At 46.1% G+C, this 71117-nt stretch overlaps 2 protein-coding genes across 2 annotated transcripts; one reads left to right on the top strand and one right to left on the bottom strand.

Annotated features, from left to right (window-relative positions):
• Window positions 1-17950: 17950 nt before the first annotated feature.
• On the bottom strand, window positions 17951-21628 carry ASCL1 (achaete-scute family bHLH transcription factor 1). The gene is made up of 2 exons (XM_067295658.1): window positions 21565-21628; window positions 17951-19240 (listed from the first exon to the last, which is right to left on the bottom strand). The coding sequence occupies exons 1-2, from the start codon at window positions 21626-21628 to the stop codon at window positions 18519-18521; spliced, it is 786 nt and encodes a 261-aa protein (XP_067151759.1). The 3' UTR covers window positions 17951-18518.
• A 6107-nt stretch (window positions 21629-27735) lies between these two features.
• On the top strand, window positions 27736-70785 carry PAH (phenylalanine hydroxylase). The gene is made up of 13 exons (XM_013947324.1): window positions 27736-27777; window positions 32536-32643; window positions 43315-43498; window positions 52663-52751; window positions 54866-54933; window positions 57739-57935; window positions 58297-58432; window positions 60630-60699; window positions 62324-62380; window positions 63419-63514; window positions 63875-64008; window positions 67058-67173; window positions 70742-70785. The coding sequence occupies exons 1-13, from the start codon at window positions 27736-27738 to the stop codon at window positions 70783-70785; spliced, it is 1341 nt and encodes a 446-aa protein (XP_013802778.1).
• The last annotated feature ends 332 nt before the right edge of the window (window positions 70786-71117 follow it).

The raw sequence follows: 71117 nt of genomic DNA, 5'->3' as shown, positions 1-71117 counted from the left end.
TACAAGCTTCCTTAGAAATAGCTGTGGTCAGGCCTGCTTGTCTGTCTCAAACTGCATACTCATGACTTCCAAAATAACCCATTAAAATGGTGTTTGCAACTGTGAGGCCCTTTTGCCAACAGCCAGCCTAAATCCTCATTATAGTCACTCCATACACTGATTTACTAGCTCAGATATTCTCTTTATCATAGTTTGGCAAATATTCATCTTGTCATGTCAACATCAATATATGCACCAGTGCTTGAAGTAAGGTTATTCTGGGGCAGGTTTTTTTAGCTTCTGATGAAAGTCATACTTTTCTCTTCTCACTCCACTGTGGAAAATTGTACATCTGTCCACAGTCTTGAAGCTACAATGCTTTTACCTGAACTTGTTTTCTCTCTCATCAGAAGAGAGAGCTGGCTTAACTCACTCTTGGATTCCAAAATATGTTAGTATGTGCCTTGCAGCCACATCTAAAAGTCTCTAACTTCCTTAAAACTTGAATCACAGAATTTGTGCTCTGTCCCTCCAGGAGTACAGAACCATTCCTGAAGACCAGCCTCTTTTCTCCTGGAACATGTGGAATACAAAGAGTTGCCAAGAGTGAAGCTGGAGCATTTCTTATTCATCCTGTGTTCATGTTGAAGTAATTCTTGGAAGGTAAACTATGTCTACCAATTAAATTTAGTATGTCTGTAATCCAAAGGTGATCTCAGTGTGACATGTCCATAAAGACATACCTTCTGCCTCTTTCATACCACCAACTCACCCAGTTTCAAAGAGAATGACTAATGAAATGTTCTGTATTTTCAGATTGTATTCCCTGCCGGGAAAATCTTTCCATCCTTAGTCATCCTTCTAGATGGTGCACACTGAACAGTATGCACAAATACATGAACACAAGCACCATCTGGGAACCTGCATTTTATGAAAACCTTTGGAATGAGAATCCTGAGGAAGGAAAGCCTACTCTGTCCCTGTGAAATAATTACTAATAACATTTGAGCCATACCTGAGCTGAACCTTTGCTGAAGGTTGAAATGGTTTATATATCTTTCCCTTCTCTGCCACATGATTCTGTTTGTGCTCCTTATTTCTGAGTCAGAAAGGAAAATGCCGAAATGCTTCAAGACAACTGGTTCTAACAGGCTTCCGGTATGACTGGAACCAAGGAGGTGCACTAAGAAATCTGATGGGCAACTAATTTTCTCATTCATATTCCAGTTCAGTTTGCAGAGTCTTGTCAAGTTTGAAGCTGACTAGCTCAGATAACTGGGAATAAGACAGAATTTGCAAAAGAGCTTTTCAGAAACTGATTAATGATTATGACTGCCCCTTGTGAGATGTCCTGAAGAAGCTTGGTTTGCAGAAAGTGTTGAAAATCTCCTTCAAGAAAATGAGACTTCTGAAATGTTCCCTCTTGCATATTCAGACACAGAGATCTTCAGACTCACTCATAACCTCTGAAAATCAGGGTCACATTCACCTTTACGCAGCAGTTCAGACAGAGATCAGTAAGCACAAGGAACTGAAAGCTGATGACTAGCGTGAAAAAATGTTGATGCTGTCATCATATTGCCTAGAAGACAGGTGGCTGCTAGGTTCTGCCACAGAAAACACCTCCCACATTTGAAACAGCTGGTTCCAGTAGAAAAGCCAAGGACATAACTGTTGTGGAGACTCCGTAGCCCTCTCAATATGGATGTATGTGCTGATCTTGCTACATAAGAAGGTTGAGGTCTCATGCCAATGTGGATCCTTGTCTTGCTGCCATCCAGGTTGTTATCACTGCGGATGGGGAGGTGAAGATCAGGCTTCACTCACACAGTAGGCATAAGGATGCTTTCAAAGAAACATTCAGCATTTGTTATCTTTGTGATCCTTTTCAGAAGCTTCTGTGGGCTCACAGACAAAAAATTTCCTCTGAATAAAGCTGCACTGGTCTTTTTTTCTTGCATGGAAAGTGTTCTTTTGCTGTTTCCTGACATTCATGAGGTCAAAGAAGATGAGTCCTGAGCAGATTTGGAGACACCATCCCTTGAGGGGACGGGTACTGATTTTCAGAGGCACACAGCAAGATTGAGAGATACAGGCCATGGCATCCTGAGACTGCAATCTGAAAGGGTTGAGGGTCCTCTGCTACTTCTTTCCCTTGAATCCCTGACTCAGCTAGAATGATTGTTTCACACAGGCAAATGATACTGCTGATCTGTGGAGCAGCAGGTTTCTGCCTCTTTGAGAGGCAGTATCTTCCAGCTACTGATGAGACCTTGCTGTTCTGCTTAATCTCTGCTTTGGAAATGATAACCACAGGCTAGCACAGCAGCGTTGAAAGGTCATTGACCCCAGTCTAGTCCATCCTTTTGCCTGGAAGGCAGTGTCAGCACACCACAACCATTCATAGGTTATTAGATTAAAACGCACAGGAGCATTATCATTGTTCTGTACAGCCAGAGTGTGCTCATAATTGATTTTATTTTTTTCAATGTATTTATTTGTGGCAAAGATCAGTTAAAACCTACAAAATAAATAGGACGTCCATGGAGTGTTGGTCTGGGTTGGCTCTTGGTGTGAGTGCCCCTATACAGAGAGGAGAGGGTGAATTCTGCTTTGATTGAATGTGTTCATACATAGAGGTTTCCAATTCCTTCCTCTCCATCAGCAAGAGACTGACAGTTCTGAGCTTTGAATTATATATTGTGTATTTTGTTCTTGTATTTAGTATTAAAAAGTTTTTTTTAAACGAGGGCTCTCTAACATGTTAGGTCTGAAGCTGGGGGGTGGGTTATTGTTGTCTACAGTGGGATCAGAGAAAGGTTGTGGAAACATCTGGCTAGGAAACACCTCAGTCTTAACTTTTGCTACAGTGTCCTGTATTTGCTTAAGCCTGGATGCAGAGATGCACTTACACATATATTTAAATCCACTGGACTTAGCGTATACTTTAGCTGCTGGGCACATCTCTATAGGCTCTCTGGAACCATGAAGGTTTTCCAAAATCAGGGTCTTAGAGCATTACTGTAGGAATAAGAGACACCTGTAATTATGAGGGTACAATGTTAGCACAGTGGAGCTCCATCTTTGATTAAGGCTCCCAGGCACTTCTATAACAATAGTGATAATGATAATAACAATATGATGTAACAAGATGGATCTGCTGTATGCCCTTCCAGTTCCCCTCCCCCCAAGCCAGACAAAAGGGAAACTAAAACTGAATGAATTATTAAAGTGAATGTCACTGACAGGAAATAATATTAGAACTGTTTGGGTTACGACTGAATTATTTGTGTTGCATCTCATAATTAGTTATAGAAGCAGGACCAGACACAAGTGGTCCTGTGATTGTTTTTCATAAGACAACTGAAGTCCTTCTGAAAGCTGGACTACATCTGTAGCTCTGTCCTCACTTTTCCTGTTTACATTCATTTTTATTTAAAACAACTTCACAAACAGGAACCATGGGTTTTCTAAGAGGAGTCTCATCAGAACCCATGTTTTGAATGAAAAAGTTTATAAAGTGATTGTTCTGCAGACAGTTTTTAACTGGCTGGAGATCCATTTGAAATTTATAAAGAAATCCTCATAACCTACTCTTACATGAAAACTGAAATGAAGATAAAGCTTTTGCTTCAAAATCTGCTTAGATTTTCAGATTTTATTTACACCATGGTTTTCCAAAGACTAACTTTTCTCTTTCAAACTGCATTAATAGCATTAGGCCTCAATTAATCAGATTCAAAATTTGGAAACAAAGAAAGTATTTTGTCTGTATAATCACTGAGAGGCCATATACCAGGATCTTTTCTTACCAGTCTTTTTAATGATTATTTCAGTCCAGATTTTTTTTTTTAAAGGAACCGCTGAAATCTAGGCTTTGAATTTTGTAAATGAGCCTGCTGTCCAACGCACTTCTCAGCAAGATAAGGGCAGAATGGCATTTGCAGAAATGCCTAGATATCTCTCTAACAATCCTGCTTGGTTGTGGGCCCCTTGGTAACAGCTTGGCAAATCTGCAAAAGGAATGCGACTATATAGTTTGTGTGTGGATTGTCGAGTCATTATAGCCTCCAAATTGCACAGCGGATCATTAATCATAGGCCAAGATAGGCAATCACTGCAGAAACCTGATGAAAAGGCTCCAGAATAATGCCTGCTAAATCATGTTTAACATGCAGACCTTGCCTGGGCAGATATGGAAAGGGGGAGGTAAGGAAAAAAATCATTCCCCTTTTAGGAAAGAAAACTTCTACTTATCTTTGATTTGCATTCAGCCCTCCCTCAATAGTCCTTAAGCCTGTTATTTAATTCATTTTGGTGCCAGGTCCCATCACAAAGCGAAAACCCTAACCAGGACCAATGCAGTCTATGACCTCCAAACCCCCTGTCTTTTCTTGTCAGTTCTATGTCATTTGTGCAGTTGAACTCCACCAATTTGAAATGCTGACCTCTTCCATAGACAACCTTATTCTCCTTGAGTGAAAGAAAGGGCCAAGGCCTACAAACCACTCAAGCGAGAGATGGCAAGAAAAGAGAAAAGTGGTTGACTCGTAAATCAATTTCCACAGCCCACCCAAAACCCACATGGACAATAAAGATGGTATTTTTTAAACATTGGGTTGTTGTGATTTTCTTAATTGAGCTCATTCTCTTTAAAAAAAGTTGCAAGCAAAGTAAAATTGTTTGTTCATGGTGGAAAATGAGACTAGATCCCACTCGGCCCAGTTCAAATCAGGGTATATGTATATCAGACCTCTATTCCCACCTGCCATCCTGGCTGAAAACAAATGCAGCCTCACAAATAGATCTTTGTCAGTGCTGGAAAAGATGGCAATACCTAAAGACAGAGAAACATTCTGGGCATACAGGAGCACTCAGACTGTATGGACCTGTCGGGAGCTAAATCCAAGCATGAGGAAGGAGTGGTGGTACCTGCCTCTGCGTCACGGTCCACCTGCATGGCTGTAGCTGTGCAGCTCTCCGTGGGCCCGGGATGTCTATCTGCAATGCAGATATATAAATGTACCTGCAACCCTGCCTGTGTATCTACAGTTTCTACCAATTTCTCAGTGGGTAGTACGTGGGTAAGGATCACCCACAACCGTGGGTTATACCTAGTCAAACACACACCTTGGTCTGTGCAGACATGCAAACAATCATCCTGGTGCACAAACCAGCTAGAAACCTGCCACTGGACAGCAGGGTAATTTTTAAAAAAACCCGGTATTTTATACCCAGGGTCAGATTCTGTCACTGTTACTCATTCAGGAAGGTTTCTTACCCCTCAGGTGGTCTCACTGGATTCAATAGTTTTGTCTCTACTGCTCTTAGATACCCTGGAGCATACCATGCCCACAGGCCCTCATCTCCACTAGCAGCTTTGAATTTTTCAGAGCCTGGCTCTGGCCATGCTGTTTCCTACGGGACTGTCCATCTCTGGATTTCAGGATGCAGGAACATCCTGAAATGGCATTCCCAACCTTCCCAATGCAAAAGAGGATCCCTCCTCAGCCAGGGCCTTTGTGTCTCCATCCTGTTCACTCAGGTTCATAATCCTCTGGAGCACGGTATGACCTCTATCAGAGGTGGCAGAGTCAGACCCTTAGGTTGAACATAACAACTGAATCTTTTAAGATTGCTCATTGATCAGGCTTGATTTTTACTGCATGCAGAACTTAATGCCACTTGCAATGTATTTAGACAAGTCCACAGCATAAATTAAATCTACTGATGTATGTTAAATGCAATGGCACTGCCTTTGGCTCTGCACATCCTGGAGCCACAAATCACTGGGCTGGCATGATATTCTGAGAGAGTGTGGCCACAGGCTCCCCTTTTCCTATGCTTTTCCTTCAACATCTGGCATTGACCCTTTCTGGACTAGGCAAACCTTTCCCTCAGTGACTCTTTCTTTCTTGAAACAAAATGATGGTAGTTTGTGACCTAAAAGTCCTTGATACCTTACAAACAAAATACAATGTCGTGTATTGTTAAGGAGCTAGAAAAGTTACTCCACCACAAGAGAGGTGACTACAATGGCTGATTAACTCTTCCAAAGAACCTGGCCTCTCACAGTGGATTTTCTGTAAATTGCTGTGAAAATGCTGACAGGATACATTGAATGGGAGGGGTTCCTCTCCTTGGGGAGAGCAGATGCTCCATAGGAATCTGCACGTGGAGCTTACTTGGAGGACGTGCCTCTATAGGGTCTAGGCTTGCTTGCTTTGGGGCTTACCAGCACCAAGCCTGGGGCAGAAGGGGGATTTGGAGCTGTTTATACCACTCAACCCCCCATCCAGATGACTTTCCATCATCTGGGGCCAGCTGACGCTAAGCAGTAAATTAAATTCAGTAGCATGCTGTCTCAATCCTCAATAGCGTTTCACTGTGAGAGTCTGAATCCATAGAGCAGGGCTCATTACATGCTGCTATAGCAGCTGGAGCTAAGGGGAGGGTCAGTCATTACTTTTGATAATAGGCCCACCGATGTAGCTAGGTGTGCTGTGATGGATTGGTATCCAGCACTTTTGTTTGGGGGTGAAGCACTGCGTTAACCTGCCAGACAAGACTTCAGATTATGCAAAAGGAAGAATTCAATAGGAAACAGATGCATATGGATAAAAATAATGATTTTTTTCACAGCCTGCACCTCTGAAGGCAGCAGCATCTGTAGCAGTTGAAAGGACACATCCTCTACTTCCTCATCTCTTTTCCTCAGCAGACCAAGGCTTATGGCAAGCAGCCTGCAAAGTTTCACCCCAGTTCAGTGAATCCCTTAAGCGTTATCAAAGTTCTCAGCAGTAATTATGTTGGCTTTCTTGGTTGGGTCAGTGCATGTCATTGCCTATCTAATAAATAAGAGCTGATTTTCCTCCTGAATGTCTGAAATAATGCACCAGAAACTGTATTTGGCCACTCATGTTAGTGCTCTAGCTCCCACTTCCACACAGAGCTAACCTGGCAACAAACTGTTTTGTTTGGAGCGCAGTACAACATATTCCAATAACCAATGCACATTCACTTAATTCACAGTTCTCCAGAAAAAAATGTCACATAAATGCCCATAAGGCAGAGGAAATGGAAGAACTAGAGAAGAAAACTGGCTGTGCCCAGGCTCCCTGATGAGTTGACGCATATCTTGACTCTGTGCATTAATACCTAGACCTTTTTAGGAAAACAAACCTGTATAATAACAATGAATTCAGAGGAACTGGGTCTGCAGGGAGTCCCTTGCTAACTACTGTTCATGCAGGATAGCATTGGACAGCTGAACTGGCACGTTCAAGAATAATTAATTTACCTTCGCAGACTCCATCTTCATGAGATCTTTGTTGTTTAAGACTCTGAAGAGATGAGGTTGTTTCTGAACTTTGCGAGCTGTATTTATTGGTTATGGCCATTGAGTAACTGATGGTAGGCAATGTCTCTGACAGAGGATAGGAAGAAGTTTATGGAGGTAGGAAGAGGTGGACTTAATGGAACATATGGACATTGTAAACCTTGTCCTTTCTGTGCCCTTGGATTCACATTTCTCATATCACTGCTAGAAAAAGCAGGCTGTTGTGTAGTAGATGGGAACCTTATGCAGGTCCATCACTGAGGTAGCCAATTTTAATTTCCTGTTTTCTTACATAGTGAGATTGCAAAGATATGTGTGCATTGTCTCAATTGCAGCGGTAGCAGCTAGTAGGCATGGATTTAACAGCGGTGTTAATAAGGCACATGCTCCTGGTTGTGTCTCACAAAAATAGTTGTACAGTTCTGCAGTCCTCATTTCTTTTCACACTGTGGTGGCATCTGGCACAGCTATGTCCTTGTTTGGGTTATTTAATTGCTTCTTTGCCTGCCTTATGCAAACTGCATTTGTAGCTGAGTCTGACGTGGGCTTTTGGGCACTCGGACCCATGACTGTACTGCATTTACTAAGCACTCTGCTCCATCCTGTAGGCAGTATTTCATGTAGTCACCCGGTGACTTTATTCAACTTGCTGGTCCCCAATGTTATTGCCCCCCTGTGTCATTTACCAATACAATTTTCACAAACAAAATCAGTCATTGCAATGTAGGTGTATGGAAGCCGTCCCACTTTGGAAGGATTCATTAAAATCCCCATAATAGTCCCCTTGTCAGGACTCTTGCCTGCTGTCTGGGAAGTATTTCAACAAGTCTGTCCTACTGTTGTGTTAATTAAACATTGTTCTATTTATAAATGCGCTATTGGTCAGTAGCAGTTCCCCACACAGTGAGGGAGAAGGAGTAGTGGTAACTACAAGTGATGTGCCAAGAAGACAGGATCCGGCCAAGCAGAGCAGCCAAGAGACAACTCAGACTAAGCAGAGTGCCTCTCGTGGACCTGCCATTGTCATCGTCACCTGCCCCGGCAGCCGCGGTGGTCTGCCCACGAGGAGGCTTGGAGGGGGGGGGCGGAGGGAAGGAGGTTTACTCCCTGCTTCTGCCTGCAGCTATTTTAATGTGCTCACAAAAGGAATTTCTGTTGTTCGCACGTCATAATCCCTTCACGGCAATTTCCACAGGATGTTGTAGAAACCGAATACATATTTGGGTTCAGAAAAGGACCAGACAGGTGAATGGAGGATAGAGCCATCAGTGCATGTTAAAGATGAGCAAATGCAACCTCCAACTCAGTTGCCGACTGCCAGAAGCTGGGAGGCTACGTACCCTGGGGAAGGCTTACTCCTCACGTGCTTGTTCTTTATGCTTCTAAGCCACCTCTGCTAGCCACTCACAGAGACGCTGAACCAAATGCATCTCTTCTGACAGACTACTGCTTTTACCGTACTGTGCTATCTGTGAATAACTTCCCTGGGAGTTTGCCTGTCTGTGCCCAGTGGCTTTTTTGTCAATACACACGTAGGCATGAGGTGAGAGTGCTGCATGGGCCCCGGGGCTGCTGTTTGCTGCTGCAGGATCCTTTCCTAGGGGCTGGCACTGGCCAGGGCATGGCAGGGCCTTGGAGGCACCTGCCTACCACTGCTCTTTCTGTGTGCCCCTGCTTGGCTCATTAGCAACCTTATCTCTGTGCTGATGTCCCGCTCAGCAGTACATGGCTGTTCAGTAGTGAGCCTCTCTTCCTTTTGTGATTGCTGTGACTTTCTGCCACAGCAGCTTGTGCTGCATCCTGGGGCACAGGCCAAACACTGCAAGTCTATCCTGTTCCCCCTTCTCCACAGATGGGGGCAATTGCCAGCATTTATAACCATCTCCTACTGGCTTGCTGACCTCAGAGGCAGGAGAAGTTGGCCACTACTCCCACCAACAGCCCTCTGAGAGGCAGAATCCAAACCTTGGAGTGGAGCCCTGGAGAATTTGGGGTCTAGATGGGTCAAGTTTGCAATGAGATGCTTTTGGAAAGTCATAGCTGTGCCTGTTTCTTGGTGGTCTCCTCCCACCCTAGACTGGTTTTCAAGGTACCATGCTGATGAGGACTGTGAGAAGTATCAGCAAGAGTGCCTGGATGAAGATGCATGCAGTTGTGTACTTATCATCTGCTGCATTGGCCCCAGATATGAAAAGCAATGGAGGCCAAGAGGAAAATGGGAAGTGGAGGAAAAGGAAGCAAGCTGTGAGAGCGAAAAGTGTTAAGATCATCCATGCATTTGTCTGAAAACATTTAAAACATGTTACTGGTTCACCCATGTAAATATGTCTGTCTAAAACCTTAGTTAGATGCTTAATTCCTTCTTTAAATCATAGGGCATGCAAAATCTGTGAGGAGCATGTGAAACATTAGGGTTCGTCTGAGCGGCAATACCACCAGAGACATGAGAGATACAGCTGGGCATCTTCTTTTTTTGCTGTATTGCATGTATGACATGATATGAAACTGTGTAGATCTTGCTATATCTGGATGTTGGACTGGGCCCACAGCAAGGCAGAAGAGTGCTATGTGCATTACAGTAGCCTGAGAATATAATTTGCTGTAAAAATTAAAACAGGATTAAGGAGCATCTCACTGCTTGTTCTGCTTCGTGAGTCAGCAGCTCCAAATGCAGTTGGTACAGCATGGAAGAACAAGCACAGAAATTGCTTAGAAACTTCAGTTAAAAGTCTCAGATCTCTGAAGAGCAATCTTCATCTGAAGGGCTCAAGGGGTTATTCATAGCAGGTGACCTTTTGCTTGTAGACCAACAACCTGGCATTATCCCGTGTACTGAATGAAGGCTATTGCGATCTAATGGTTACACAGTGATGGATGTGGTAAGGACTGTGGGTTTTGTGCCGGCTAGTTGTGCCACCCTTAGAGGTGCAGAAGATAAAATCTCCAGTTCAGTGAGGCACTAAAGCATGTGCTTAAGTGTTACTGAGTCTGAACTTTACATGCTTAAGTGCTTTACTAAGCCAGAGCCAAAGCGAGCAGGTAGGCTGCCCATGTGCCTTGCTCAGCAGGATCCATCCGTCACCCTCTCGCAGGCCCTTAGCAGAGCAGGGTGGGGAACCTCACCGCGCTATTGCCTGGGCTGTGTTTGTTCTGGATATGACACAGGACTTTGCTCTCCCGTGCTGTCACTCGGGTGCCTTTCAGGAGCACCACATTCACTTCTCCGAGTGCACATGTGAGTTATTGTTTACTCAATAACAAATCAAACAAATTCCATCTCCTGTTCAAAGCAAACCGCAATGATAAAGGGGCTGATTTCCAGTATTATTAGCAGTGATGAATGTCTTCCCTTCCCTTGACCATCTTTATTTCACATACAGGTGGCTTTTTTCCCCCCCTTTTTTTCTTTTTCATTTAGAAATGTCATCACCACTTAATTAGCAATGCATTGTCACCTGAAAGTAAAAGCAAGCCAATCTTAGGCCATATGGCAGGGTTTTAATCTGCACTGTCACAGTATAATCCTGTCGAAATGGCTTCCCTTTTCAGTCAAAACTGCATTTCACACTTTACTAACATAGGACTTTTCCTTTCCTGTTCAAAAGTAATATAGCCTTGCTTGTGCAGCTAGTGCAAATTAAAATGGCTCACAGCTCCAATCAACAGCAGCAGAGGGAGAGTGAGCGAGAGTGGCATGGCTGGCGGGGAGGAAGAGGACTCCATCCCAAAAGGGGGAAAGGGTCTCTTTTTGTAAACTGCTTTTGTGCACTTTGACCAAACTAATTTGGGGTGCCATTTCAGAAGACAATCATAGTCTTCACAAGGCTATTTGCCATGTTGCAAAAGTCTGGACTATGCCAATGGGGCTAGTTATAGAAGTCTTTGTAATTTTTAGCTATCCTTTCCCCAGTGCTATTGGGAACTCCATATCAACAATTTATAAAAGCAGAAGGCAAGAAAGCAACACATTGCTGCAAATTAAGGGTGGCTGGCAGAAAACTTCCGCAACTCCACTGCTGCAATTGCTTACAGGGTCTAAAGAAGGATGGAAACACATGGCCTGGTGGGTCACATTTTCAAGGGCAATTTGTGCCCAAGCAGCTTCCAGGCAACATGTAGGGCCATGTACAGATGTTTTCTTTGATGCTTCAGGGAAAGTGGAACTCTTCTGAAAAAAAAAAACATGTGATTCTCCCTTTCTGGGATGAAGAGCACAAACAGGATTTAATCCTGCTTGGATTGGGATGAAGGGCAATGTAGATCACTAAGCTCCTGTGAGGAAATACTCAAGGTCTCTGTTTTACGTTTGTGGATCTCAGGCTCAAATAGATTGAGACACAGCCAAATCATATCTAGCAATGAATCTAGATATCTTCAATCCCAGATAAATGTCTTATCACAAAAAGTAGCTTTCCTTTGGTTACCCTTCCCTGCATTTCCACCTGCCTTTTCTTTCTGTGATTAGTATAATAAGTATGAGGTAGCAGGGTGGAGGGCAGAAAGGGATCTAAAGAAACTTCTCCCCTCTCCTACTGATTGCCTGTGTTTGCCCTAGACAAAAGTGTCAGAGTCAATGAAGGTACCAGTGCTCAGCAGGACTGTTCCTTGTCTTACATCCTCCTGTGGACACATCTGGCTCCAAAGCACAGGTCAACACCTGCCTTCACTGACCTGGGAGAGCAAGCACCAAATACACATTGTGCTGCCCCCAAGTGTGGGTGGGAGGGAGGGCTGGAGCTCCTGTCTCCGAGGATAGAGCTCCTTCACCATGGGATGTGTTGGAACCACACAGCTCTCCAACTGCAGGCAAAGCCTCCCTTGTCTTTCCTTTTCACATTGTCTGTGCCGTGACCATGTGTCCCTCTCCTGGTATGACTCCCTGGAACATCTCAATGAGATCTGGAGGTATGCCTTATTCTTCTGTCACTTAATATTTTGCTATAATTCCTATTTTTCAACACATATGCAAATACTACAATATACAGCAGCATTCTCACCTGCACCCCTGCCCAAGCAAAAGGCTTGCTATAGCAGCTGTGCAGTACTGATCCAGTCCTACAGGATAGTTCATAGAATATTAGTATATGCAAGTATTTGCAATGAGACAACAAAGGCAGCAAGTGCAAAAAGCTGGAATCAAGTGAAGATCTGAGATTTTGCTTACAGGAAGAAAAGGCACAGAGCTTCCTTGTAATTTACATGCTTGGGAAAATCTGTGCTTTGGCCAGAAAAATCAAAGCCTAGATGTCCACTGTAACAGGCAGTGAAAGGCTGACTTAAAATAGCTGTGTGTCCTTGTCTCAAGATACTTCACCAGGGGAAAAGACTTGAGCATCCAAGTAGTTGGTTTGGATAATCAAAGCTGTACTTTTAAAACATGTTTTCCTGGCCTAAAAGTCAAAAGAGCAAGATACCTCTGGTGCTTATACATGAGCACGGCTTCTCTGACATGAGCTGCTTCGGTCCAGCTGAAGATCAGCCACAGGTAGCTGGATGGCCATAGACATGGAAACTTAGCAGTGAGACTTTGGAGAACAGAGAAGGCGGTGACAGCTCTTACATACTGCTTTCTCGCCAGGCACCTCACTTGTACTTTGCAGGACCAATGCAGGAAAGGCTTGAAGACACGGAGAAACAGTGCAAGTGTGCCTTATAGGCCTGAGAGAAAATGTTGTTTTGGTGCATGAAACAGAGGGACAATATCTCAAGAGAGTACATCTGAATGGAGATCCTTTTCCCTTCTTTTTCCAGCATTTGGATGAACTGCGAAGCTGAGGCTGAGCCTGGCTCCGTCTATTTGTCTCTCTCTCTCTACTTCTCTGTCCCAAAACCCTCCTCCTCTCCCTTTCCGCAGCTCTGGAGGCTGGAGGTGCGATTCGCTATGCCAGTTTTTTATTTCCAGTACGCTTGACAGGCTGGGCGAGGAAGGCGTTAATGTTTTCTGACAGGCCCCCTCTAATTGTTGGAGCTTTTCTTCTCTGCCTTTTCTCTGAAATTCTGACTTAGGCGAGCAGCATAACAAAATGCTCTGGCATTGAAATGTGCGCTTGCACTACACTGGGCTTGGGGAAACAGCATTATTCATGAAGATTTTCAGCTGTTTTTGTCTTTTAACTAACCTTTGAGTTTGATCAGAGGCTAGCCGGGCTCCCTTTCTCAAAAGGCGGTTTTGGCAACTCGACAATGGAGCCAAACTGTTTTCCCTGTTAAAGAGATAACTATGCCGTTGAGTTGGTACATGGGGGAAATTAATCTTCAGGCGCATACAAATGATAGGTTTACCTCGGTCTGCAATTGCCTGCATGGGATTATTGATAGGACGGGGGTAAGGAGCAGGAAAAAATTCAGTCTGGGGCAGGGAACTTTAAAAAAAAAGAAAAAAAATCATCCCCTTTGATTGCATAAAGCCTGCGATTGATTCCTCACCACTTGCCTTTTGCAGCGGGAATTAGCCCTGCATTGTGCGGGCTGACACGCTAAAAGCGAGCTTGCTTTGGAGCAAGAAGTTGCTGCGTGCTAGGCCGGGCTGGGGAGCCGCCGGGGGCGGGGGGGGGGGGAACAGAAAAAGGGAACAAAAATCTCCCCCTCCCCGGCACTTCCAGGAGAGCTAATCCCTGAATGCGCTGAGTAATCGGCGTTGCATTATGGAGCTGCACGCTGCGGCCAGCCCGGGTGTTCCCCCGCCTCCGTCGGCGGTCACCGTCCCGGCTCGCCTTGGGCAGGTGCCCGCTTGCCTCGTGTGCCGGCCACCTCCCAGCACCCCCCACCGCGGATTTTGGCAGGGAAACCCAGCACGGCTCGGCTCGGCTCGGCACGGCTCGGCCCCAGAGCGCAGAGCCCCGTGCCGAGCCGAGCCGAGCCGGGGCGTGCGGCACCTGCGGCGGGCGCACGCCGGCCTCCAAACCCGGCGGGATCCTGCCGCGCCGGGCTGCGGCGTGAATAAATGATGAAGCGTGACACGCGCTGGGGCAGCGCTGCCCGCTGCCTGCCCGGCCCCTACAAAAACCCCCTTTGTGCCCATGGGAGTGCGCACACAAAAGGCAGGACCTGCGCCGCGCCGGGGGGGGGGGGGAAGAGGGAGGAGGGAAGGAAAAAAAATGAAAAAGGAAAAGGAGGGGGGAAAAGGAAGAAAAAGGGAAATGGGGAGAAAAGTAAAAGAAAAAAAAGGAAAATAAGGATAAAAGATAAGAAAGGGAAACGAGAAAACAAAAAAACCGGAAAATAAGGATAAAAGAAAAAAAATGAAAATGAGAAAAGAAAAAAAAAAAGGAAAATAAGGATAAAAGTTCAAAAAGGGGGGGGGGGAGCCCTAGCCACCCAAAAGGGCGGTGTGTGCCTGGGTGCGGGTTGGTGTGTGAGGAGAGCCGGGGAAGGGGCTCTCCGGGGTGCCCGGCTTGGGGCAGGGGGCTGCCGCCCCTTCCTCGCCTCGGCGGCCGGAGTGTGTGTGTGGGGGGGCGGCGTCTTGGTCCGTCTCTTACCTGAGCGCCGCGGGCGGAGGCGGGAGGAGGGCGCGGAGGCTCCGCGAGGCCGGTGCTGGTCCCGAGCGCGGCTGCGAGCGCAAAACATCGGGCAGCTGCGGGGCTGGTGAGGAGGGGACGGCTCGCAGGGAGCCCCGCGGGACGGGGCCGCGGGCAAAACCAGCCTCCCCTCTGCGGAGAGGCTCCCCGGGCTCGCCGCTGCTCCGCGGGCGCGGAGCCCGGGGGTCGCTGCGCGCCTCGAGGCAGCGCGGCGGGCCCGGCCCGGCCCGGCCCGGCCTGGCCCGGCTGGGGCAGCGCGGCCTCACCGGGAGCCATGGGGGCTCTCGCCGCGCTTCCCCATCGCTGCCGAGGGGCTCTATTTTGGGAGGGAAAAAGAAAAAAAAAACCCAACAACTCAGAGGGCTGCGTTTGTTAATGGGTCACTTTTCCTGCATTACGATAAATAAATACACAGGTAAATAAATTAATAAATAAATGGCCCAGCAACCTCCATCTGCACCCCACCCTGTTCTCTCCCCCCCACCCCCCAATAGCCCTGAGTAGCTCTAAAACTTATACTGCGACCAAAGAAGTCCCTGATTTATGGAGTTTACTAATGCTAACTGAATACTGTCTGTCAGGCAGCGCTGAAAGGCTCTCCGCACTAATACAAGAAAAGGCTTTGTGTTGCTAAGCGATTAGAGCAGATGTAATGAGATTTACCCCAATCCTGCTTTGCCCTTTCCCTATCTTCAGTAAAATTGTGTGTGTGTGTTTTCTTTCTTTCTTTCTTTTGGGAGGGGGCTGAGGGGAAAAGAGAGGGAGGTAGTGAATTTCTGAGCCTGCCTTATACATTGTAGCGAACAACAGCGTAACTTTGCCTTTAGTTTAATGAGTCTGGATATTTACTATTCAGAAGTGAGCAAAAAAGAACACCTGTCTACACAAGGAAGAGAAATTTCGCCTTTGTAACAGAATGAAACATTATCCTAATGTTATATTCATAGCTATAAATTACTGGCTACACTTTCTTTGCATACCTTATCTATACACTTGCAAAAGTGGGTAAATAAAAGAGGAGATGCTTTAAAGGGAGAATGAATGGAGACATATAACGGTTATTATTTTCATAACTAAACATTAGTTTCACGATCCCTTAAAACAATCAGCGTTTGTGCTGAAGTAATGAGGTATTTCGTGACCCCAGTCCCCCTCCCGATTAAATCATATATTGATAATTTCAGGGGGTGGGGGGCGGAGACCAGGGCAAATGTATATGTATGTTTAAAGCAATGCAGAAAGGAATATACATCGCTATGTATACGTGTATATATGTATATGCATATATATACATACACACACATACGCATACATACACACACGCAGACGCACACACACACACACACACACACACACACACTTCTGCAGTGGTCCCTCAAAGTTTTCCCTCCTCTTTTTTTAAAATAGTGAATGCCTTGTAACTAGATGGTACGTTTGTATCTAAGCGGGCTGGATTTTTAACTCTATAAAACACATTGGCTCTCCCCGTTCTTTGTTGGGTTTTTGTAAGATGCATTTTGCGCTTTGCTTTCCGCTTGGCTTGGTGCACGCAAACTGAATTTGCAAGTGATGCAGGAACCAGGCAAAAAAGAGAAGCCGAATTCTGGTCACGTCCTTGCTAACTGACAACAAGCAGGCTAGCCAAAAAGGGGGGAAAAAAGAGTCCAATTTCTTTTTGAATCTTGGTAATTGGGTACTTTTACACGCAGATCACGCTATTTGGGTAGAATAACAAGCTTAGAAAGACCAGTGTCTCTGAGCCGCCACACATTTCTACTACGGCGCTTTATTTATTTATTTTATTTTATCTCCCTTCGCCTCTCGCTTCCCCTCTTCGCCCGACGATTTTATTTATCCAGCCGCTATCTTTGCAGAGGCAACAAAGTAGCCTTTTTTTTTTTTTTTTTTTTTTTTTTTTTTGTGAGGGAGGTGCACGTTTCCCCATATTTTTCCGCCCCGTGCGGTCAGAGATGTGGAGGACGGGGTCACAGCAGCGAAACGCGGCATGGAGCGCCCTCTTTTTAGGACTTCGTCTTTGGGGGAATTCTTGAATGTGCAGTGATTTCAGGAAGGACAATGCAATCATTAATCATCCCCTCGCCTTTTGATTTGGATACACATTTGCAACATAGAAGGGCAAGAAAACAATGGTGATACTGCTAGATCTTTGCATATTTATATAGAGATAAAGATATATATGTTACATCCATCAGATACAAACACTTCATAGGCAACTTATCTCTGGCATAACATCATTTAACATTTTGTCCTTACATTCATTGTTGTCAATGGCAGAAAAAAAATTACATGCAGCAGGCAGCTGATCATTTTAATTAAAAAAAGTTTTATTACGAAACTAGTTTGTATAAAACAGGGTTATACAGGACCTTTGTAAGTTTGTAATAAAACAGTAAGAAAAGGCAGTGGCATAAGGTTTTGTTTGTTTGTTTGTTTGCTTGTTTTGCTTTTTTTCCCCCCAAAAGGCAGCATATCAAAACAAATGGCTACCATTTTGCGTTTGGACAATAGCTGCATAAACTTTGTTCACTTTGAACATTGTTTAATAACATTATTAATACATTAACAAAGTTTCTATAAAGTAAGACACGTTGGTGCTAAAGTACATCTGGAGGAAATCCAAGTCCTTTACAAAACCACATACAAAAATGGCAGTTGTAAGATAATGTCGACTACACGTCTAAACATGAAGAGGTAATAAGCATTACATATTAAAAAAAGTATCAAGATATACACATTTTAAACCATTTGTACAAAACCTCTATAAATCTCTCTCTCTCTTATGTACAAAAATAGCTTAATATATCCCCAAACTGGTTAGGATAGATACAAATAGATTTTCTTATAATAAAAAAATTCACAAAAAAAGAGATTGGAAGCATTCTATGATGAAAACGAGAGGAAAAGCTCGGCGCAGGGGAGCGACAGGCACAGGGGGGACTCCGGGGCACTCTTTGAGTACAGCATAGCTTAACTTCAGAATCTCCACAAACATTAGGAAACTAACTTTGTCCACAGAGTAAGGAGCGCCAGTCTTTGAAGGGCTGAAGCGGCCAAGGGGGGCGGAGGGGAGCGGATTGGGGGTGGGGGTGGGGGTGTCTTTTCTAGCAGGAGAGAAGAAGCAGAAGGAAGAGCTCCTCGGCAGGTGGAGGGCAGGCAGTGCCCGGGACGGGACGGGGCGGGACGGGGTCCCCCACGCCGGGCCGCGGCGCGGGCTGCTTCCCTCGGGGCGCCCGCTCCGTCGCGCAGGTGCCGGCAGCGGCGCAGTCCGTGGCGGCCCGGGCACAGAGCACAGGCGGCGGCGGCGCTGGGGGGCGGCCGGCCCCTGCACGCCCCCGCGGCGCGCAGCGCCGTGCGCGGGGGCGCGCCCGCCCGCGGAGAGCCCATCCCGCACCGCCCTCCGACGGCGGGGTAGCGGGAAATGCAACAGTTTTGTGGGTTTTTTTTTTCCGGCGATACATAGTTTTTTTGTTTTTTTTTCCCCCCCCATTTGCAACTGCCCTGTAACAATAAAAAGAGAGAGGAGATCAGAGCCGCGCGGGGACCAGCGGAGGGAAGGAGCCGGCCGTAAGTACCCCGGGCTGCCCCCGCCCGACGCCCCCCGGCCTCGCCAGCCCCGCGGGCGCGCACCCACCTGCGGCGGGGGGGCCGCGGGCCGCCGGCGCTCAGAACCAGCTGGTGAAGTCAAGCAGCTCCTGCTCCTCGGGGCTGAGCGGGTCGTAGGAGCCCTCGTCGGAGGAGTAGGAGGAGACGGGGGAGCCCGCCATGGAGTTCATGTCGTGGGAGTAGCTGGGCGAGATGGTGGGCGAGAGCACGCCAGCCTGGAAGGCGGCGCTGACGGCGTCGTGCTCGTCCAGCAGCTGCTGTAGGGCGCGGATGTACTCGACGGCGGAGCGCAGCGTCTCCACCTTGCTCATCTTCTTGTTGGCGGCGCCGTTGGGGACGTGCTCCCGCAGCGTGGCGAAGCCCAGGTTCACCAGCTTCACGCGGTTGCGCTCCCGCTCGTTGCGCCGCGCCACGGCGGCCGGCTGCTGCTGCGGCAGGCTGTACCCGAAGCCGCTGAAGTTGAGCCGCCGCTTGCAGCGCATCAGCTCCGGCGAGGCCGAGCGCTGCCGCTTGGCGGCCCGCGGCGCCGCGGGCTTGGCCCCCGGCGAGGGCTGCCCGCCCGCCGGGCTCAGCTGCGGCGGCGGCGCCCCCGGCGGGGCGGCGGCGGCCACGGCGGCGGCGAAGAAGCAGGCGGGCTGCAGGAAGGGCGGCTGCCCGGCGCCGCTGGCCATCCCGGCGGGGCTGCCGCTGGCCGTGGGCGCTGGGGCGTCTGGCGAGGCGGCGGCGCCCGAGCGGCGGCCGGTGCCCCCCCACCCCCCTTCCCCACCCCACCGAGGGGAGGCTAGGAAAAAATGTCCCGGCGTTTAAAATGGGAAAAAAGGAGAGAGAGAAAAAAAAAAGGAGGGCAGGGGGGAAGAAGAAGGAAGGGGAAAAGGGGCCGCGGCAACAAAAGGGAGCGGGCGGCCGATGCGCGGCGGCGGGCGGCGGGGCGCGCAGGCGGCTCTGCCCACCCCCTCCTCTCTGCCTGCGCGCGGCGGGCTGCAGGGAGGCTCGTGGCGCTCGCGTGTGCGCAGCCTGCTTTGCAAAGCCCCTTTCGCAAAAAAGTGGCTGGGGATTGTGTCTCTTATAAGGGGCGGACGGGGCTCGCCCCCCCTTCCTCTCCTAGACACACACACACACACACGCGCGCGCGCGCCCGCGGACCCCCCCTTGCCCCCCCCCCCCAAACACTCTGCACCTTGCGCCGTCCACGCTCCCCTGCCTTTGCAGTCAGTGACCGCGGGCCGCGGAGTGCCGCCGCCTTTTCAACGCGGGGGGGAAAACACAACACACACACACACACACACACACACACACGCACACGCACACACACACGCCCGGAGGCTCCGGCACACACGCGCTGGCCCCGGCCCGGCTCCGCCTCCCCTCCCGCCCCCCCTTCCCCCCTCCCGGGGGCCCCCCTTCCCCTTCCCCACACCCGCCGCCCCCACCCCTCGCGGGTTTGTTGTTGCAAGTGCGTGCGCCCGGCGCGTGCCGCGCTCCCGGCCCTGAGCAAACACCCGCGCCGGGGCGCCGCGCGGGGGCGGGGGCGCGCCCGGCCCGGCCCGGCCCGGCCCGACGGGGAGGGGCGCCGCCCCGGCCCCGCGCAGCCCGGGAAAGGGATGGGGGGGGGCAGCGCGGGTGGGGGGCTCCCGGGGGAGGCCGGTGCCAAAGCGGCGGCTGGCTGCCGTCTGCGGAGAGGCGCTGCCCCGCGGCGCTGCTCGCCCCGCGGGTTGCGGCTCCGGTGCGGTGCGGTGGGGGGGAGCCCCGGGTTTGGGGCGAGGGAGAGGGGGCGCTCCCGGAGGGGCCGGGAGGCAGCCGGAGGTGCGGGAGGTGCGCGGCGCCGGGGCCCCGGCGGGCTGCACCGCGCCGCGGGGAAGCCCCAGCCGCACTCGCCTCCCGCCCGGAGGGCAGCGCCGGTGTGCTGAAACCGCTGGCCTGGATGCGGCCTCTGGGGTGGGCAGTGGGGCCGCGCCTGCCTGCGGGGAAAGCGGAGCCCTCACCAGTCCCGGCGGGACGTGGCGCGTGTGTGCGCGAAAAGTTTTCTTTTCCACCTGCGGGCCCGGGAACGGACGGTTTGTTCTGACCCTCGGGAAGCATCAGGATGCCTGGGAATAGTTCAGTATCTTACCAAGCGTGGCGGCGCTTAATTCCTCAACGTTTCAAGAGCCCTCCGCTCGGGGATCGTTTCTGTTACAGCGGCAGCCCGAAGCGGCGGCGCAGCGCGGAGCTGCGTGTGCTCGGCGCTGCAGCCGCGGGCCCCGGCGCGGCCCGGCGCGGCGGCGACCAGGGGAGGCGAGAGCAGGCGCCGGCTCCGAGGTCCGCGGCCGGGCTGATGTCTCTACTAGCCGCCGCAGGAGAAAGCTCCGGGCTGTGCAGAGCCGGGGGTCCCTTTGCTGCCCGAGCCCCCCCCCCCCCCCCCCCCGCCAGGGACGCCCCGTCCGGGCGGCTCCGAGCCCCGCTGCCTCCGCGGCGCCCCGCGGGTGCGGGCAGGCAGTGGCACCTCCGGGGAGGTTTCCCCGTGGTGGCTTTGGTCCCGGCCGCGGTGTCGGGAGGCCGAGGCTGGCCCCACGCGGGGTCCCACCGGCGTGGGCTGCTCCTCGTCCAGGGAGGAAAAAAGTCCCAGTTCAGGTTTCAGCGGAAGTGAGTGCAGAAATCAACCCTGCTCTTCTCCTGGCCTCAATTACAACAGCCTGGAGCTTTAGAGATCTCCTCATCCACCAGCACTGTGGATCCCCAATCCTGGCTGGGCCTGTGGCTTTAAAACAGTGATAAACAGCAATATTGTATGGCAGAAACTTAATATGCATCCATTAACTATTCTTTTAGTAATTTTTAACTTGATACCTTTTAATACCCACGTATGATGAAAAAAGGGAAGTAGGTCTGTCTGATCTAGCCTCTATCACACTATCTATTTCAGGGCCCTCTTCATCGATCACTGAGTTACCTTCTAGTTTTAAGCTTAACTGTCTCAGCGTATATGAAATATATTGAACTATTTTAGCCTATCCTACGCAGGACAACCAGACCTCAACACAATACATTTGTTATTATTCTCTGTATAGAGAGAATTATTCTGTTCAGTTGTAAGTCTTCCGGTTAATTCATTCAAGAACATCCCACGTCTGACATCAGAATTCTCTACACTGGAAGCAGTTGTTGCATCATCAGCTCCACGTTGTGGCATCACAGGAGTAAGAAAACAGTAATGAAAGAGCAATGCGAGCCACATCTCAGTGCTTCGGGAAGCGGTAACAGAGATCAGGAAATGAAATACCAAATTAATTGCAGCTCTGTAACCTATATATGTAGGTAAGAGTAATTCTTCTGGAGTAGACCACTCTCAAAACTGTCACGAAAACACCACAGTAGTGAAATTCCTTCCCCTTTTCCCAAATGGCAGAACGAGACCAGAATTTCTGGGTGCTTCCTTCTTGAAACTCAGAGGGCTTTGAACGACATATCTTAAAAAAGATGTGAGTCTCAGAGGTCATCGAGAATAACTCGCATGTAGTTTTGCCTCCATAACTCTGTACTTTCTGGGCTCCCTCTGGCTACCCTTTTCCTCCCCTTTGCCGAGCACTTCCCTCACCATCCACTACCACAGGGGCACAACCTCATCTCTCACATTGGCTAAGGTATTGCCCATTTTGCCAGCTTCTCGGGCCGCTCATTTTGTAGAATAAGGGATCCGTGGCTGCCAGATTTATAGATAACAAATATTGTTTCAAGGTGCCCCCCACCTCCATCTGCACATACGCACAATCCTGCACCTGCACTTTGAAATTCTTAATTCTAACATAGTGATAAATAGCCCTTGCCCTTTTCACTGGGCCCTTTTTCTTTTTTTTTTTAATCTTGAACTGCCATTATTTTATAGTGGCTTTTTTTGTGTGCCTAAATTGTAGCCACACTCACGAGGTCTTTTGAAGTCCTTGCTTTTTTTTTTTTTTTTTTAAACTTCGGTATGCTTTTTTTGCTCCTTTTCTTTTTTAAAGGCCATTTACGTTATGATTAAATGCGTCTTGGAAAAGCAGAACGAAAGTCGTTAATCTATATAGATCTTCAAAGAATCGATACATTCGGGACTTCTGTAGGATTTGTTACACTTCATTTTGTTACAGTAGGCAGCTCGTCTGGATTTGGGCACATGTGTTTCTCTCCCTCCCCTCGCCCCCCCCTTCTTCCAGCTTCCCCCCCAAGAGTGAAAATAAAGTAAAAGGTCTTTCATGGTAAACAAAACCAGCTTATTCTCCACATAGAACACATGAATAGCTGGAAAAAAAAAACTTACAATAAATGGTGCATTTTTTTCTCTGCTGGGTATAGCATTCAAGATCAGTCCAGTATTCAAGAAGCAGTCCATTTTTTGCTCAGCAAGAGAGTTTAGAAAAGAAGCGTGGGGTCTATTCAAGGATCTTTTCCCCCTTCACAATTGCTGGGCTTTATGAAACCTATCTTCCATGCCTTGTCAGAGTATTTCTGGGGACCAATTAGTGCTTTGTTGCAAGGCTTCTTTGCTGAATCTTTGAGCAGCAAGAAAAAGCTCTCTTGAGTCTCCCCTTATTTTGACTATTTCAGTCATTACTCAGTGTAATAATTAATATGACAACTGGACGCTGGAGTTTGTATAGAAACACCTCGGCTGCAGGAGAGAGCGTGCAGTGGGTGGTAACAAGCTACAGATCAGACCAAGAAGCCACACACACAAGAAGAAAAAAAAAAAAAAGAAAGAAAAAGCAGAGAGAGAGGGAGAGAGAGAGAATAATGAAGGAAAAGAAAGAGAGAAAGAATAAAGATAAATAAATAGTTGGCACAACCCGAAGAAACATAATACAGACTTGGAAGGGGAAAAAAAAAAGCAGTTAGGAGAAGGGGAGGGGGGACTCCAGAGACGTAAACTTTGAAACACTTTCTATATGCATAAAACTTCCAAAACTTTGCTACTCTCAGAACTCAGGAAAGCGATTTTTTTTTCCCCTGTCGACTATTCCTTAGGCTGGTTTTTTTTAAGGAGCATCTGCCTACGCTTTTGCATACTTGATGAACTTTGATGTCTCTTCCTAAGTGTCCCTTTAGAGAAGTAAGGTCTTCAAGTATTAAACCGTGAAGGTAAGTAATTATTGCTCATCCTGCCCAGGGTGGGTGGAGGCTCGCACTTGGGATAGCAAGTTTTGAGAGTTTCTTAGTGTTGTATCTTCTACAGGAGGAATAAAGTCTGTGCCCCAAACGAAGAAGTAAAAATGACATTTGACCGGGGACACTGCTGAATTCTTCTTGAAACGCGCCTGGAGATGAACACTCATCACTTTGGAGACATTTCTTGGGCCGCCAATTAGGGCATAATAAATAATTAGAGGTTTTAAGCGTATTAGATACAGCTCATGCTAATGAGCTACACCAGGTCTTGTGCTAACCTGAAGTGACAGTTTGCATATAAGGCTGCAAGAGGGAAAGAAGCCGCCGCGAAAGTCGCCCCCCCCCCCCAGCCCGCGGCGCCCTCTCCCGGCTGCTGCTTCCGCGGGTTTCCGCGGGTTCCCGCCGTGGCTCCGCGGCCGCTGCCGCGGGGACACAGTGCCACCTCCCGGCCAGCCCCCGGTCCGGCCCCTGCCCCCGCGGGTTTGGCGGAGGAGCCGCGTGAAGCCGCTCCGGGGAGGGCCATGAGGGTGCCCCGAAAGGCGTTTATCGGGGGGCTGCAGGAGGAGCGGGGGAGAGGCAGCCCGGCTCCGCAAGGGGAGGGCGATGTGCATTTACGGGAATTTTTTGCAATCGGGTTGTGTGTCCTGGGATGTGAGGAAACACAGCCTGGCTGGTGCTAATTGGAGAGCTACAGCACCCGGACACCTCCGGTAAATATGTACCCAGGAGTCATATTAGTAAGAGATCCCCCCCTCCCCCCACCCCCAAGATACTTACTGCATCTTGGTTTGGGAATTTTTCAGGAGCTTCGGTTTTCACTAGAGAAGCCTCTCCCCCCATCTCACCGCTCTCTCAAATTGCCTGGGACACCATGAACCAGCAGGAAAGGCAGCGAGCATCAGGCAGAGGATAGCCCCAGTTTCCTCATGTGGGCATGGATATTTCTGTCCAACTCCAAAAACATGGCAGCTTCGGGAAAGCTGCCTCTCTCTAAACACTGGCCAAAGGGAGGGGAGAGAAAGAGCAGTCTGAAAAGCAGCCAAAGTCCGTGGCCCTTTGAACCTACATCGTGCCGGCGCAGGGCACCAGCCAACTCACAGTGTGAAGAGCCCTCTTCCCAGTGGCTGAGCAGTACAGCTGAGGCTGTGTGTGTGTGTGTGTGTGTGTGCGCACCAAGCAGGTGTGTGTTACCAGGGGAAATGAGGTGTTTTTAGACCGAGGCAATGTCTGACACCAGCAAATATCCCAAGTGGTTGGAAGGAGTGGGGTCGCACTGCGCAGATATCTGAGGGGGAGCTTCACACAGGAGCAACAGAGTCCAATACTTGGGAGCTCACCCAGCGACCGGGAGCCAGACATGTGGGGCAACTTGAAACCCAAGAGGGAAAGCCCAGTTAGATTAGCAATGTTGCTGCAGTGGGGAGGACCCATGCTTCATATGCTGGACAAATACTTCAAAGAGGACAGGTAAGCGCAGGCAGCTTGCACTCTGAAATGGTCTCAAGGTAACCACTACTGATGCGACTGTGTGTTCATGCTGGTAATGGCACTGGAGTGATTCCTAGAGCAAAAGCTTGCCTACACACACACACACACACGCACGCACGCACGCACACATGCACACACGCACACACATGCACACACAAAGTTTCTTTGCTCCAGAACAAGAGGATTTGGGAATCTGTCCTGACAGGGAGCTTTGCTTCTCCCAGCCAGTGCCTTTTGCTACCAGGCCACCTCTGAAGGTCCAGGCTGAATAAGCAGAGAACTCCGTTCTGAAGGCCAGTGGCAACACACTGGTGATATTATTATGATTAGGTAGCAATAAGAGTAAGAGATAAGCTTGCAATATAAATAGAAAAAGCAGGGGTTGGAAGGAGTCAAAAATAGAGAATTACAAGGATTTGGCATGAGCAGTATTTTGTGAACCCAGTATTTTGCTTTGCCATTAGTGTCAGGGTAGACACAACAACAGAGGGCGTAACGCAGAAGAAAAGGGGAGGAGGGATGGAAGAAAGGAAAAAGACTAAATGCATGTAAAAGCCACAGAGAAGGAAAAAAGATGGGTCAAAGCTTGGTGAAAAGAGAAAGAAAGAAGAGTGAAAAGGAAGGCACAAACAAATAACACCTCCCCCCACACACACAGTTTATGACTTCGGATGCTACAGTTATTCTGGCCAGTCTTGGGCATGCATTTAAGCTTTTTAAAATCTAATTGAAAAAAGTACCAGGTAGAGAGGTACAGTGTGCATGGAAAGCAAACAGCAAACAAGAACAGTTGTTAGAAACAGTCTTATTCTGCACCAGGACTGTAATAATCAGTGCAACCACCATCCTCATCTCACTACTTTTAGCGCAAGACGTCCCTGGATGCCCCTGTTATGGATGTGCCTGTGTCAGGTGCTGTATGAACACAGGACACAAAATGTTGCTTCCCCTAATGAGCTTATTAGCTGAGCAGTTCAAAAACTGTAGTTTTTATGCTGCTGACAATGAATGAGGTTAACCTCCCTTTTCCCCTGCTGCCCATCCCTCTTTACCCCAACACGCTGCCGGGGTGTCAGCAAGGGCACAGGGTCATGGGTGTATTACATTGGCTGACCTGATAGCTCGTACCACAGGCTTGCTGTTCATTTGAGACAGTGATTTTCTACCTCTGGTTATAGTCACAGGATGGATGGACAGCAGGTGCTCTGAAGAAGATACATACTCACGCCCAAAGCATTGAGTCATTTTAGAAGCACATTATACAGAAGATAACTTCAGTGGGCTGGACTCTGACGGCGTTGTCATGGGGTTCAACATGGGTTTGGACTGAAATCACTGAAAGTGGCTCAGTTCAGTTCATCTACTGTGAGACTGAGGGGGTTTAGTAGCTACCAGATTTTGTAAGTACAGCTGATTCACAGTAACTCGTTAGAACTCACCAAACTGAATTAGCTCTTAAGCGTTCAGTAGAGCTTCCCTCAAGGCTGAAAGAACTGTAAAGAGACAATTCCCATGTAACATAGGAGTTATCTTCATCACTAAATATAGCAAGACTACCTGCCTTGACATGGCTTGTTTTAGTGTAGACTTCATCCTTTCTGGAAACAAGATAGGCCTTGACAATTTTTTTTTATTTTTAACCTGCTGTTTGATATTGGACTATGGCTTTCCATCATTCCCCCATCTCCTTTTGTGACTCTTTCCCAACCAAGCCTGGGCTGTTTTATACCAACCCCTTACCTTACCAGCACTTTTTGAATTCATTCACAACCCTCACTTCATATTCCCCTTGTTGTATTTTCCATGGCTAACATTACGTACAAGCTCATGCACGCTCTCTGCAATCCTTCTGCATCCTCCTGCCCTGTCCTCTCACTCTGATCCTTTCTTCCCTGCTCCTTTTCTTCCTTCCTGTGTCTTTCTTGATGTCCGAGTGTGAGATTCATGCAGCAAACTCTTGGCTCATGCCTCCTTTAAACTGGGCCTCTATCTCCAATGTCTGGCACATGGAGCTGTGTCTCCTGCTCTCTAACCTCTTGGATGCAGCCCAGAAGGCCTTGCTAAATGATAGGCTGCTGCCCTGTGCCACAGCCTTCCCCCATCGCAGAGCCTGCTGTGGCCCCATGGCTGGCATCCAAACAGCCCATCCTGGACAACAACTCATCTCCAACCACGTGGAGCAGGTCCTCACGGGAAATCCACCTGATGCTAACCCCTTGCACAGCCCAGGGCAAAGGCAGGGGGAAAGGCTTACTAAAAACAGACGAAGCATGGACACGCAGCGATGCAAACAGCGAACAAGGCTGCTTGGAAGGAGGAGGGCTGCTAATTCAAAGCATGCTGCTCATCCACGTTGGTCATGGAGGGAAACAATGTGCTGGAGCGCCTCTGCGTGCTGGAGGGGCTCAGCGGGGACGGCTGGCGTGGTGCAGCTGGCGCGGGTGCCAGCAGCGGGTGGGGGGCGGGTGGGGGGCGGGCAGGGAGAACGCCCCCTTGGCACCGCTGCCGGGGGCGGGAGTCACAGAAGGGGGGAAGGGGATGGCTTTGCCTTGTGTGCTCTGCTTTAAATACCTTTGCACAGAGCTCGGACTACCCCGGTAAGGTCAGAAGGCTTTGCTTGCAGTGGGAGAGGGGGCCTCAGTGCCTGGGCATTGCTGCCTTTGCACCATGGACGTGCAGCACTGCAAAATGAACGGTGACCCGCTGCAGGTAAGCTGTGGGGCCCGTGCACCCACTCCTTTTGAGTGGCCAGGTGGTGGTGGCTGCTTGCCTCCTGCCCCCCCCCTTCCCCCAGCACTTGCAGATCTTGCCCCACACAAGCAGCATGTCCTGAGGTGGGAGGAAACGATGCTCCCGTTTGGAAGCTTTGCGGTGCTTGGTTTCTACCGTTCTCTCTTTTGGCAGCCGGCATCCTGCTCTGTTGTTAATCGTGCTTGCAGATGTGCAGCACGAACAAAAATGAACATTGCAGTAGTGGAAGTGAAGGATAGGCAACAGAGCAGAATCAGGAGATCACTACAAATGTATTCATACATATATGGCAACTAGAAGAAGTAGCAGCAAAGACCAGCAGCTAATTAGAGGTCTCAAAACTTGTGTGACAGAAGAGGACTGTCTTCTTTTGTTAATGGAAAGCAACTGAAGTTATGCGCTCTTCTGGTGGAGATATTTGTTAAATTCTGGGACTTTGACATCTCCCCCTTTTTTAAGGTTTACTGACTTACTTTGAATGCTTTGCTTTGGAAAAGAGAGGGCAGCCTACTGAAGCCCATGCCTTTAAATTACAGGCACTATAGTTACTGCAGGAGTGAGTGACAGATACATAGCTTGAGGCCAGCATGGTTAATTATTAGGCCAAATTCTGCACGTATTTGTCCTATGTAATGCCACTGAAGCCAGATACAAACTGCAGAAGATGTGAAAAGATGATTTCTGTTTCTACCAGCTGTTTTAAGAGCAGAGCAGTCAAGGAAGCCTGGTTTCCTGCTGCTTTGTGTGCTGAGGCTGAACTCCCATGGAGATTCTCTAGGTCTTACCTTGCTACTTTTTAATGTTGTTTAATTGTTTGGTCCCAATGGGTCTGTGGGAGCTGAGCATCCAAATGCCTTAAGAAATTGGACTTTAAATGACTTAGAAACTATGCCGTTTTCAGATGTAACTGAAGATCCTTATTTTCTTTGAAATAGATTTTTTCCATTTTTTCCCCCTGTTATTTTGTAGCTCTAGTAAGACTGGAATTTAACACGGATAGGTGAAATTTTAGTTTAACTGAAACTGCAGGCAAAACTTCCTCTGGCTTCAACAGGTTGGAATTCCCTCAGAAGGGCTCTACTTAAAAAGCTCAGAAATGGATTAGAAGGTTGACATGTCTGTGTTATGAATCTCCAATTCTGGCACAAGTGTCAGAGAGGCAATATCAATCTCTGTGACACATAGTTAATTAAAAATGAAGATATGCATGGCATTCAGGCAAACCTGTCCTTGCATTTGCATACCACCTATGTATGAGATTGTACTAAGTCCAGAAATGGACCTTATTTTACTCCCTGGTCAACTGGTTCTTATTTTGCTCTCTGAAAAAGACAGAGCTGGAAGAAAATTAGAGCTTAATTTATTCCAGGCTACATTTATAAATCACATATACAAATCATACAGGCAATATTTCAATGACAATGAAACAATTTGTTTAACTCTTAATCATAATCACAGTAGTAATAGTCAAAAGAACTGTTCCAAAGTTGCAATTTCTCTCTATTTAAGAGTTTGGAAGACAAGAAATTAGAATTAGGATTTAGAATGGGTAAACTATGATCAACAGTTTAAAAAAATACACATGCTTACTCCAAAAGGCTCAACAATATATGTGAGCACCTGTGTAAGATTGATGTATATTGCCTCCAGTGTGTATTGATGTATATTGCCTCCATGTGTATTGATAGGATCTTGGGACTGGTCAGGAAAATAATCATTTTACTCTTTTTTCCTCTTGCGATGAAACAGCATTCAAGCCTTCACCTCTGTGGACAGACTCAGGCTTGGAATAACTTTTGTGCCTTCCAGCAAGCTGGCTTCATATGCCTATATGCAAAAAGTTAAGCAAGTATCACTGTGTTTGCAGGATTAGTGTCTAGTCTCTACTGCAATGTCTATTACTTTTAAGGAACAACATAAACCAGTTTAGAAGAGCAGAAAAATGAATGAGAACAGACTAGAAATGCCTGGTCTTAACGCATCAAGGCTGGGGACTAATATGAATCTGTCTGGGTTTGAAAGAAGGTTTTCAAGGCCTTCGTGGGCAATCACATGGTCTAAAGAGCTCAGTTAACATCAAAACTAGTTTGCAGGGCTTGAACCTTGGACTATATCCTCTGCAGGTGTCCAAACCATGAATTCTTCTTTTGTCAGACAGATTCAAGTCAACCTTCCATAGAAGTTGGTCTCTCAGACAAGTGTTAGAAAGAGAATTTTAATTACATAATAGCCTGCTTTTTTAAACATTTTCAGTGCAGACTACGAAAACCAAATTCTTGGTCCATCTGGCAGACACTAGTGTAATACAGCTTTGCTGTTAAGGTCAGTTTTGTTTGTGGTGGGGGAAAACAGCACATCAAAGCCATGCAAAGCCAGTATTTCAGATGACTCTGACTACACTATCCTAAGATTTCCACACTACTGACATTTGTTTTGCATTTTGATAGACTTGTGTGTTTTCTCTCACGGTTCCTTCAGGTATAAATGGCTTTTGTTAGCCAGCTGCCACACCATGCCACACCTTGACTACTTGACTGCTTTTCCTCTTGGTCCCCACTAGCTAGGATCTGGTCTGGATCCCTAGTTGGGTGAGAGACTTCAGGGGATGGAGAGATACTGCAGGCAGCGAGTGTGACAGTTGAAGGGGTGACTATTTTCCCTCTAGTGCATAAAACCAATGTTGGGGGACAGTGTGCAGAGTAGGAGTTATGCTTCTCTCAGCTTCACCTTTTCAGTGTCTCCCTTTCCAACAGACTTCTTGGACATGCAGGAAGCCAACACTTGTGTCCTCTTGGTCTCTAGTTTGGGTGACTACATTGAGCTGTCATTACAACCCAGCGTCCCTCCTTTTGCTGCAGAAGCTGTATCCAGATCGCTATATCTCTGTGTGGTCTTGCTAGATGCTATCAGAAGACCAGCAAGCACCAGTTTTCTGTCTTTTCCCTAATGGTGCCTACACAAGGCTTTGAAATCTCAGTGGCGCACTACTGCTTCTTATTAGTGGTACAGCAATGCCTGGGAGCCTTAGGCGTATGTTGTTGGGCGCTGCACAGGCACAAAACAGAAACACTCACTGCTGCACCAGAGAGCATACAGGCTGCATTAGGGAGCTCCCCACTGCAGTTCCCACGAGAGATTCCCCAGAAGGATAGAGACCGTTTGGGTAATTTGTGTGGCCTTTAGGAAATGGAGCCAGGTAGAAAAATCTGTTGTCAATCTCTGGCAATGAATGGTCAGGTTAACAGCAGCCCAAAAGACAGCCTGAAGAATCAACAATCATTTAATTTTCAAAAGAAAGCAGTTCTGTACAGCTCTGCCTCAGAAAATGCAGTCCCACCAAGAGCCTTATGGCTTCAGGGTATATGGGTTTGATTATTAATCCTTCTGCTACAAAGACTGCCTTTGCTATTTCTAAGGACAATATTCTGGAGCTGAGATGCTTTATACGCTGATTTGTATGTTAAATTTAGCAGTAGCCATGGTGAGGACAGGTTCTGACTGAAAATACCATTCTTAATAAAGAGAAATCAAAAGGATGGATTCCTTGATTCAGTCCTTGGCCTGGGACTTGTTACATCAATACCCATCTTTGTTGCAGATGCCCTGTCTGATTTTTGAAATACTGGGCAAAGGTGATTTGCTCAGTGCCCATAGGTGTTAAAAAATGCAAATAAGGCCTTGATGTGACTTCCAAACATTTGTAACAGTTGGGCATCAAATCCACTCTGACGTTGATAAGAGTTAAGCTCTTCTTCAAAATCTCTGTGGGCACTTTCCAGCATGTTAGGTATCCAAATAGTTTTGAAAATCTGGCCCCACTCCATGACTCAGTTTCCTGCTTCTTAAAAAAGGGAAATAGCTCTTACCTGCATCACAAAGGTTTTGTGAGAAGAAACACATGTATTGAGACATGCTAAGGCATTCTGGTAATGCAAACCATGGCAGTAATTAAAATAAACATTCCCCTTGCTTGGGAATACTAGAAATTGTGCTTTGGGATTTGCACAGCAGAAAATCAGTAAGAGTCAGGAACAAATATAAATGAAAACACGTCTTGTCATAACTGAGTCTTTACTCAATGTGTGTTTTACAGAAGATTTTAACATTTGCTTCAACATTTTCCCATGCTTGTGGTTTTGTGTTCTTATTTTTGTTTTTAAAGTACCTCCCACACCCCTTGCATGAACATCACCTCTTCTGTGCTACCTGGAAGGCACAAGCAGAACTGAAGCGAAATGTAGGTGATATCCTGCATCTCTGCACAGAACTAGTTTATATTGCTCTGCTTAATCCTGAGCATTAATGAAAAGAAAACCTAAGGGAAGGTCTTTTCACTGTAGGTAAAACTGAAGTACCCTAATGATGCCAATCTTCCCTGAGCTCAGTATAGTTGAGAGGTGAAGTGGGGCAAAAATGGTATTAGATTATTTTCCTACCTTCCTCCCACAATGGGTTCTAGGATGAAGGGAGGGATGTTGTTTTTCTACCACCATAAGTCAGAGCAGCCCCAGGGCTGCTTTACTTATTCTGGCAACAACAGTTGCCTTGATTCTGCCTTAGCTTGTCTTTTTGCTGGGGTAGATCTCAGGTACCTGCTTAAAATAACTTTATATCCTCTTTACATTATTGATGTAATGCAAAAGGGAAGTGGAGCAAAACAACACTGATTTCTGGGGTGAATTTAAAGAAGTTTTTTTTCCCCCCTTTTTTTTTCAGGAATCTATGTACATTGAGGAACATGCAAATAGAAGTGGTGTGATTTCTTTGATTTTCTCTCTGAAAGAAGAAGTTGGGGCATTGGCTAAAGTTCTTCGTACATTTGAGGTAAATATTTTTCTTTAGGAGACCTGACTGTGTCCTTGCATTTTTACTTTGCAGCAACATTTGTTCAGGGTGTTTAGGGTTACATTTGAAATTCCATTTCATTGCCAAAATGGGGGAAAGCAGCATGCATTTCTTTTTCTGGGCTTAAAATTATTTAAAGTTCTGGAGCAGAAGTGGTCTTTTAAAGTTAAAAGTTCAATTTAAAACTTCTAATTTAAAACCTCCATCTTTAACTGGTGTGAGAGTGAAAAAAGTGCATTTTCTCCTTTTCAAAAGTAAGTATTCTGCTGCACCTACTACCATAAGAGGGAGAAGTGAGTCGGGCCGTAGACTGATACATGTCTGATATCAGTGTCTGTATACATATTACAGAAAGGCAAATGTAACCTGCATGTCAACCATGTGACTCCCAGAGCACATGTTGCATGAAGCAATTCTCCTGGGGGGGCTACTGTCCTCTTAGGCCTTTTCCACCTCAATAAATCTGATATGTATAAGCTCATCACCTCCTACCACTAGTACTTCTACAAAGGGAGTACAGGCACAGGTGAAAAAGCATCAGAATGGCAGCATTTTTCACTTTTTTCACAGTTCATGACTCCTTTAAGAAACTCAGCAACTTTTACTGACTGATTTGGAAAGCTTTTGGGGAAACAAGGAGCCATTTACCTTTAAGGGCATTGCGTGACTATTTATTCATGCAGAAATATTTCCCAGATGTCATGGACGGTGTTTAAAAAGCATGAAACCCTCGCAATTCAGGATAGTTATGTTGCAACACATACAGCTGTGTACTCTGTGCTCCCAAGCAAATCCACTTTGTTATATCGGTTTTTGAACATTTTTTTAAGAACATCAACATGTGATAGTTGTGCCCATAAGCAATTCTTTCTATAGAACACTGTAATAAGTTGTGGCCTGCATATTTTCCATTTGCAAATTGAATTGACTAGTAAATGAAAGGGTTGTGTGGTGTTAGCACAAATGAAAAATAATTATAAGTCATAGGACATATTTGATTCATTAAGATGAAGGGAAATTTATACCAACAGCAGAGCTAGTCTAAATTTGTGAATTGACCACTGTAATACAATCCTGCAAAATTTCCATATGTCAGCAATGCGTATATCTATAAGTGAACTAAGGAGGCCTGTTGATATTCTCTGGTTAAATGCATTACTGTTCACTAAACAAGTTATTATCACCTTTAAGAACAATCTACAAGGAAGCTAGTGTATGAAGGAGAGAAGTAGACACTTCCAGGATGTGCTTCTTCTTGCTCTAAAACAGATACCTGAACTAGGTGGGCTGAATGTGGTTCTCTCCAGTGCCTCTAAAGGTGACCTAGGGGACGGTAGCTCAGACGAAGACGTGTTGGCTGGGTTTGTCTCCATCCCAACAAAGCAGATTCTTTCTATGCAAACTTGCCATCTCCCACAGCACCAAGGCTTGATAAGAGACCTGGCATGCATACACTCATGCTAGTTTTGCATGCTGTTGGAAACATAACAGGGAAATAAAAAGGGCATCTGGAGGAAAGAGATTTGCTGAGTCTGACCTGCAGCTTTAGCTCCTCAGGGCTGTCTCATGCACATTGGGCTGGGTAAGCCAGAGCAGCCCTTGGGCTGTTCTTGTTCAGCAGAGAGGAAGTCCCCCTGCATACAGCAGCCTAAATCATGGGCCTGCACAGCTGAGATAACCTCCACCTTGCCCACCTAGGCCATAATCATGGAGACTGAGAGGCACACACTTTGTGCTCAGTGACATCCTCAGCACAGAGATGTGGAAGTTAATGAGATCCAGGTGATGCCCTGTTGGCTGTGAAAATAGGAGAAGGATGGGACAGCAAGGAAGATGTCCCCCTTCTCCTCCACTGCTGCTGCTTTGCTGGTGGGTCCAGCAGTCATGTCTTCTGGGACTCTGCCTGCTTTGCTGCCCTCAGTAGTCTGCTGCCCATTGCAACTGCCTTTGCCAATGCCTAGAGCCATCACTGGCCAAAAGAGTAGTTTTTTCCCCTGTTTTGTATCCCTTCCCTGCTTGATAAAAATCAGCTGTGATACTCAGGTTAGCTATAGCTTATTTGGTCTACACCATCTGTTGCTGGGCTCCCTTGAGCAGGTAGACAACTCATCTTCTCCCCGGACTTTCTGTCTGCTGCGTCACCCTGGCCCAGGGTGGGAGAAGGACAGTGAGATCTTCTCAGAGGATACTGCACATGGAAGAAGTGTGGGGGTGGCTGTTCTGGCTGTTGGTGCCTCACTCAGCCACATGAAGTAGGATAAAGGAAAACACAAAAGCCACGAAATATGATCAGACTGTGCCCTGGAGCTGAAGCAATGCTCCAGCAGCTGATCCTTGCTGAGTGTTGTACTTCACGGAACCATTCTCACTGTGGCTGGATGGCCAAGTGTGATGGGTTCAGAGCTCCTCTGTGGTAACTTACTAATGCCAAATGCTGGCCTAATTTTTTTAGGTGTTCTCCGGGTAATTGCACTCCTTTAAATCAACACATGACTGTGTGGAAACACAGGCAGAAAGTGTGTCTCAAGCCTCTCCTCCTCCCAGCTAGCACTTGGAAGTTATTAAAGGACCATGCCTCCAGCACTGGCTTTGAGGATTTTGCCTTTTCTCTGGCCAACCTATAAAACTATTTTGGACCATGAAGGGGTGAGGCAGGGGATTAAAAGAGCTGTAAATATGAAAGTCTTGAAAATAAATTCTCTCTCAAGAGAGGGAAGAAAGCATGGAAGCAAGATCCAGATGGAGACACAGGGACTTGAGGGGTTACCTAATGAAATGAGAGCTCACAAGGTGCTGTCAGCAGCTGGCCTATTTTTCAGTAAAATAAATGTCCATATGGATGTTCATCCTTTCCTTTGTTTAACAGTGGGACCACCTGAAGTGGATGTTGAACACCTCTGTAGACATGGTCTGGGTTTTCTTTTGAAGACAGAAAGACTTTCAGCTTGAAGAGCTACATAAGTCTCTCTTCAAATATGTGCCTGTCCCTCTGAGGGTGCAGCCCCTCTTTCATACAGACCACTTCAGGTGTGGGGAGTCCTTTCCCATTCTCATACACAGAAATGAGCAGCTCTCAGGAAAAGCCCCAAATGCCAGACCCCAGCAAACTCCTAAGCTCTTCTGCCCCCTTGACCCTTGTCTCCCTTACATTTTGTAAATCCCCACAGAGCGGCAGCCTGAAGGACTCCGGCCCAGCCAAGCTCCTCCTGGGCCGCTCTGCACCCAGGGCTGCTGTATGCTGGTGCCTGACCACGTGGCCCCATGCCAGCCCGTCTCCACCTTCCCTGCAGAGAGAGCAAATGTCCACAGAGCCAGACTTGTACGCTGGGATATGCTGTAACAGCAGCTCAGCCATGCCCCACACCAAGCAAATAGTTAATACTGGATCCAGTTTGCTTCCACACTAGCTACTCTGTGTGTATACCAGGATGTGGTAAAGATTCTCTTTTTGCTTAAATGGTCAAAAACAGTTATTTTCACTTCAAAAGCCTCTTTGTACATAATCTTTATTCCTCCCTGCTTGCATGCAGCTTCCCTGTGGGTCTGCTTGGGCAACCCCTCTTGCCTCATTGCAGGCTTGAGGGTGGCCACAGAGATGCATAAACTCACCAACAGAGTCTTTTCACTGACTTCATTTTAATAGGACCCCCTGTACAGTATGGCATTGCTTGGTGCAGCCATATGCTGCATATCTGGCTCATGCTATTGCAGAAGATAGCTAGGAAGCCAAAACCAGAATAAATATCTCAGTCTGAAGCAGAACATCACACATAGGCAAAATACTACACTTAAAATCAGGGAGCTAGAATAGTTACTGTGGAGTTATGCTTCTTTTTTAGTTTACTGGACAAAACAGAAAGGTACAACGTATAAGTTCAGGTCAAAAAAAGGCCTTTCAGGCTTCTTATCAAAACTGAAAAAGCAAAACAGATCATTTGAGGGTCAAACCAAATGTTATAGTTGACCTGTTTACTTTCTCTGCAGTGTTATAAGCCTATTTCAAATGTTTTTCCCTTTAAAAAGCACGAGATTACTTTTTTAAACAACAACAAAACTTCCATTCTGAAAGAGAAAAAGTAAAAAAAGTCAAAAGAATGGTTGGCATTTCCAAAATTAAATTCATTATTAAAAATATCAGAATGAAACATTCCAACTTTTAAATAGGCTTATTTTTAAATGACATTTTTTAATCTGAATTTGTAAATACGTGAATCTGCTCTGAAGTCCTTTCCTTGATAGATTTACAAACAGTAGAAAACAGAGCTGTAGTATGCAGCAAACATTGGGTTGGAAAAGGTTACAAGTTTGCTCATCCCACTCTTGGACAGGAACCTTCCATGTTCTCTTCACTAGTGTGACTTTCCGAAATACAGAGCAGGACTTCAGTACAAGGTCCAGCTTTTTATGGTGTTACTCGCAGTGCGTAGCCCTCTAGCTCACAAGCATGGTTTGTATGGTCCTGCTCCTAGAGTAAGTTACTACTCCACGTGAGGACTGACTGGGACTAACAGGCTACACTAAATGAGACCCCATGCTTTCAGAGCCAGCAAAGATGACTGTGCCTTTTTTCTGTTTAGGAGTTTACTTTATTCAACAGAAAGTCCAGAGTGCCTGTTATCTCTGTGGCCATTGGGGAGGTATTGGCTCTGCAGCATTTTGGGCTGTTTCCAAATCAGGAGAAGTGGGCAGTCACTTTGGCCAGGGTACATTTCCACAGTATTTGGCTCTGCTGCAGGCTGCACAACCAGGGGCTGTGGAGGGGTGTTTGCACTGATAGGTGACCAGGCCTAGTATGCCTCTTCTAATGAACTTTTTTCCACCACAGCATGCCTATGCACAGCTACAACCCTTCTTTATAACACTTGAGCTCAGTGCTCCAAAGTACTGTTTTCATAAAATAGTGTAGGCTTAGAAGTGGCTTTTCACACCCAGATAGATAGAAACTGGGGGAGAGCCCTTTAGGCTCAGCTTCTGCCTTTGCCCTAGGATGTGAAGAGGGGCAGCAGGCTGGAACGCAAATTGCTGCTTTCCTGGGGATCATGTACTCCTCATTCTGCCTTCCTCCCGAGCAAGTTTGCAGTTAATCTAGCACATCATCCCCCCTCTCATGCTCAAGCCCTAGAGTTGTGATTGTATGGAAATTACTCACCTGCCTTGCAGCATAAGGAGCTTGTGCAAAGGGCTACTGTCCTGAAGGGATATGTGTTGGTTTGGGCTGCAGACATGCTGAGTTCCCCTCCTTCCAGGGCTAGGAGAGTGGGGCTCCTTGGTCCAGTGACACAACATGATTTTAAGGGGAGGAGGGCCTTCTTGCCAAGTACTTCGGCAGTGCCTAGCAAAACAGGACCCTCATCCCAATCTGAGCTAAAAGGTATTACTGGCATTATCATAAAGTGATAATATGGTAATACAGGGAGATAATTCTGTTCATCCCATACCTCATGTTTCTTGGTTGTATGGTGTTGAATGCCTTGTATCAAACTTTGTGGCTGAGGCTCTGGCCCGTAGATACAGTTAGGCTTGTACTTGGGAGCAGAAGTGCTCGGTGACTGATACAGATTGCTCAAGGGCCATCTGCTCTTGGGGGGTCATTCACTGCAAGGGGCCTCCACTGGGTCCCTGCTAGAAGAGACTTTTGCCTCAGGGAGCTTGTCACATGAGAAAGACATTGCAAAGGATGGGGAATCTCCATCTTCAGCCAAGAAGCAGATCCTCAGACAGTAAAGCTGAACAACGTGCCCACCTTGGCCTTCACTTTGGGAAACCGTGACTGAAAACATTACTGCAACTTCCTAACTTCCCTGATTCCCCATGAAAACTAGGTACAGAGTTTCTATTTGTGCTTCTGAAAGTCTCCTCTTTCAGGAAGTACTGAACTAACCTGCGGTAAGGGTTAAGAGAACACATCATTTTTTTGTATCAGGAAAGTGCAAGTAAATCCTTGTTCTGGGAGATTTCACTCAAGTTCTCACTAAATGTTCATTAACTGCGTAACAATGTTGTTGCCATTTCTTCATCTGGTAACAATGCAGGACCTCCTGATGAAGCCAAACTTACTTAATGACAACAGTCATGAAAACAAGTTGCAGATGGATTTCACAGCTGTCCTTAGTTTTAGCAACCATATACAGGAGCATTTAGTAATGGGTAGACAGAAGGACATGTAAACACCTTGGGAAGCAGTAGCCAATAAGACTTCCAGAAAGTACCAGGCGCCGCTCAACGCTTACCCGTGGATCTGTGAAAACATAACTTCTCCAATGATCAGGTCATTGAGCTGTCCAAGGGAAAGACCAACTTCTGCTGCCAGTGCCCTCTGCAAGACTGTTGATATAGCTCATCAACAGGCTGGCTTGATTCCCTCATCTACAGCTGCTGCAGGAGAAAGCTTGGTCAGGAGGGCAGTCTAGTTAGAAAAACGTGTTAGGTGCTGGACCTGCTTCGAGACCTACATGACATGGGAGCAACTCACAGGCACCAGATGCTCCCCGTGAGAGAAGCGGCGAACATCTTTGCATCTGCTGTGGGGCTGGGGGATGTGCTCCTGGAGCTGCTAGCCCAAAGGAGCTTGTGTTTCGGGAGGAGGTGGTCTGCAATTCCCATACCTGTTTGGCCCCCATGCTCTGTGGGAGGACAGAGTGTGGCAGGAGCAGAAGAGAAGGGTGGAGACAGGGCATGGACTGAGGTGTCATTTTGGCATGCTTGGATGTGCAGTGGAAGAAGCGGAGAAGGAGGAGCGCAGAGCAGTGTACAGACTGCGAGAAAAATGGAGTGAGGTGGGGGCTGGTGGGAAACTGAGGCAGTGCTGACTGCAACAGGGAGCCAAGGCTGAGGTCCAGAGATGTGGGCAAAAGGCAGGCAGAGAGAAAGGCATCCTTCCCCTGTGCCCACTATTGCCTCTGGCGTAAATTGATGTCCCCACTGCTAACTCCCACCACTCAAAAATCAGGAAGTTAAACAAAACTTCATTTTGACTTCATTTTTGACCTCTGAGAATGTGTCTTGAGACTTCTTTCTGTAGTGGGGAGTGATAGAGATACAGTTAATTTGGGTATTTAAATAAAGAAAGCTGAGATCTTTCAACCCTGGGAGCAGAGGTTTTAAAAAAATCAAGGAATTTGGAGTGATTTCTGCTAAATTCAAGGGATCTGGCAATACAGTTCCCTGTGATCTGTTACATCTTGAAACCAAACGCTTTCTTCAGTCTTCAAGGTAGATTCTATTCTAATTTGATAGCGCATGCCAACAAATATATTAGAAACAGCCAAATGCATTGCTTTGAAATAATGCAAAGTGAATAGCTACACCTCCTCTACCAACACAGAAGCACTCCAGCTTCAGGAGTGCTTCACTCCAGGTAAGCAGTTGTATCAGGAAACGTGTCCATGTACTAAAGACTCATCCTTTATGCTGGCCATAAACCTGAGGAGAAACAGGGATGCACCTACCTGCTACAGGTTCTTCGCAGTTGCAGTGGATGATGGGGCTAATTCAACAAGGGCACTTTTTATCTCAAGCGATGGGCTCAGTTGATTCCTACCAGCTCTAAAATAGGAAAGGCAGAAGAAACCAGTGTTAACGGTCCAGAAGTGGAATTAAACCCAAAACGTTCAACAACCCAGATCTTCCAAAACCAGGAGTTATGTTCCATCAACACAAATTAGCTTTCAAAACTGCTTAAAATAAAACAAGTAAACCAAACAATTCCCCCAATCCCCTTTCTCAGGTAATCATTTGCCTCCAGAAGGTGGAGCTTTAAATGAAGCATCAGCTGCTGTGAGAAACGTGATGCAACTGAAAGATTTGACAACACTGTGAATGCAAAAAGGTTTTGATCAATATGAAACTATGAAGATGAAACACTAGATGGAGTAGTTGGACCAGGATGAAATTTGGATTTGTAAAGCAATTCTTGTAACAGAGCCACTGTAAATATTTTGAAATCAGGGGCTTATTAGCAATGCACAGCATATGAAAGCATGTTTCTACAAGGCTGTCAGTTCAGGGACTTTTATTTATACAGCTGAATTCCTGCTTCAAAAAGAGTCACCAGAAGGGTTCTCCCTTCAGCTTCTTGCCACAAGGTCCTGAAGCCCTCAGCACAAAGAGAGAATGGGTTTGCTTTGCACGCTGCCGAACTGCAGGCACCTCTTGAATAAACAGCAAAAATTGCTTCACACTGTGCAGAAATCTGTTCTGCTGCATCCCAGTAGATGTAAGAAGGGAAGTGAACCACTCCGTGGTTTCCTTTCTCCCTCTTTTTCTTCCTTTTTCCTTTTCTCTCAGGTTGCGGAGGTACTTCTGGAGTCATTGCTGCCTTAAACATGTCTTGTGCCCACCTCCCAGCTTGTCTGTTCATTCCCAGTCCCTGCACCATCCCCTCCACTTTGTGGGCACTGCTGTTTGTGAAGGCTCCTGCTGAGCCAGGTTGGAGAGCTGGTACAGCTGAAAAATCACCTGGCCAAAGAAAAGAATGAAGTCTAGGTCCCTGTCTGATCTCTTGAACAGATGTGCTACCACAGGGGAGGGCTGCTGAGGCAGGAATGAACATTTGTGGGTGGGGAAGAAGGGAGATGAAGATGACCAGAGAAAGGTCCATGCTATCACAGCCTTTGCAATTCATAGGAAGCTCTGTCATGGTCCAGGATCTAATTCCCTTCTGACTCTGTACAAAGACAGAACATAATACCCTGGTGCATCAGTGTGAAGTGAATGTAAGGCAGCACCATCTATGTGTATGAGCAGAGCCTTAGCACATGGCAGTGTTTTACACCTACTCTCCACCTTTGTGAGTGACAGCTGAAAGGCACAGGTCTGCCCCCTGGCCCATGGGTGAACCCCCCCCATTGCTGCACCGATCCCGGTGGAGCTGCAGTGGTGAAGGAGCCGGGACCCCCCTGCATCTGGTCTCTGTCAAAAGCATTCTGACCTCGAGTAATTTTAATGTCTAACTTTTGGCCACTCCATCTCCCAGTGCCTCACCAAGTGGAGGGTACAATGCGTGGTCTGTTTGAGAAATGTGGCTTTGGGGGACTAAAACAAATTGTCCTTGGGCCTAGCACAGTGACAGCAATTCTCTCCTCGCAGACAGCCCCACAAGGATGGCATCTCTCAAGAGCAGCAATTGGTGAATGTGCTTTTGACCTTTTCAACTTATTGTATTGGTATCAAGCCAAACAATTTAAGTTCATCTGTAGCGTGAGACACCCAGGAAACAGAGGAATGACATGCATGCTGTTTCCTACCAAGTAATAAACTGCCTTTTGTAGCGGAGTGAATGAAGCCTTTGCCGCTGATGGCCAGATGCCCCCCTGCACTGTGCAAGCACTGAGAGGAGCAAAGAAAACCTTAAAGAGCCTAAGAAGCTCAAACTAGAGGAAGGTACAGAAAAAAAAAAAAAATTACTTCCTTTTTTCCCATAGGTCACATAGATCCTCACAGCTTTTCTTCATGGATGAAATCCTGACCCTACTGCAGTAGGAGGTTTGACACTAACATCAGTGGGGCCAGCATTTCACCTCATACATTTAGGAGATATGACTGCAGGGATCTTCTTAAGCCTCGAAGCTGTGCAGCAAAAGAGCAGCTTCTCCAGGCCTGTTGAGCTCCTTGCATCAGCTCCTCTGACTGTTTTGGGATTGCTCTTCAGGCTGAATTTCCTCCTGGGGTTCCTATGTTCCTCCCAAGGGACAGACTCACAGACCTGACCTCTGGTCTACTGAGGCTGCAGTGGTGAGCCTGACAGAAAGGTCAAATGATAAGGTCAGCACTGACTGAAACATGTTCAAAGGTTTCTCTCAACAAAAAAGTAATATTTTCATATTCAAATTACAGTATTCAGGCAAAAATCTCAGTTCAGCTAAACTGAAGAGGATTTTGCTGGACTTGTGTTTAAGTGACTGAGTAAATAGGGTTTTTAGTCACCTGTTGCTTTACTCTTACTATCACAGTGGCACATCTGAGTTCAGGTACCATCTGGTCATAATCGTGACTACAGTTGGCAGTGTTCGCTTTCTTAAGAGCTAGGAGACTCTATTGCTTGTAAATGAAGATCTTCAGTGAGAAAGAATTTGACCTTCTGCACTAAAGAAAAGCTTTTAACCATGAGAGTGGTTGAACACAGGAACAGACTGCACAAACCTGGACTGTCTTTTGGGTGTAGATCTACATTACCTATTGGATTTCTGCCTAAAACATCTGCTCTGGAAGCTGTGTAGGTGGCTTTGTGGTGCAAGCTAGCTCACAGGATGGCCTGCTCCTTGCTTTTCCAACCTCCTTTCAGGGTACTCAGAGACACAGCATTTACTTTCTTCTGAGTATTTTTTCTCTATGGGTGAAACTCTTACTTCCTGCGTTGATCCTGGGGAAATGTTTTTGTCCACATAGGCAAACTCATATTATGTACTTGTGGTATGGGAATGAAATTCACCTTTTACAGTATAAAGCCCATTTACCACTTGCATTACCACTTGCAGGACCTCCCTGTTGTAAAGGTCCTCAGTCCAGTAGCCAGCAAAGACAGGTCTCTCCTTTTGGATCATATAGGTTATATAGTATGAATTGTTGACTGACAGATGAATTTCAGTTAAACTTTAAATCACATTTCTTTCCCCCAAAACCCTGCGGGACCAAAATCTCTCCTTCTCATAGGAAAAAGGCATAAACCTGACCCACATTGAGTCCCGACCTTCCCGTCTCAACAAGGATGAGTATGAATTCTTCATTAACTTGGAAGGCAAGAATGTCCCAGCTCTGGATAATATCATCAGTTCCTTGAGAAATGATATCGGAGCAACTGTGCATGAGCTTTCACGAACAAAGAAGAAGGATACTGGTAAGGATACACTGAAAAGGATAATATTGACTAGAAACATTTATGTCACATACTTGAATGACTTCTTTTTCCTCTAGCAAAGGAGTTACTCTTGGTTCTGTGTGGCTGTCTAGTCTGTCTATGTTGTAAGCTTTTTGGTACAGGAATTGTCTCTCAGTATAGTATGTGCCATGCCTAGTTGTTGACCATGCTTTTTACTAGGTCTCCTGGGAACTGGTGTTATGGTTTTATGCTGTCACCTGTCTGTCTGTCTGGCACCACTCACAGTCCCTTACAAACAACCTTATTGCAGTAACTCGTTACAGTACCTGCAGAAGTTAACAGGGGGTCAAAGGATGTTTATAGTTATAGGTTAAGGGCCCAACTTGTAAACCCCTAAACAATAGTGCAGAAAGTTGTAGGTACATCTGTTTGCTTCTCTCAATCTCTGCCCTGTATGCAAACAAGCAGCATTTATATCCGCAGCTCTTGGCAAGTCATTCATTGTGGCAACTTTTGTTCTTCACGCACATGAAACATGAAGGAATAACAGGGATGCAGGTGGGACCCAAACCACTATGTTTAATGCAGATAGAGTAGCATATCAAGCCCAGTGACTTCTCCCCTGAATCTCTGACTGCCATCCTGCAGCTTCTGGACCACTGAGCACTGAAAGCCTCTTCAGGACTTATATATGCTGCCATTTTCCTATGTACTCTGCCTACACGAGAATCTAAAACAAAGGAAGAAAGACGGGGAGGATCTCTACTTGGGATGAACAGTGTCTGTATAGTCAGCCTCTACCAAGTCACTGTCTGTTCTGATTAGAAAAAAATCATAAACACAAGCACGATTTAAAAGGGCAAATAGTTCCAGCACAGTTTGTGGGTGCATGCATGGACTTGGCTTGCAGGTGGTAGATCAGTTCCCCTGAGAAATCCAGGCCTAGATCTGCCTCCTTTTCCCTTTCACCCCAACCCCAAAATAAATCTGTGCCTGTTCAGTGTCCAGCAGAGTCCCTCTGTGTCATTTTAGGGATGAATACCACCTATTGAAGAATGCCTTTGACCTTGCTAAGGAAGGATGGCTCTGTGGAGTCCCCAGGAAGGTCACCAAGAGGGTGGCCTGGAGACTTCTATGGTGCCTATGCATTATGCACCCCAGGTAGAGGAATGCCCTATCTTGAACACTTCTCCCAGGCATCACTCAGGTGAAGAGAAGCAGTTTGTCAACTTTTAGTGATACACAGGCCCTGTGAACTCACACTATCGATCAGGCTGCCAAGACTTTGTCATACCGTACAGCGAGCCTATTTAGAGACAGTCCATAGAGGGCTAGCACTGACAAGTATTATATGATTGTGATATGATGTGTTATAGTTTTAAAATTTAGAATCAGAAGACAGGATGGAAGGTCCTGCGGGAGTTTATGTGGTCCATCCCTCAGCAAAAGGCAGGGCCAGCTGAACCACTCCTGATGACTGTTTGTACCTCAGTGATGGAGATTTCCTGGGCTCCACAGCCCTCTTCTGCAGGGCTGCCCTGCTCTGACCATTGAGAAGGTTTTTCCCGTTGTCTAACCCCGTCTCACTTGCTGCACTGTGAGCTGATTACTTCTCATTCTGCCTACCTTGGGCACTGAAAACAGGAGATACTCTTCCTCTTTAGACCAGCCTTTTCAGTGTTTGACAGCTGTATCGTGTCCACCCTTGCTCTTCCTTTCTTGAAACTGAGAAAGCATCTGATTTCTGGGCTTGTGACCAGTCTTCTTGCTCTTCTGTGGAGTTTCTCCAGCAGGTTTAATAAAAAAGTAGGTGTAACTAAGGGCTATAAAGACTCTATTGCTCTGTTGGGTGATTAATTAACTGTGTTTTAACCAATTGTTGCTCATTTATTAACTCTTTGCAAACTGGATTCAATGGATTCTTCATGAAAAGCCCAACTGCCTTCTAGATTCTCCTCAAGTGACAGTGAAGTGCTGACTGTCGCAGTGCCTTCCCACAGAGATGCAACCCCCTTCATCAAATGTCTCCAGGACCTCACAAATCGCTCTGTGATGAACTTGGTGGTGTTGCTGAGGTGACTGGAGCCCAAGTGCAAAGCGGTGGCATCCGCAGGAGAGCAGAGGGAGGAATTTCCCTCCTGTGCTCCTGGGGAGTGGTGCACCTATTTGAATACCCCAATTTACTTTGCGGTTTCTGTCCCATGGGCCCTGTCTGCTGGCTGCTGCAGCCCTCTCCCTCACGGTGCCATTGGCCAGCCTTTGGGTTGAGGGGAGGAGAGGAATGGAGGAGAAGTGTCCCTGTGTGGTCACTCTCTCCCTTCCGCTGCTGTTCCTCCCACAATTATGTGAGTTACCTTTTAGGCTCATGGATACCCTGCACTCCTGCTATTGAAACTAGGGCTGCTCTGCTGCTCATTCAGTGGGAGCAAGAATAACCCTTTGTTCTGGGAAGAAATACCAGACAAGTCAGTAGTAATTCTGCTGCTGGAGAGAAAAAGGAAAGATCTTGTGAGCTGTCCACTCTCCTAATTCTCAAAGATTTTTGCTGGCATTGAGGCTGCTCAGTGCAGTGGTGGCTGCCCAGCATCCAGTCTGAGACATACCTAAATGCCTTTTCAGATAACAGATGTGATTTTAATAGGATTTCAGACTTTAAATACTTTAGGCCTGGATCTTCCTCTTCCTTCCTAGGAACACATGAAAGGACATTAATATCTTCCTGAGATCAGTGATGGTAATCCTTTTACCATCTCCTTTGTGCCCTATCCGTGACATTACATTTGAAGATGAAAAAAAAGAAAGCATATAGTCTTCGGAGTTCGTTCTCTCCATTCATGAGACAGAGGGACAAAAGGTTGATTAGGTGACATGATCACATCAAATCAAAAATGTTTTCTCTTCAAGATTTTTTTTTATTTTCAGAAGAAAGCTACAGAGCCTAGCAGGATTTTCCATTACTTTTGTTCTTCTAATTATTATTAAGAAGAGGTTAAAGATGTGGGTACATGTAGGCCAGAGTCAAATACTGATACAGCTCTAAATATCACCCAAGAAAGGCTCGTGAGTGAAAGTCTGACCTCACAGAAGTCAAAACTGCCATGGTCTGCTGTAGGATTAGGATTTCACTGCATGTTACTGTGTTGATCAAAGCATTTTTTTGAGCTAAATTATCCTGTCAGTGCTGCAGAGAGGGACTTGATCCCCTTCTGTCCAAGGGGATAACTCGTATTTGTTTTTTAGTTTCAGTAACTCAGAAAAAGTTGGAGCAACTTACTGCCAAGGAAAGAGAGGAAGACAGATATATCTTTTTGCCTTTTCCATTTTTCTTTTTTTTCTTTCTTTAATTTTACCTGCTCTCAGGAGTAGTAAGGCTCCAGTATAACTAAAGAGACATATTTGAAAGGTCAAACAAGCACTGCTTAGGGGATGAGCTGTGGGTGGTGAATTCTGGGCTGAGGCAGCCACAGGGCAGAACAAAATGTGAGCAGACCTAGCTGTAGGACATGCGGTAAGACGTTGTCCTTTATCTGTGATGCTGTTAGCAAATAACAGGCCTGGTGGTGCTTTGTAGGTCAGCTTACCTTTCAGATGTATCCTTCTGGCAAATCTGGGCATAATCCACAGATGCGCATTTGTTAAATTTTATTTCCAAATCCCAGAAGAATGAGAGCAATATGCCTCCAGGGAGCAAAATCTCAGGGGTATCATCTGCTGGGATATTGTTACAGTCTTCCCATTTGCCAGGTAAAGGTCGGGAATGTCTTCTCCTGGAGGCACTCCGGGGTCCTGTGGTTGGACCTGTGGTGTCGGTTCTTTCGTCACTGCCTAAAGATGCTCTCAAATCTTCCTTGCTAAGGATTTGTTTTGCTTGTGATGTGAGCTCTGAGCAAGATCACTGGGTTAGCAAAAGTGCTTTTATAGTCTTACTTTGTATTGTTTCTCGATGACCAACATGACATCTGCATCAATAAAATTATATTTCCTCAGCTGATTTAAATGTGCCAGTCTGGGCAGAGGAGTATTAGGTCAATATTGGAAAACATGCCACAGAGTGAGAGATGTGAGGCATTTGTATCACTGAAGCTTAGCCACAGGAACCGTAAGCACTGATGACAGCAAGGCCTGTAAGGCCTGCGGGAGAGAAGGTTTCAGACAACAAAAATCTCTATAGCCACCAAGATGGAAGGGGAAATTTGACAAGTTCAGACTAGAAAACTCACACTTTAAAGTGGGATGACCTGGGCACACCAGAGCATTTAATTACTTTGCATTCTTTATGCAGTGATTGAATGTCCTTCTAAAACCAGATGCTCTAGCAAGAAAAGTATTTTACTCAGTTTTCCATAGGAAGCAGTCTGTGCTATTCTTGGGGCTGTGCTTTGTGGAAGGTCAGAGGAAATTGTTAAATATGTGCATGTGCTTTACTGGGTCAACGTATAAATGAACATCTTTTTTTTTTTTTTTTTTTTTTTGGGGCACTCTAACTGTTTTTAAGGCCTTTCTTCTCTTAAATACAAAACATAATTTTTGTTACCTCATTCTACACCCAAACAGTTACAAATAGCAGGTTTGGATTAATAGTATAATTTTAACTGAAAGCAGGCCAGCAAAATGCCATAATTCCGAAGGTAATATTAGAGTTTCACATGAGATAGGCTAGCAATCAATGGGCTAAAAGTCCTTTGTAGAAATAGAAAGACTTGTTGTGAAAACACAGTGCATCTCTTCATGGCTCTTTTTGGAAACAAGCTGTGTATCCGCAGACCACTTGGAGCCCAGGAATAAAAAGAATTAAATTTTATTCTGTTGCAGCATTAGAGAAATGCAGATAATTTATTGCATTTATGAGACAGGCTGGAGGCTGAGGTTCTGTAGGGGCCTTGTTTGCTAAACCCTGAGGCTGGCCAAAGCATTTGGGACTGTTTAAAAGGGGCTAAACCTGGGCCTCGAATGGCTATAAATTGCATAGACCTGTCTTTGACCCTCCTCACAATGGTCCAAATGGAGAAGTTCTGCAGAAACTCCTCACTGTCCCTGCTTTGCTGCCCCTCATATAAATGGCTTATTAGCATTCTGCTAAGCATTTGACCCCATGGTAATTTGGTCACCACTTGGGTGTCCAGCACAATCCGTAAAAGCTGCTGTTTCACTTACAGACAAATCAATATTTATTACTGATCAGCCCACGTTTGCTCCTCAGACCTTCACAGAGGCCCAGTGTTGCAACAGCTTGCTCTGGCAATTCATTAATGGCTATGCAGACAGGCAGTGGGTCTGGCGAGCACGGACTGGAGGAGGATGTTGCAAACAAAATATGGGATAGGTTCAGCCAGGGGATAATTTGATTTGATTTTTTTAAATGGTTGCTGGGAAGGCTGGGGACAGCCTCCCTGTGCACCACAGCTGGGCCAGAGAGCCCAGGAGCCCTTTTGCACCCTAGCCCTGTTGCCGGGGCTCTAAGGAACTGGCGTGGTGCCTGGCCCAGGGCTGTGCTCAGCACCTTTGATTTCTGTTGCCATGAGAGCTGAGAAGGCTCAAGACTTTGCAGGACCAGACTGAATATCAGCTACACTGCTGCAAACTGCATGAAGGCTTCCTAGGGGCTCCCTTTCGCAGCCTGCCCCTTTCGTACAGCCCTGCAAGCTCAGGGCAGCCCTCCCTTAGCTGCGGCCGGCATTTGGGTGGGAGGAGGCAGAGAGCTGCTGAAGGTGGGCCAGGGATGTACAGGGCTGCACACCTGGCAGCACAGGTGCTGCCCCTGTACAGGGGACGCACAGGCCACCTGCCTCCCTTTCCATGGCGGTGGCTGCATCAGCACCCGAGTCTGTCTGTCCCAGGGCTCACCACGGTCTGTATGCCAAGTACTTGGGGAACCCTGAGAATAAAAGGTACCCAATGAAAGCAAGTCATTACCATACCTCTGTTTTATCGCTTCTTGAAGCTAAAATGATTCAACACTCCCCTGACCTTTCTGATTCTGGGTGGCAAACCTCCACAGGCAACACGGTTGAAATCCCCTGCAGGCTTCATCCCCCACCAGACTCATCTGCCGCCCCACACCATGCAGCTCAGGTCCTTGAAGTCATGGTGCTGCCCTGAGAAGAGCAGTGCCTCACTCTAACACAGACAAACGCTTTGCCACAGGGCTGCCAGACAGCGTTTTTTCCAGCCTGAAATCTCCAAATATTTTTCAGCTGCCTCGCCCTGACCTGATAGCTGGGGAGAGTGAAGCATGAAAGAGTGAAGCCGTTTCCTCCATCATCACACAAATGCCTGTGGCAAATCCAGGAGATAGATAAACCCTGTGTCTCAACTCTGAAGCTGGCTTCCAGTTACCTTGGCTGCAGATAGAGGAAATATGGGCAGGATGGCTAAGCAGGCTCGCCCTTCGTGTGCTGTCAGTAGTGACTCCTCTCTAGGACTCAAATATACCTTTTCTAATGAGCCCCCTTTGACAAGTTTAACTCAAGGGGCTGCATGTGTCAGAAAGTTGCTAACAGACTAGCGGGAGAGTATTTCTAGAGAAACTACAGCACTAGCAATAAAACCAGCAAATTGTTCTTTTTGCAAGATTTAGCAGGGACCGCTGCTGCCATCTAGTGACTTGTTCTGGTCTGCTTTTTAGGGCAAAGCAGGAAGGTGGGCAGCTCGAGAGGTGGGGGAGCAAAGGCCACTTTTGTTAGAAGGGGAGAGGGGAAGGCACGGCAAGGAGCGCCAGGATCCCGCGCCGGATGGGTGCTCTGCAGCATGAGAAGCCTGAGGACCCGGCAGCGGCTGCGAGAGCCAGATGCGCCATGCCAGCCCATGCAAGCATGCACAGCCAGTGCTCCTGGGCTGGTGAAAGGAATAATATGACTCTCAATGGGAGTGCTGGATGCAGCCAGGCTGGTGGTGGGACACCACCTCGGAGAGAGCGAGTGCTCTGCATGGGGCTAAGCCGCAGGCTTCTTAAGCATGCCCTGTAAATCTGCCCTTGTCTCTCCAGTGCCTCCATGCAGGTGCCTTGCCTTGCCTAAACCCAGCGCCGTAAATGCCTGCTTTATTGTTAGTTGCAGTGGAAAGAGCAAGACTGAACAGACCTGGAGACAGAGTGATCCTCTCATCCCACAGGTGGTCCATCCGGATCAGGGCTGAGCCCTCTCAGTCAGTCGCTGTGGGAGAGCACAGGCAGCAGCTGCTGGACAAATTTGCCACTGCTCTGTCCTCGCAGTGATGCTTTCCCTGAGGATTGGGTTCACCCCACACAAAGAGCAAAATCAGCCAGGGAGGTATGACTGAGCAGCATCGCTCCCAGCCAGGCAGAGAGCTGCACAGGGGAATGAGCTTTATTTCCAGGCACTGGGTGAGCAAGCAACCCCCATTCATGCAAGAAAGATGCTAAATGAACTGTGAACATTCTGCTGATGAGAGACTGCTGATAGCCCTAGGCCTGGAGGTCCAGCTTTTGGGGTGATATTAGCCTTGACATCCATGAGGCTGACTGGTGTGGTGGAAATATGCGACATGAATGCAGAGCCTGAGCATTGGGTACCTCCCTAGTTGAAGGTCTTGTCCCCTTTCCTCAGAAAAAGTACGGTAGAACTGGAGGTGGTGCAGAGAAAAATGACCAGGGTGCTCAAATGTAGGCAATGTTTTTTGTGCCAGAATTACACAGATGAGGTCTCAGTCAGGATGAGAGATGGTAGAGAGAGAATCCGACAGGGAGCTGTAAGATCCTAGGTGGCCTGGAGAAGGTGAATAAGGACAAAGTGTTCACTGGTGTTTGTATGCAGGAACTAATTAACATCAAATGAAATAATCATATCTAAAATAAACAAAAGGGAGTAATTTTCAATCACATGTAATGAAATGATAGAGCTTACTGCTGCAGAGTGTCCTGGAGACAAACACATACATGGGCTCGAAGACCAATTAGTTGTACTGATGGGGAAAAGTTCATCAAATTAGATATGGATGTAATGTCTGGCTCAGGCAGGCTCTCATTTGCACATTCCTGGAATTTAGTGAGTTATTAGGGAAGTATCGCACTATGTTATCACTGCCCTTATACTTTTCCCCCAAGCTGTACTTAATGTTTTTCCTTCCCTGAGAATGGCATAGTGAGGAGAACCAAAGAAAGCAGGGAAAAAAACAAAGGGAAGGGAAAGGAAGGGAAGGGAAGGGAAGCAATAGGCAGTTAGGGTAAAAGGGCAAAAAATGAAAGGATGGGGCAGAAGAAGGCAATAGCAAGCAAATCAACTCCAGTGGTACTGGCAGCTCCCTGGAAGTGCCCAGAAGCCAGTGGTACCTGCCTGAACCGCAATGGGAAACCCCTGTGCTCACGGCTCCATGAAGGACCTGTTGCCCAGGGTGGCTGCTCCGGGTCCCACTCGAGCTGTAATGAGCCATTCCTCACAGCACAGCTGCCATGAAGGCATCTGCCTGCTGATTTTTCCCAGTCTGAACACATTGCATCTGGAAAGCCATATTGCCCTCCACCTTATGCCCTGCCATACAGGGAGGGCCATGTGGATGTTAAATGCAGTGTAGTCGGTGTGGCCCCATTTCCTATCCTGGGTGTGCTGCAGAAAATGTGTATAGCATGTGAGTTGCAAGGCAATGAAGAACCAGGCCCAGAATTTTAATTAAATGCTGCATTACTGCATAATGAGTTCAGTAATATAATGCTAGTCAGAGGTATCAGAGTGCCATTTATTATTTTGTTTCAGTGTCCTAGCTTAAGTGAGGCCACCAAGTAAGTCTAGAAAGAAACCCATATCCTTCTTGCTGTGGTGTTTTTGCTGTTCCTTTGCAAGGGCTGACGCTAGCTACTGTGAGGTTGAGGATGCTCTGGAAATATTCCTATGTCTGGCAAGTCAAGAAACCAGAATAAAAAACAGAAAATCATAAACATTACAAGCCAACTGTGTGCCAAGGGCTAGACTTTCTTGATGCGCTGTTTTCTTCCAACAGTGCAGAACAGCCACAAATTCAAAACAACATGGAGGGTTGCCTCCTACTATGCGGAAAGGCCACTGTTGTTCAAAGAATTTAGCCCCTTACATAGGTTTCTTTATATTTATGATGAAAAATAGAAACAGAAGGAGACCCAAAGCAAAGTAATAAAAAAAGCTAATAGTTTTCTTTTCAAAAACAAAGTCATAAAGAAATGAAATGGTATGGATTTCTTTTCTGTTTTGCAGTGCCATGGTTTCCAAGAAGTATCCAGGAGCTGGACAGATTTGCCAATCAGATCCTAAGCTATGGAGCTGAATTGGATGCAGACCATCCTGTAAGAAGCAGATTTTTTTTTCTTTTAACATGTTTGTGGTTATTGGGACCGGTGCTTCTCTCACTTACATTTGCTATGCTTTAAGACAAATCTAGTAGACTACCCCTTGTGTGGCTTAGGACAAGCAGGATGACACATTTCCAGGGCTGGAATCAACCCCAATCCCTGGTATAAATCAGGGCAGACTAAAAGTTGCTTTAATTTAAGCAAATACCAGCAGACCTAAAGAGTCATAGAGTTAATCAGAACATAGAGTCACCAAAAAGACACCTCTGGTTTTCCCAGGTGACTCTGATATGGTGACTTCAGACCCATTTTGTGAATCACTAGCAACAAAAACAGAAGCAGCATATTGTAGCTTGGAGGTAATAAGAGCTTTTTTTTGTTTTTGTTTTTTTTTCTCCTCGATCACATACACACAACTGAATTTAGTGCATTGCTATGTGTTTATTAAATCTGATGCAATTCTTGCATGGTGAGACACAACAAAAGAAAATATCCCTTTTTCAAAGAGTTTGTGGTTTAACTAGTACAGTCAGAAAGTTTTGTTTACTGGCCAAGTTGATAAAAAAATCCTTCAGCAGTTTTTCAGCTCTCCTAGATTCAAGAATACTTCTGCCTCTACTTCCTTTCTAAGCAAACAACAACTTATTTTCATTTGTCAAAACACACTGAGTTCCATGCAGTGCAACAAAAATTGCTGCTATTAGTTTAATTGAGACAGGGTGATTATAAATAAATTACATGCAGCGCAACAAAAATTGCTGCTATTAGTTTAATTGAGATAGGGTGATTATTCATTCACTACCTATTGCTTAATTCGAGATGTGTTATGTATCATGTACAATGATTCATGATATTCAGTGCAGTCATATGAAAAGCAGAATGAAAGGAGACATATTGAGTCAATGGCCCCCTTGTGTGTCATGCAGGAATAGACCAAGATTGTATTCCAAAAAGAAAAGAAACAGAAAATGGATATTGAAAGGCATGAAGCATCTCTGCCCCAGTTCCTAGAATTAATTAGTTAGTGAGCAGTTTTATCCAGGTTGCCTTAAAAAGGAAGCCCAACAGGACATGTGCTGGGGTAAATAAATGGGACAGAACATAGGGTGTAGGAAGAGAGAAAATAAAGGAGTCTGTGTTTTCAGTAGTAAAGTACTGTGGGATTTAACCACGAATAATTCCATGCCAGGTTAATCTGAGACAGCAAATTTTTTAGTCCATTTGTCCATTTATGCCCAGCATAAACTCTTAGATCTGCACTCTAAATTTAGCTGTCACCTGCGTTTGGTTGTGTTACGCTGTTCCTCAGTCCAGTTCTGCCATGTACCTCCAAGCGATTCATTCACAAACTGCAGCTGTGCCCCGTGAGTTATTGTTATTTGCACTGTAGAAATGCCTTGTAACTTGGAAGGACATTTCACCACTTTAGGTGGTGAAGACACTCCCAGCCCTGAGGAACTTATAGTCTAAATAAATGACACACCAGGACAGGAGAACGGTTACCCCATGTGAAGAGCCAGAGATTATATTTCTTATCCCTGATCATACAGACAATTAGCTGCCTTCGAACATGGTTCATGCTGAAAACCCACCTAAAAAGTCTGACTGAGTTCATGACTGTATTTCTAACATGGTTTAACTCTGCTCCTCTAGACCAGCCCAGCTATGTTAGGAACTGCAACATGTTTCATGAGAAACCTACATGTAAGAGAAGACCACTAGTCATCTGAATAGTGTTAATGCAGCCGGTTGCTCTTTTGGGAGCACTCTGTCTGTGTTGTAAAAGAGCCTGAGTCTCTCATGGCAAGTGGAAACACGAAGGTGATAGGGCTTGAGGGGAGAAATGGGTTAGGAGGCTGTGGCTGGGTGACTCCTCTGGTCGCTCTTGTTCTGTTCTGTAGATGGGGAGATATGTGTCCCAGTGCAGATATGCAGGATGCAAAGCAGCTTCCCTACTCACTCTCGTGCTCTTAGCCGGGGTCCTCACCAGCTTGTTGCTCCCTCCAACCCCTTCAGTGCCTCCAGCCATGTCCGAGGGAACCTGGCAAGAGGTGGGCTGCTCACCAGCTGCACTTACACAGCAACTGACTGTCACTGTTTCTTTCCAGGGGTTCAAAGATCCTGTGTACCGGGCCCGGAGGAAGGAGTTTGCGGATATTGCCTACAACTACAGACAGTGAGTGTTCAGCGTAGGGGCAGGAAAGCAAGCCCATGTCTCCTGACCTTTCACAGGGTGCTTGCCCTGCTGCTGATCGCTATCCTTCCACAAGCATCCTGCTGCTGTTGGCTTTTCTCTGGCATGTGTTTAAATCTTCCTGCTCATGCATTTATCCCCAAATCACAGTAAAACAAAAGTAAACTGGTCCAGGCACACGTTCAGATGAGAACATCGCCTCCTCTCTTTCCCCACAACAACCCTCTTCTTCTGGCTTTGTTGTCTAATTGAGCAGCAGACTCAGTTGCTACTACAAAGACCTGAACATTGAATAAAGCCACTTCTGGTATTCTCCCCATTAAACCAGGGCTAGGGGGAGGAGTGCCTATCATTTACATTAAAGCAGGAGCTGCATACACTATTAAAATAATGAATAAGTTATGGTTCTGATGCTAATCCAGTGCCTGATACTCTACTTTTATCATGTCTGACCCAGCTGCAATGAGCAATTTGGACTCTCATTTCCCAAGAAAAATAAATGAATAGAGTTGATAAATTCAGATAGAACAGGCTTGCTTGATTGCTTTTAGTGATCACATTTGGAGGAGGTAAAATTCTGCTCCCAAAGCCATTCACATGTTTACATCAGTACTACTGGGCCTGATTCTTGCAGAAAATGGTAAAAATTGTGATAGCAAAGGCTAAGGTAACATATGTTGTATATTTAGGGCTTCACTTTGTGCAACACAGTGATGAAGAGATAGTCCCTGAGCCAAACAGCTAATAATCTAATCATAAAACACGAGACAAAATTGGACTGACTGATACAAAGTGAAAAAAGTCAGGAGCTCAGTTTATGGCTAGAAAATTTTGATAAGACTTCGTGGCCAGAGGGAATGGATTAATTCCCATTTATAGGTTTCCCACGGAAGATGTATCCTTCCTGCATAACTGATAGCAATCTTTGGCCTCTAGTTTGCAGGCTTCCATCAAATCCTACCTATAAAAAAACAAACAAAAAAAACCCCAAAAGCCAGACAAACTGAGATTCAACCTGGAACCAGCTTAGGAAGATAAAACCATTATATTCCAAGACATAACTAATATTTAGTCTGTGATCCAGATCCTCAGAGACATTGCAAACAGAGGTAACAGTTTGTTCAGACCTGGACCTAAAGGTCCCCAAAACACCTTCTATGCCAGGTTTTTAAACTTTCCAATGAGTTTTTTCAGTAACAGAGCAAAGAGCAGAGTGTGAGTGCCACAGTCTGGGCTTCTTGGGCTCATGGAAGGAAGGCACATGCTTTTCATGACTTTGGGTGTTAATTTAGGAATGCGCTGATGTGCCCCTAATGCCCTTGCCCTGGGTGCTACACCTGGCAGAGACACCTTTCAGGGTCTGCAGCAGGGGAGAAGAGGCAAAGGGGCGTCTCCTGTGTGTAGGAATGGGTGGAAGGAGTGTGGGGCAGGACGAGAGGAACAACCAAAGCTACCAGGCTTCATGTGAAGGTATCTGGAAAGGCACATGTGTTTAGCTTGTGAAGTCATCTGAAAAGGTGAGGCAGGTCTGCAGTCAGTTGTCTCATACTTTTCTTCCCCCTATCAATTTAATCTTTTTCTGTATTCCTCTTTTCTGTATTTATATCTGTATTCTTCTTTTGTACTTAAATTGTCCTCTTTTCTACTGCTATTTGTCTCTCTCCTCTGCCTTTGCCCTTCTGCCTTCTCTCCTAATACATTTACCTTCATTTTTGCTGAATGCCTCATTTCCCTGACCTCTGTTTCCTTTGCTTTTAGCTTGCTTGCTCTTCCCTCTCCACTTTCTTTTGCTTTCAGCCCTGTTGATACCTAGGACTTTTTAATTGAAATTTGAAAGCTTTTTAAGCCATAGTTTCCCATCTAGTCCTGAAAGGTGGCTGAGAATTAATTAGGAACAGCCAGTGCTATAGGAACAACAGTTCCCCAGCAGTCTTCATAATTCAAGACCATGTTTAAAGCTCCACAGATCAAGGAGGGCTGATACGCAGAGGCACAAAATGACAGTGCTATAGAAGAACTGCCCTCAGGCTCAAGTTAAAAATGAGGGGGTGGGAGATGGTGGGGTGTCATGAGAGTTTAACAATGGATCTCTGGGGCTTGGAAGGCCCCAGCATTATTCCAGCAGTGATGTTAACCCTATTAAGTTACTTAAAATCCTTTGATTTTTCAAAGCCGCTGGATTCACCTATGGCCCTATCATTATTGCCAAGGAATCAACTGTCCTCAGGAGGCCCAAATACTTTGCTTATGATTGCCTAATGCCTGCTAACTTCAGTGTTAGCTGAGCACATGGAGGCCTGAGGATGTGATTTGACCCAAAATTACTCATTAAAATTAAAGAAAAAAAAAATCAAGCTGGCCAAAGTCTGCAAATGTAGCATGATCATGAGGTGCAGCTCAGAATTACTCTGACCACCCAAGAAACAGTTTTCTAGAACTAATTTTTTGTATCAATTATGTTAAAATTTATGAAAACTGCATTAGAGCAAGAAATGCAACAGCTACAGCTGCTGTATATCTAGAAAGAGAAAAAAACCCATCAGCTAGTGAATATTATTAGAAGAACATTCTGATAAGACAAATATGCACTAATTTGTTTTCACCACAATAGTGCAAGGAGTTGGCTAAGGGTCAGTATCTCAGCTGGAGTGCTCTTGGGCACAAAGGCATCCTTTCTCCTACACCACCAGTTTCTGGCAAGCCCTGAGTAAAGCTCCAGATGATGTTGCTGATAGCACAGGACAGTTTCTTTGTCACTCCCATAGATTGTATCCATTTCCTTTCTAGCGGGCAACCTATTCCTGAAGTCACCTACACAGAAGAGGAAAAGAGAACATGGGGCATTGTCTTCAGGGAGCTGAAGACTCTCTATCCAACTCATGCTTGTTATGAACACAACCATGTCTTTCCACTGCTGGAGAAGTACTGTGGCTACCAGGAGGATAACATCCCCCAACTTGAAGATATTTCAAAATTCTTACAAAGTAAGTTTGAAGCATCTAAAAGAACCAAGTCAAATGAAAGGCCTCTGATGTCGATGGGGGGAATGTTTCCAGAGATAGAAAAGCAGTCCCTGCTTTATCACAGACTCTCTGTGAGTGCTTGGGCACATCATTTGACCTCTGTTTCAGGTTTCAGGTCCCCCTCTGTAAAATTTCCAAGAGTATAATGGCAGGGATGCTCAGATACCGTGATGATGGTACACATGGGTAGAAATTAAATGCTGATTAATATAGGGGGAGCAAAAAAAACCAGTCAATATATTTTTTCCATTGCGAGGAGTCCAAATAAGGATAAATAAAACACACTAGGTGTTTCTAACGTGTCATCTTTCTGTCCCATCAGCCTGCACTGGCTTCCGCTTGCGTCCTGTGGCAGGCTTGCTCTCCTCTCGGGATTTCTTGGCTGGGCTGGCTTTCCGAGTGTTTCACTCTACACAATATATTCGCCATGCATCCAAACCCATGTACACACCAGAGCCGTAAGTACTTTGGCATGGAAAGTGTGAAAAGTTGCAGCAGACTAGCAGTGGGGTCAGGCCAACTTGCAGTAACCATGGGGGACTCCAGAGAACTCCTGGGAACAGAGCTAATGGAGAATGCTCAAATGACTGCTCTTTTCTGAAAACATTTTTGGAAGACTTCTGGTCTTTTTAGTGAGCTGCCTCCTCTTCTGCAAGTTTTTCTGGGACTGATCAGGCAGTTTTGCTATCTGAAGGCATGCCTGTGTGCTGGCTGGGAGATGAGAGAGCAGCGTACAATGGCATTTAACTTAGCTATTAGCACCTGAAGAAGTAGTGTGAAATCTAGTGCAGTAATGACTCAGCATGTTGCAAACAAACCTCTGGCAGCAAGATAGAGGAAGCCCAGATCACTGACCCCTTCTTTTTTTGAGTTTTATGTTATTGTTTTCTCTTTGCCTCTCCATTGTCTTTTTCCACTTCCTGTTTTTGAAACACTTCTCTTCTTCCTCTGCCTCCTGTTGCAATTCTTCCTCTTCTCCTTTACCATTTCTTTGCGTCCTACTCCTTCCTACAATCCCCTCCATTTTTCTATCCCTCATGCTCCTGTTTTTCCTCCCTGTTTCTCCTCATCCCATTCACATTCTGCACAAAGCCAGGCTGCAATCTGCTTTGCTCTGATCTGCTCACACAATGCCCAGGCAAACTGGGGCCAGCTGCACAGCGGAAACCCTTACCACAGTCCCTGCTGTTATGCAGTGCCTGCAAGCCTCATGCTCTGTCTCCAGGAGAGACCTCTGAATTATGTTTTTCACAGACTGGATTACACTTTTCCATCTAAGCCCCCAGCCTCCACATCTCCACTTCACTTCTTGTTGGGCTGGGCTGGTGGAGCCCAGTCTTCCTGAACATATGTCTTCTTGAATGCCTGCTCTGGAGGTCCCTGCCCTGTAAATGTCTTCCACAGACCTTGCCTTCCTAGGAGCATCTCATCCCTCCCCTTTCCCTGTTCCCTGTGCCTTTTAGTCTGCTTTTCTCCCCTTCCTACCAAAGGGATGCAGACATCTCACCAAATTCCTTCTCTGTCTTTCAAAAAACTGGCCATCTTTGGCTGAGTTCTCTCCAGACATCCCTGGCCAGCTGTGAATTTTAAATTGCCATGAAAACAGTCCCACCTGAGGAAGTGTGAACTCCCATCTCTCAGCGGGAGGCTCTGGGTCTGAAGGGGAGCCAGGGCTGAGCTCCTGATGTGCCTTTTGACACCATGGTGAATGCTCTCAGTAGCCTAAGCAGCACTGTGATCAACTAAAGCTATCTCCCAGTCTTTTGACATTTCCTTTGGTGGAGAGATTTCTTTCTGGGCTTTCATGAGCTGGAGAAGTGGACAGTTGGAAGGATAGTTTTCTTTTCCAAACACTGCTTTCAGAGGCTTGCTCATGGTTTAATTTGCCTTTTGCAGAAGGCCAGAGCTGTACACCCATCCTGCGGGACTTAACTAGTACAGTGGGCTTAAATGGGAAGTCACTCAGCAGTGCATAGGTGTAGGACTCAAATAAGTTACTACCCTCCAAGTAAGTGGTTTCAAAGATTGTGGTCACCCAGACTTTAGAGAAAGACCATGCAACGATTTTACAGTGCTAACATAGTAGATTGTAGGTGCCCATTCAAAGACTGACTCTTCCTAAGATGTCCAGTGTCATCCAGTGCCAGACCCTTAGAACTGGTTTCTGGCAACTGGGATAGGATGACCAGCTTGGGCGTTCTCTGTGGGCCATGGTGAGGGAGGCTGAGCTGACCTGCTCTCTGAGGGGGTCCCTCTCCCTCTGGGCTGTCTAAGGAGCCTAGGAAGCTAAACATCTAATTTCGGCTTGTAGTATGAAAAGAAAGGTGTGGTCTTGAGAGCAGTCTTAAGTTGTCATCCTTAACAATGTTCCACTTGTGGAAGTCACCCTTAACAATGCTGCCATCCTTTGATGATACAAAACAGATATCACATCATCCTTTCTCTGAGGGACGTATGAGTATAAAACCACTGAAAACCCTGGGGAGTACAAACCTTCTGGTCGAGAAAACCATTTTAGAGCAAATGTTTTTCCCTGAGTCCTGAGCATCATTCTCAGATAGGAGCCCTCTTTTGCACTCCTGACTACACTCAGATTCTAGGGGATTCATCTAGCACTTTTCCTAAATTATATTCAAATGTCATGTTTTTCTGCAGTGATATTTGCCATGAGCTACTAGGACACGTACCTCTTTTTGCCGATCCCAGTTTTGCTCAGTTTTCCCAGGTAAGTTAAACACCAGAGACCAGATAATTCAGAGGATGAACAAAGGGTTATGGAGGGGTTCCCCTTTAAGCTTATTGGTTAAGAGTGTTTGAGGTCAGCTGAGTTTCCCTTTCCAAAAACCAGGAAGTGTTAATTGTTTTCCTTTCTCTTTGGCTATCTGAGTGTGAAGGTCTAGATTGTAATGGGTAAGTGTTGAAATGACAAGCGCTCACAGCTGGTAACTTCAAAAGCGTTGTCAAGAATCAAACCAGAATAAAGGAGGCAGCATTGCTGCATTCTTGATTATTAGTATCAAAGTACAGCTGAGGCCATGTAGGCCATGAATCCTGATTAAAATCATATTGTACATATACTTCAAGAAGACCTTAATTTATTTATTTCTTGAAATCGAGACACAAATCACATGGGAGAACTCACATACTCACACTGCAAATTTCTGTCTTGTGTGAGCTTGTCTTTTATAGGCAAATCCTTTGTGAAATCATTGTCTAAAACCCTCTTTGTAGGTGTTGATCCTTCTGGGAAAGGTTAAGTTGCCCTTGAGTCAGATGAGTTATTGCCCCACTCCACAGTCCAAAAGTTAGGGAAAATGAGGAACCATCCCGGTAGCAAAGTATGGGAGAAGGCTGGAGAGGATCTTTCTCTTGGCTAGTGTTAATGTTTCTGGTAAAAGAGTCAAACCTCAGAGAAGGAGGCTGCATTTTGGCTGCATCTTTCCAGAAAACAAGAAAAGACAGAAAGATAGACAGAGGGAAAGAAGAAGGAAAGAAAGAAGGAAGAGAAGAAGGAAGGAAGGAAGAAGGGAGGGATGAAGGAAGGAAGGAAGGAAGGAATAATGGATTTGATGTAACATGCTCACAAGATATAGATTAACTTGATGTAGTTAATAAGCATTCAATACTGCCCTCTGGCTCTGCCCTTCCTCCAGACTGGGGTTTCCTTTGATATAAACCCTACTGTACCTTGGTTCCTTAGGATTTAGCATAGCGATGGTTGCCTGCATGCTTTTGGTGTGTAGGGAGTGCTCTGATTCAGCAGTGTGCTGTCCTCATTGGAAAAAAACAAAAACAAAAAGGGTAGCTGATATGTACAGTCTTGTTTGGCTGCATTCTGAATCCGACTATTGTATTCCTCCCAGGAAAGTCTGCTTAACTCCAAAAGTACAAAAGAACTCTTTCAAATCATGCCCTGCCATTCAGAAAGAAACTGATCCAAGCCTCCAGAAAATCTCTTGCAATCAGGGCCCATCAAAACAAACATAAATATTTAAGGTGTATGGATGTGGTTGATTTGTCTCCTTTTTACCATATCATTTTCTTGGGTGTGCATTGTAGGCTTGATCAAAAGCCTGTCAAAGCAAGAGGAAAATTTTATTTGACCTCAGTGGGCTTTGTACCAGGCACAAAGGATCATGCCTTGTAAATGACATTTAGACAGCACCCTTTGTTCATTTCTGGAGAGATTTCTGGTTTAAAATTGATGCTGCATGATAAGAACATGTCCTGTAAACATCTGTGTGTGGTAGTAAATGATGGTAACATTTAAAATGCGAGAAATTACATAAGACAAGACAGGAAGAATGTTTGTAATAAACAGCTTGAAGAATAATGGTTTATTGTTACAGGAAATTGGACTGGCATCTCTGGGAGCTCCAGATGAGTTCATTGAGAAACTCGCTACGGTAATTTAATAAATGAGGGCTCAGTTTTCCAAAGCACTCTGTGTTGTCTTAATTCTGCTGCCACTGAAGTCACTGATAGAACTCCCATAGAGTTGAATGGGAACAAAATGAAGTCCATGATTGGAAAACCCACCCTAAAACAGTTGCATTAAGGAAAATAATTTTGGCATTCCTTATTCAAAGTGACAGTTGTGATTAAATACAGAGGGCCAGACAAGACTTCCTCCAGCACAAACATATTGGGTAAGAAGAACTTATGTGTTACTACATTCCCCCAGGAAATTTCAGGAGGCAGCTTTAGCAGCTGTCTTACCTGCTAGCATCCCTTCCCTTCCCTGCTGCCAGGCAGATAATGTCCTCTGCAGTCAACATGAGTCACTTGAATCCTACCGTGAGAGAACTGGGACACAGAGCTGCAAACTCCAAATGAAGGAAGATATGCCTATGAGATTAGTGTCCCCGACGTCAAATCAGCTGGACAGAACTTTGCACAATCTTTGCTATTTCTGGTAGATGAGGTCATTCTACGAGGTCAGAGCAGGTATCCCTTCAAACTGCTACACAGTGACAGACCAAAAAGTCAAGCTAGGCCACACACTATCTTCATTTGGTAGGGTCTTCTGTTGTACTGACAGCTCATTCCCTCCCTTGCTGCTGCAGCTGGAGTCCCTCTGTGGGAAACAGGAAACATAAATCTATCCACAAAGGTTCAAACTTCAGTTGGTTTGGCCAGCCAAAATGAAATTTTATTGCTATGGTTTCATTGTCTATGCTCTGCTGACAAATGTAAGCACAGTAAAACACACTGTTTTTGTCAGGGAAGTGAATTGATTTTCAGACACAGTAGGTCTGGCACTATGCCCCTTCTAGGGGGAAGAATTTCAGCCTGTGGGGACACTATTAAATTTACACAGTTGATATTTGACCCATTGCAACATTTTAAATAGAAATGTAAGCTCCAAGTACATTCAAATAAATGATGTGTACGTGTTCTTTTTGACCAAGGAATCATATGTTTCTATCTGATTTTCTTGCTAGGTTTATTGGTTTACGGTGGAGTTTGGGCTATGTAAGGAAGGCGATTCACTGAAGGCATATGGTGCAGGGCTGCTGTCTTCATTTGGGGAGTTGCAGGTGTGTTCTATAAAGCAACATTTCAGAGCTGTTACATAGTTCATTCTTGGGTTTTTATAATTTCTCAAACTTTTCTTGTTAATCCCTTCAAATCATTATTTTGCTTCATATTTTGTGCATACAAGTAGCATGAAATGTCATATTTTATTAGACAGCTCTATCTAATAAATGTGTCCATGTATATATATACACAGAGGACTCAAACCTACTTCCTTCCTACTTAGTGACCATGTTATTGGCATTCCGCAAAAGCAAGTCTTTCCTATCTGCAAATGGGTGGCATTAGTAGCTCTGTCTTTCTTTTGCAGTAAATGCAAGCACTTTTTGCCTGAAATAAATTTCTTACTCTGTTGCTTGTAGTACTGTTTATCAAGCAAACCTGAGATTCAACCTCTTGTCCTGGAGAAGACTTCTGTGCAGAAGTACCCTGTCACTGAGTTCCAGCCTATCTACTATGTTGCTGAAAGTTTTAAAGATGCAAAAGAAAAGCTAAGGTAATACAGTCATTCCACATAAGACCCAATTTCTTGTCTACTGCCAATAGAATGGATCCCACTGCCATGACAGATATGTAATGTAATGTAATGACAGTAACATTTTGATAGGCATTAGAAAAAACTGTGCAAAGCTCTAAAAGACTAAGCAGCTGTTACACTCAAAATCTTGTTTTGGGCAAAAAGGGGAACACACCTTACATGTGAAGCCAAGAATTGGTGATTAGTCTAGTTAAGATTTTATCAGTACAACCACAATACAACAAACATCATTATTAGTCCAATCACAACGATATTAAGACTTACAGTCTAAGCTATCTAATTAATATAAAGCAAAACTTTTCAACAATGCTATAGTTAAAAGTTATTATACAAGAAAATCTCCTAGTAGCTACCCTTTTTTTCTCTGAAGTTACGCTTGTCCTTCCCCTGTTCTTCTGTGTCTTCAGGTGGACAGTTTCAGCCTGGTGGTGGTGGGCAATGGGGGTGGGTGGGCTGACAAGTAGTCAGCATCCTGAGGTCTTTGGAGGAGGTAGGTGATGTTAATGAATGAGGTTTCTTCCTCTCTCTTGTGAGGAGGAGTATGATGTTGAGGCTTCCTTTCTTCCTTCTCACCCCAAGGTCTGCTCAGAGCCCTTTTTATGTTTTCTGACTTGCCTTACATCTTGCTCTTTCTCTGTTGGTCTGCAACTCTGTGTTACTTCTGATCTTACTACACACGGTACATTTTACATATGCTAGATATTTTTTAATTTGTCCATTTTGTTTCCCCTAAAATCATTTTTTATCACTTCCTAAGTTTGCATTGCCATCAATTACTGACCACTGGGGAGTTGCTGGTAGCCCATGGGCCTCCGGTATCATCCTATGCCCATGCTTTCAAGGCCTCTACTGTCAGCCCACACTTGTATTCCTGCATGCAACATCATTACTCTGGGGTTAGAGTTATTCATTCTACACAGCATAACTACTTGTTATTCCTGTCTATATCAAAATTATTAACAATAGGCATTATAGCACACAATTATATGGAGTTAAGCAAAGCTAAAACAAATTAGGTAATAGCCACATGGCCATTAGACAATTGCTATTACAGTTAAAAACAAAAAACAAAAAAACCCAAGCAAGCCTGACAATCCCAATCCTGAGGCCTTTGCTGTTAGCTTGATAAAGAGCCTGTAGTGTCTTACCGGTAGTGTGGTTACAGGACTACAGGGCTACACAATAAATCTTTCAGTCATCTGTGACTCACATTCTGATTCAGTTCCAGTTCAACCAAACTCTGAAATAATGGTCCAGGTTCAGTTCTGGGTTTTGGTTCTGAAACAGGAGTGACTCAGACTGCAGTTAGGGTTCAGCCTGGGATCCCCTTCACAGCAATATTTCTATTTTTGTTTAGAAAACTCAGTATCTCTGAATGTCAGCCAAGGCCAATGTGGGTTAGACTTGGTTCACACTCAGCAAATGCTTCAAGGGAATTGCCACACAGGGACTTGTACCAGATCTGCAGTCTCTTCCTCTTTCTCTCTCTCTCCTTTTCACAGACACTCACATACCATGACCCAAGACATTGCTGCCCAGGGCTCCCCAACTCCTAGGTCTTTCTAGCTACCTCCCCTTCTGCTTTCTCTGTCATCATCAGCCTGAAATCTCTCCTCCTGCCCTTCCCCTCAGGGTGATACCTGAGAATCGATGGCCTTCTTTTCTGGTTTGTGCTGTTATAATATCCTGCACACAGTTTCAATCTTCTCTGTGTACTTCTCTAACTGAGGAGCAAGCTCCTTGAGAAGGCAGCAAATGTTGTCTTACTCTTTAAAAAAGATCTTTGATCTTTTTTCATTTGTTTCAGTGACCAAATTGGAATACTGGTTAAATTGAAATGGAGGCCTGGGGGTTGGTCTGGTGCCTGTATGGGTGTCGTATAGATGAACATGTGTGTGTGTGTGTGTGTGTGTGTGTGTAACAGAAAACCTCCCTGAAAAATTCTTCAGAGGCTGACCTAAAAAATTTCAGTTTAAGGTGTTCAGCTTCTAATCAAGATTTAGGAAGACTGTCTTATAAAGTGGATCCCTCTGCTTGAAAGAGATGGACTGAAACCACCAAACTCTTTCATCTTAGCTACCATAGTATTTTTCCACTGGAACCCATTTGGGGCCTGCTCACACTGATCTCTGTTTGAAAAAATGCCTTAGTTAATGATAATTAGGGCTGAACTGAAAGAATGATATGGAGGTGGGATCCAGCATATTCCACAGTTCTGGGCATATGGGATTTACCATGCTGAGTCATGGTCTGTATGATGGGGCTCCATAATCAATGCTTGTGTGCTTTCCCTCCTGTTTCAGCAATAATTTCAGTAATCCAAAGCAGATATATAAACCAGTATCCTGCTGGGGTCTGCAAGGAGCCTGAAACAATAGCTCTGACCATCTCATCCCATTCAGAGCCTTACTTTCCACATTTCTGTGGTTATGCAAATTAATGTTTCCCCACAATACCAAAAAAAATTAGCATTTCTGCCATGGAATTGAGTATTTTGCAGCGGGAAAGGCTGGGGATAAGGGGTGGCAAGACTGCCACTTTGCTCCACTGACCATCTCCTAGCTTTGCAAAGACCTGGGAGCCAATACCAGCTATGTTAGAAGTTAGTCCACTGCTTACTCCAAGGTATGCCCAAACGGGTGCTTGACCTCACTTTTCCAGAAACTGCAAACATGGATCAGGACTCCTATATTTCACATTACTGAAAGGAAAATCAGATATTTACAGCAAATCCTGGTAGCTACTTACTTGGCCTATATCAGCAGCAGTGTTCCCACGCCAACAGCATAATTAGGTCTTGGAAAAAAAAAGGGCAGTAAGCACAAATGCAAATTCAAGCATATTACACCATGCTGAAGGTCTCAGATCGCTCAGCAATAATTTTAGTCATTTTCTCACATAGATTTCCTTATCCCTCCCATCAAAAAAAGCACACACCAGCTAAGAGAGAGTTACTGAAAGAAAGGACTATTTCATGTTTGTATGTGTTTTTGTGTTTTTTCCTCAGGAAATTTGCTTCAACAATCCCTCGTCCTTTCTCTGTTCGGTACAATCCCTACACACAGAGGATTGAAGTCCTGGACAATGCAAAGCAGCTGAAGAACTTAGCCGACACTATCAACAGTAAGGAACTGTATATTTGTTACCTTGAATGCCTCAGAATTTGGGTCAGAAACAGTAACTGTAATACAAATTTTATCTGGATGTCTTTTAGGCTCTAAGCCTGACCAAGATCAAACAGCACTCATCTCCTTTATCACAGAATCACAGAATGGTTGAGGTTGGAAGGGACCTCTGGAGATCATCTAGTCCAACACCCCTGCTCAAGCAGGGTCACCTAGAGCACATTGCACAGGATTGCATCCAGGCGGGTTTTGAATATCTCCAGAGAAGGAGACTCCACCACCTCTCTGGGCAACCTGTTCCAGTGCTCGGTCACCCTCACAGTGAAAAAGTTTTTCCTCATGTTCAGATGGAATTGTCTGTGTTTCAGTTTGTGCCCGTTACCTCGCGTCCTGTCGCTCGGCACCACTGAAAAGAGTCTGGTCCCATCCTCTCGACACCCTCCCTTCAGATACTTGTACACGTTGATAAGATCTCCTCTCAGCCTTCTCTTCTCCAGGCTGAACAGGCCCAGCTCTCTCAGCCTTTCCTCATAAGAGAGATGCTCCAGTCCCCTAATCATCTTTGTAGCCCTTCGCTGGACTTGCTCCAGTAGTGCCTCATCCCTCTTGTACTGGGGAGCCAGAACTGGACGTAGTACTCTAGATGTGGCCTCACCAGGGCTGAGTAGAGGGGGAGAATCACCTCCCTCGACCTGCTGGCAACACTCTTTCTAATGCACCCCAGGAGACCATTGGCCTTCTTGGCCACAAGGGCACATTGCTGCCTCATGCTTAACTTGGTGTCCACCAGCACTCCCAGGTCCTTCTCAGCAGAGCTGCTTTCCAGCAGGTCAACCCCCAACCTGTACTGGTGCATGGGGTTATTCCTCCCCAGGTGCAGGACCCTGCACTTGCCTTTGTTGAACTTCATGAGGTTCCTCTCCACCCACCTCTCCAACCTGTCCAGGTCTCTCTGAATGGCAGCACAGCCCTCTGGTGTATCCGCCACTCCTCCCAGTTTTGTATCGTCAGCAAACTGGCTGAGGGTGCACTCTGTCCCTTCATCCAGGTCATTGATGAAGAAGTTGAACAAGACTGGGCCCAGGACTGACCCCTGGGGGACACCGCTAGCTACAGGCCTCCGACTAGACCCTGCGCCACTGATCACAACCCTCTGAGCTCTGCCATTCAGCCAGTTCTCAATCCACCTCACTGTCCGCTCATCTACCCCACACTTCCTGAGCTTGTCTATGAGGATGTTATGGGAGACAGTGTCGAAAGCCTTGCTGAAGTCAAGGTAGACAACATTCACTGCTCTCCCCTCATCCATCCAGCCAGTCATTCCAGCATAGAAGGCTATCAGATTGGTTAGGCATGATTTCCCCTTGGTGAAGCCATGCTGACTACTCCTGATCACCTTCTTGTCCTCCACATGCTTGGAGATGGCCTCCAGGATGAGCTGCTCCATCACCTTTCCAGGGATGCAGGTGAGGCTGACTGGCCTGTAGTTCCCTGGGTCCTCCTTCTTGCCCTTTTTGAAGACTGGGGTGACATTGGCTTTCTTCCAGTCCTCAGGCACCTCTCCTGTCCTTCATGACCTTTCAAAGATGATGGAGAGTGGCTTAGCAATGACATCCGCCAGCTCCCTCAGCACTCGTGGGTGCATCCCATCAGGGCCCATGGATTTGCGGGTGTCAGGTTTGCTTAAATGATCTCTAACCCACTCCTCCTCCACCAAGGGAAAGTCTTCCTCTCTCCAGACTTTCTCTCTTGTCTCCAGGGTCTGGGGTTCCTGAGGGCTGGCCTGAGCAGTAAAGACTGAAGCAAAGAAGGCATTCAGTAACTCTGCCTTCTCTGCATCCTTCGTCACCAGGGCACCCACCCCATTCAGCAAAGGCCCCACATTTTCCCTAGTCTTCCTCTCGCTACTGATGTATTTGAAGAAGCCCTTCTTGCTGTCCTTGACATCTCTTGCCAGATTTAATTCCAAACGGGCCTTAGCCTTCCTCGTCGCATCCCTGCATACTCTGACAACATTCCTATATTCCTCCCAAGTGGCCTGTCCCCCTTTCCACTTTCTGTATACTTCCTTCTTCTGGTTGAGTTTTGCCAGGAGCTTCTTGCTCATCCATGCAGGTCTCCTACCTCCTTTGCTTGACTTCCTACTCATAGGGATGCACCGCTCTTGAGCCTGGAGGAAGTGATGTTTGAATATTAACCAGCTCTCTTGAACGCCCCTTCCTTCTAGGGCCCTAACCCATGGGATTCCTCCAAGTAGGTCCCTGAAGAGGCCAAAGTTTGCTCTCCTGAAGTCCAGCGTTGCGATCCTACTTGGTGCCCTGCTGCCTCCTCGCAGCATCCTGAACTCCACCATCTCATGGTCACTGCAGCCAAGGCAGCCCCCGACCTTCACATCTTCCACCAGTCCTTCTTTGTTTGTTAGTACGAGGTCCAGCAGCACACCTCTCCTTGTTGGCTCCTCCACCACCTGTGTCAAGAAGTTGTCACCAATGCTCTGCAGGAACCTCCAGGACTGTTTGTGCCTAGCTGTGTTGTCTTTCCAGCAGATATCGGGGTGGTTGAAGTCCCCCATGAGAACCGGGGCCTGGGATCGTGAGGCTACTTCCAGCTGTCTGTAGAAGGCCTCATCGACTTCCTCTTCCTGATCAGGTGGCCTGCAGTAAACACCCACAACAGTGTCCCCCATGCTAGCCTGCCCTTTAATCCTTCCCCATAAGCTCTCGATTCGCTCTTCAGCCACCCCTAGGCAGAGCTCGATACATTCCAGTTGCTCTCTCACCTAAAGAGCAACTCCTCCACCTCGCTTTCCTGGTCTGTCTTTCCTAAAAAGCACGTAGCCATCCATGACAGCACTCCAGTCATGCGAGCTATCCCACCATGTCTCTGTAATGGCAATGAGATCATGGCCCTGCGACCGCACACAGATCTCTACTTCTTCCTGTTTGTTCCCCATGCTGCGTGCATTGGTGTACAGGCATTTCAGAGAGGTGATCGAGCACGCAGGTTTCCCAGGAGGGGTAAAAGAGGGTCCTCCATAGCCACATCCCATGCACACTTCCCTGACTGCATTCACCTGCTGGAGGCATCCTGCATTTATGGTACAAAAATTGCTTTCTAATTCTAACCAAACTTCAAAATAGCATTTCCACTTGACTGTAGTTTGTCCCTTCTGAAATATCCATTTTTACTGGAAGTGCTAGAAAAGGCTGAAGGGCCTGGGGATGGACTCTGTGACTCTACCTGTTCTTAGTAAGGAAGGGAAATGATTGGTTTTAGCCACATTTTCTTCTGTCATTCTAGCCTTTCTCCTACCACATTTTCCACCTAAAACTGGCTGGCCTGCCAAGAGCTGGCATTCCTGATCCTGTGAGCCATCTTTTTATGGCTGATGAAGGTGAAGGGCTAACTCTGCAGGCCTTATTCCAGTAAGACCCCCGTTAATGTGTCCAGTCCATCACTTTGCTCACCTTATTCTTTCAGGGAATGGATATAAACAGTAAATCTATACAGGAGCATTAGTAATGGGCTAGCTGTAGGATTAACTACTCTGGTTATTTCCTTTGCAGGTGAGATGGGAATCCTGTGCAATGCCCTTCAGAAGATAAAATGAAGATTTGCCCTAAGTCTTGCTAATCACTAGCTACTGACTAAAAAAGCTGCCATGTGCAAATGCCAGTCTTCATCTAGCCTCAGTCTATTATCTTCCTGTGTACTGCACGAATGCTTATGTTATATGGCTTAATTACTATAGATTAGCAGAAAAAGAGACACCTGCGGGTGACCCTTGACTCTTTTGGGGCTTCAGACACTAATCAATTTTTTCCCACTAATGCATAAAAATCATCTTATTTCTGGGAGCCTGGGGAAAATCTTCATATCTCTCTGTCAAAGGCTATCAGAAGAAGAAGTTTTCCACCATGCTGCAGAGCTACAGCCTGCTGC

Source organism: Apteryx mantelli, chromosome 1, assembly GCF_036417845.1.
Source record: "Apteryx mantelli isolate bAptMan1 chromosome 1, bAptMan1.hap1, whole genome shotgun sequence".
NCBI lineage: Eukaryota > Metazoa > Chordata > Aves > Apterygiformes > Apterygidae > Apteryx > Apteryx mantelli.
This window is presented reverse-complemented; position numbering and strand designations above follow the sequence as displayed.

Coding starts and splice junctions, on each gene's coding strand:
- PAH (XM_013947324.1), top strand. CDS start 27,736: ATGGACGTGCAGCACTGCAAAATGAACGGTGACCCGCTGCAG. Junction 63,515..63,874: donor CTTCATTTGGGGAGTTGCAG/GTGTGTTCTATA, acceptor TGTTGCTTGTAG/TACTGTTTATCAAGCAAACC. Junction 67,174..70,741: donor CTTAGCCGACACTATCAACA/GTAAGGAACTGT, acceptor TTTCCTTTGCAG/GTGAGATGGGAATCCTGTGC.
- ASCL1 (XM_067295658.1), bottom strand. CDS start 21,628: ATGCCACAACGTGGAGCTGATGATGCAACAACTGCTTCCAGTGTAGAG. Junction 19,241..21,564: donor AGAGAATTCTGATGTCAGAC/GTGGGATGTTCT, acceptor ATTTTTTCCTAG/CCTCCCCTCGGTGGGGTGGG.